Source organism: Macaca fascicularis, chromosome 17 (genome assembly GCF_037993035.2).
Source record: "Macaca fascicularis isolate 582-1 chromosome 17, T2T-MFA8v1.1".
NCBI lineage: Eukaryota > Metazoa > Chordata > Mammalia > Primates > Cercopithecidae > Macaca > Macaca fascicularis.
The window spans coordinates 40332733-40404821 of NC_088391.1; the positions used below are offsets into that span (position 1 = coordinate 40332733).

At 36.5% G+C, this 72089-nt stretch overlaps 1 long non-coding RNA gene across 1 annotated transcript; it reads left to right on the top strand.

Moving 5' to 3' along the window:
- Window positions 1–5274: 5274 nt before the first annotated feature.
- Window positions 5275–32801, top strand: LOC135968024 (uncharacterized). The gene is made up of 3 exons (XR_010582448.1): window positions 5275–5748; window positions 27271–27611; window positions 32244–32801. It is a non-coding gene; the product is annotated as an uncharacterized lncRNA (long non-coding RNA).
- Window positions 32802–72089: the final 39288 nt, after the last annotated feature.

Here is a 72089-nt window from a genome sequence, read left to right on the forward strand (position 1 = left end):
TTAATCATGCTCAGAGACAAAATACACACCAGTGATTATTCGTCAGCACCAGTGTTGGAGACATGAGATTTTGTTAAATTTTTGGATTTTGACAATGAAAACAAAATTAATCTATGCGTGCTACAAAGTTATTCATGGAGGGGCACTGATTTAACGGAATTACATTTATGTTTGTATCCAGTGACAAGTTATTTTCACCTCCTCATTTCTATTTTTCATTTTTAAATAAATTTCTTTGAAAGGATTTTATATATAACAAGATATTAACAAATCCATGTAGTATGCAACCTTCTAAACCCTGTGTTAGTTAGCTAAAGACAACTCCTTCCTGTTGAAATCTGGAGGAGAGAGAAATTACTTACTGTGTTGGGAGAAACTTAATACTAATTGAACTGTTTAGTGATTAAAACTATCTCATAAGAAACATGACCCAATTTCTGAACATGTTATGGAAATAGCTTCATTAACTTGTTTGTTCTGGTATAAATTATTTTTAATCTAGTTATATCATTGGCCTATCTACTTAATTTATAGAATTTTAAAACTGGACCATTTACTTTAAGCAACACATTTTACAGATGATAGCATGGAAACAAACCTGGCTTAGATAAAGTGACTTATTCAAAGATGCACAGCCATTTCATGGCCAACTTCAGCTTAGCTGACTCTCAGTTTGATCTGTTATACAACATTACACTACAGAGGGCAGGGTCACAACAAAGCATAGGAGAGTCAAAAAGAGAATAAGATTTTATGTTTTACATTTTAGATTCACTAGGAATGTCTCCTAAAGGCAAAACAGAATAGCCATAAAGCACATGGGCTTTGGAAATGGGTAGACCCTGACTCTACGCTGTGAGGATTAGAATTTTAGTCTTTGAATGCTGTAATACATTTTGCAACCTGGTGAGATAATTTCTTCCTGAAATGCTTGCTGAGCTTTCTTGGAAGGTTTGGGAATTTACTCAACAAATCTATACTGAGCACCTACTATTTGCAAGGCGTTGCAACAATTATTGCAAATAGAGTATTTGAATTATGAGTAAGACACAATCTCTTTACAGTTACTATACTTTTTGTACTTTGTTTTTTACTTTTAAATCCACATTTAGTTAGTTGACTATAAAAACATTAGTAAAAGCAACACTGTGATTTGGGGCCAGCAGATGTATTTGAGATAAAGAAAGAAAAATTAGAATGTAGAAACTAGTAATGAAGATTTTAAATGACATAAAATCTGATTAAATAGATTAAAACCATCTTGAACGCTTTCATATTTGATCATACACAATTTGACATGTCTAAACTACAATATTATGTCTTATCTGCAATCCAGATTATGTTTATTGGGTGAATTCTAAGTAGGCGAGTAAAGGGAGTCATTTGAAAATTAACTTATTTAATGCCTAAGGCAATTTTTTAAAATGAGAAGCTACATTATTGTGATTTAAAGTATAAGATTTCCGTAGAAATAGAATTTGCAATGAATGTTTTTGGGTGTAGGTTCAGCACACCACGCTATTACAAATGAAAATCACTTACTTATTTTAGAACTTCTTACCTCATTAAATTTAATAATGTGTCATTATTAAAGTCCCTTGTTATGCATTCAATATTAAAAGGAAGAAAATAAAGCACACCTGGCTGTATATAATTGTCCTTGATTCTAATAGCAAAATCATCAGAATTACTCTTTAGTTAAAGATGTTCACGTTATAGTTATTGATCTTGCTATTAATAGTTGTATAGCACTTTAATGGTGGCCTACTTAAAAGTGTATATGAATAATTTGCATATTTTTTACAATATGAAATAGGGGAAACAGTAGAATCTGACACTCACCTCATCCCGCCCTAAATCTTGGCATCATTACAGACCATACAAAGCCCCTTTATTCAAAGACTATTGTATGACCTAGGGCTAATATATTTTTGTTTGGGTCAAAATAAATTTTTAAGGATATGCCGGGAGTAGTATAGTCATTATTCTCATATATTTTCACTTATCTCCGGGAAAAAAGTTTCATTCTGATCGTCACTATACTTACACGCCTTTCGAGGGTGGGTAATTCTCTTATCTCTGTCTTATCCCTGAGTTGAATGACATAAGGTAGAGTTGGGGAAAGAGTGTGTCGAGTAATGGGTTAGAAGGTAAAACAGGTATCAGCCAGAGCTGCTCTATGCCACATAGCGGTGAGGGGGAGGGTGCATCTGGCATTATTTCTTGATTTGATCACAGGACTCAGACAGCAATATGTTCCCACAGCACCCAGTTTTAGTTGCTTTGAAAAGAACACTACTTTGTCAATATCATCTTATCCTTTAAAAATCTTGCCCTTTAACTTGAAGAGCACCTACCAAAGCATTTAATGTATAGTTCACATTAAAATTATCTTGACAGTTGGATATTAAGCAATGAATTCCATGAACTGAAAGATAACAACAACAGCAACAAAGCCCATAAGGACTTTCTGGTTATCTCTGCTATCTCAACTAACTTATTGTCATTTGATGGTTGGGTTAGGCAACTAGAGGTGAGTTCTGATCATACATTTGGTTGTTTACTAGGTTGATTGCAGTGAGAAAGTCATTCAGCTTCTCTTGGCTTTGGTTTCCTCTTCTATATAATGATACTCTCTTATTGTAGTTCAAAAGTTCTTTAAAATGGCCTCAAGGTCTCACATTATATGGATACTCTTCCTTCTTGAGAATTTCCCAGAGTTGCCTCCCCTTAGCCCAGACTAGTTAGAGATGTGTTGCTGGGTTCGTGGCATTAGAATCTTTAGCAAACCTTTTTTAAAAAACAGAATTCTGAAAATTTTTAAGCCGTGGATGTGGAGTGGGGCCTCAAAGTCATCATTTCAAGATAGTTCTACAGATGAGTGTGAGACACAGCCGTATTTGGGAAGAACCTGAATTGTTACAGATTGTGTGCTGCTATGTATTTGTCAGACCTGAATGATGTCAGAGTAGCCTTTCTTCACTGATAGGGCTGTAGAGAATGATCTGGAGAGTTATGTGAAATCAGTTTATCGCAGACCCTCACGTATCCACATTATAACATTTTAAAAAAGGAAAATATATTCTTCATATGCCTCAATTTTTAAAATATCAATTCAGGCTTGAGAAAAGAATCAGCTCTATGACTCCAGGTTTAAAGATGGAGAAATAGAGGAGTTGCTGGTAATTTAGCATGTGAGGAGAGTGAATGGGTTAGAGCTGATTTAAAATCGGTAAAGGGAGCAGGGACAGATGGCTTCAGCCTCGCAGTTTTGTATTTAAAGGGAAAACGTGTTCTATATCTTCACAAGACATTTTTATTCTCTTTTCAAAATGCAGAGCTACTTCTTACAATAATGACGTATATTCCAGAACAGCAGAGTCATATTAATTCTTTAGGAATGAAATTAGGTATTTATCTGTGGGAGAAATTCAGGTCCCCCGTCACAAGTCAAATTTCCCTGAGGCCACTTTGACGTTCTTCAAAACAAACTCAAAGTAGGCAAAGGGCATTTCTCTTTTGTGACAATTGAAGTCAAACTTCACTTTTAGAGTGGTCAGCAAGAACCAGGGTTAGGAAGTGCTCTCTTTCTCTCTCTCATGCATGTGAGGAGAGTGTCTTTTGAAGATTTACTTGGAAATGTACAAATCTCTTCTCATGGGGTCACTTTGATCACAAACTATAAGGTCCTGAAATGCTGTAGAGAGCACTGGTTCTACTAGAGGTTTGCCCAAACACCAAATCTCACTTCCCTATCTACAATTTGTATTCTATTTTATTATGTCACTTTATTTCCAAAGACTGAATCCTTATGTTTTTGAGCAGTGTCAAAAATGAGGGCTTTTATTATCTTATAGTTCATGTTAAGAGGATTCATTTGGCAATGTTCAACCCTTAAACCAAATTAGTGCAATTTATTTCAATGCACCAATTTCATGGTTCGTGAATTCATTGTTGTTATTGCTAACTTTCATTCTAATTTTCCTTTGAAATTGAACAGTAAGTAATCTCTAACAAAAACTGTGTAGTAACTAAAAGCCCAGTAGGATGAAGGTAGAAGTGTATATACTTAGACAAAATAGACAATGAATTGATAAAGAAGGTTTTTAATTAGAACAAAATGAAACACTTTTGCAAATGAAAAGGTAATTCAAATTAATTAGCAGCACAGAGCCAGTTACTTATGGGAGAAAATTGGCTAATCTTCTGATGGCAATTTTTGCATAGAGACTGAGGGAAATAATTTTGAAACTGTTTCCAGTCTATTTGTAATATTATCTTCAAAAAAGAACATTCTTCACACTAAACAATTTTCCCTACCACAATGGCAACTATTTTGAACCAAAACACTCACATAAATGTCATTAATGTTAATTACAAATATATATCACTCTACAACTGATATTTTGCAGTTTTATTATTCTTACATACATTTTTTTTTATGGTTGACATCAGTTATTCTGCTTCAACTTTTCTGTGGGTTTGATGGGTTTCCAAAATATATGTTGTGATAAATTGACAAAGAAAAAAAAAGAAAACCCTTTTATATAAAATGGAATTTTACAAAATACATTTAATTATAAAAGTAACTTGAAAAATATTATTTAAGGAATTGAAAATATTCATTGTAACTGACAATTGTATTTAAAATGTGTGTTTTTAAAAACATTTGATATTAAGTGCTCCTGTCTGGTCCTTATTTTCTCCTGATTGAGTCCAAATTTCCTCAACTATTCCTTTAACACCATTCACTACTCAACTCTCATCTCTCCCCTTGTTAAGGCCTCTGGCATTTCCCTAATTAAAAAGTCAAAGTGATACTTAGGGATCTCACACTGAGTGACTGGTCCCAACATTCGTTGATGCCCACCAACCTTGTTTTCTTGAAAGTTTGTCTTCCCTTAATTTCCTCGACATTTCTTCAATGACTTTCCATTCACCTCTGAATAAACCTCTTCAGTTTCTTTCATTTGTTTCTTTCTCTCTCTCTTCATTTCTTAGTGCTGACCTCTTAAGTTCTAAATTTCAATTCTCACATTATATATTTTACCTGGACAATCTTACCTGCCCTGGTGATTTCAAATATAGCCTATACATTAAAAAAATTCAAGTCAGTATTATGGGCTCCAGAGAGCTCATAATTTCTGATTGTATACTCAAACATTTCACATGCAAATGCTACTTAATATGTCTCAACCTTAACATGCCGAAAAGTAAAATGGCTTCTTTCACCCAAATCTGCTTCTCCTCCTTGTTCCTTATCATTGTCAATAGAGCTGTCATGCTCTTAACCCACTTCCCAGCCTTCACTGTCTCACTGCGACATCCACCAAGCTGCTAGAGCCAGGAATGATGGCAGCATTCCTTCTCTTCTTTCCTCAGTTCAGCTAACCAATAAGAACTACTTTGAGAAAATACACATTTCTATTTCTCCCCATTGTCATGGCTACCAATTGTTTAAGGGTCTAGAACTTAGAACCAATTGAAACAGAAGATGTAAGAGAGAATCACATGGAGATAAAAACACCTTTACTATTGCTAAAGCTGATTGAAAATCTTGGCATAGATATGGAGTAAATATTGATGTCTCCAAAATCTCCTCCAAATTTATACTATGGCACAAGCAAGTTAAATGTAGGTCTCTTCCTCACAATCTATCTTAGGTCTCTTTCTCATATTTTCCTCCAATTTCTACTGCTGGGAAGGCAAGGGACATGGAGGGGGAGTGATCACCTCAAGTAGGCACAGGTAACGTTTTACAATATCTCAACTACTTCTTCACAAGGGCAGAAACTACATTTTTTCGTTCAGTATGACATTTACAGTATCTTAAATAATGCTAGTATATATGTATACCTGATAAATATATGTTGAATGAATTTAAAAAGAACATACAAAATTTTCTCTGGACTTGATTATTTGCTGATCTTGGTGCTCTAATTATATTTCTTATACATTTATTAAAATATTTTTCTCACTATGTAAATTGCATATATAGTTTTACATTTCCATTTTCCCAACAAACATATAAAGGCAGTACATCAATTACAGATTAGTTCATCTTATTGTCCTGGAAGCCTAGCTCAGGTTCTGGCATTTTTCCTTCTTTTATCTCTTCTTCATCCAAAAAACCATTTATTATCTGTTTGTTATGCTCCAGGCACTGCTTTAGGCACTAAAATTCAAAAATTGTTTTTAAAAAAAAAAAAAACCTCGCTTTTGGCAAGTATCTTAGTCCATTTCTGCTTCTATAACAGAATATTATAGACTGAATAATTTGTAAAAACCATAAATGTATTTCTCACAGTTCTAGAGACTGGAAAATTCAAGATCAAGGCACCATCAGGTTTGGTGTCTGGTGAGGGTGGAATCTCCACTTCCAAGATGGCACCTTGAACCTTGCATCAGGGAAGAGGGAAGGAGCACTGTGTCCTCACATGGCAGAAGGCAGAGGGCGAAAAAGGACTAGCCTCCCTCCATCAGGCCCATTTATAATGGCATTGATCCATTCACGAGTGTGGAACCCTCATAACATAAACACTTCCCCCAAAAACCCATTTTCCAATACTGTTGCTTTGGGATTAAGTTTCCAACACAAAAATTTGGGGAAACACATTTAGATCATAGAATTTCACCCTTGGCCCCCATATTTATATTATTCTCACATGAAAAATCCATTCATTCCATCTCAATATTCCCAAAAGTCTTAACTTATTCCAACATCAACCCAAAAGTCTAAGTCCAAACTCACATCTAAATATGAGGGTGAGACTCAAGGTATAATTCACCCTGAGGCAAATTGCTCTCCAGTTGTGAGTATGTGAAATCAAACTAGTTATGTACTTCCAAAATGTAATAGTGAGACAGGAATAGGATAGACAGTTTTATTCCAAAAGGGAGCAATAGTAAAGAAAAATGGGGTAACAGATCCCAGGTAAGCCCAAAGCCTAACAGGAAAAAGAAGATTAAATCTTAAGGCTAGAGAGTAATCTTATCTTCATGTCCTGCCTTCTGGACATTCTGGGATATGGGGAGGTTGAGGTTCCCAGGCCCCAGGAAGCTCCATCCCTATGGTTTTGCTGGACATAGCCCATGTATCAGCTCTTATACATTGGAGTCACATGCTTGCAGCTTTCCCAGGCCGGTACAGCATGGCATAGACTCTACGATTTTGGGATCTCAAGGACAGCCCTGCTGCACAGGTCCACTAAACATTGTCTTAGTGCAGTCTTTCTGCAGTGTCTCTGCCTCTGTGGCAGGTCTCTGCTTGGAACTCTGAGGCTCTCTATAATATCCTTTGAAATATTCGTGCAGAAAACCATGCCTGCACAGTTTGTGCACTTTGTGTGCCTACAGGATTAGCACCGTCTGGATGCTGCCAAGGTTTGTAGTTTGTGTCCTTTGGAGAGACAACCTGAGCTGTACTGGTCCTGCTTGAGTCACAGCTTGGTGTCTGAGGAGAGCTGTGCTGGAAGGTAGGGAACAGAGATTTGTGGTGGCCATGTGCAGTGAGCTCCAAGGACCCATGTGTACCCTGGGCCCCTCCTATGAAACTGTTCTGCCCTCGAGGCTCTAGATATCTGCAATGCTTTTGGGGTCAATTTCTCATTGTCTTGATGAGTAGCACTGGCTTCCTTCTGTCCACACTAATCTCCTGAATAAATGGTCACTGGATCACACCCTGGTTTTCTCTCCTAAGCATACTTTTTAATTCTCCACAAAGTCAGGCTGCGAATTTTCTAAATCTTTTCATTCTGTTTCTCTTTTAATTATAAATTCTGTCTTTGAATCATTCTGTGTTCTCACATTTTACTATAAGCAGTAAACACTGCTGCTTAGAGATTTCTCTTTCTAAATATTCTAGCTCATTGCTCTTAAGTTCTGCCTTCCACAAAGTTGTGGGACATTGACATTGTTCAGCTAACTTCTTTTTCATTTTGTGTCAAAGCTAACCTTTCTCCTAGTTTTCAGTAAGACATTATTTATTTCTGTCTAACACCTCATTAGAGTATCCTTTAGTTTTCATATTTCTACCAGCATTGTGTTCACAACCATGTAGGTAATCTCTAAGAAGATTGGGACTGCAGCTTTCCTCTTCTTCTGAGCTCTTACCAGAATCACTCTTACTGCTCTGTTCATGAAAACATAGGCTTTTTCCAGCATTCACTTCAAAAGAGTTCCAGCCTCTGCTCATTAGTTAGTCACTTCTACATTTTTAGGTATTTACAACACCCCACTTCTCTGGTACTAATTTTCATATTAGTCCATTTATACTGCTGTAAAGGAATACTATAGAGTAAGTTACAAAGAACAGAAATTTCTTATTCTTCTGGAGGCTTGAAAGTCCAAGATCAAGGTACCAGCATCTGGCGAGGACTGCAGTCAACTTCCAAGGTGATGCCTTGAATGCCATACCCTCCAGAAGGGAGGTACACTGTGTCCTCACATGGCAGAATGGAAAGAGAGACAGACGCCTTCCATCAAACTGTTTGATTACAGCATGAATACATTAGTGAGAGTGGAACCTTCATGACCTGAACGCCTCCCCAAAGGCCCCACCTTCCAACGCTGTTGCAGTGGGATAAATTTCCTAACATACAAATTTTGGGAGACACATTCAGACCATAGCAGCAAAGTTGTAGACTAATTGAAGAATTAGTCTGTAGGCGAATAAGTACAATAAAATGTTCTGAGAGAAGGTTGTGTATGACACTGCGATGTAGGAAGGGTGTTGAATTTGTGCTTATTGAGTAAAAAAGTAAATCATATTTGCTAAATATTTTGTCTTCATTATCAGCTGATTTGTATAGCAATAAAAGTATGTATTATCTTCATTTTACCTTTGAAAATATATTGAGTAGCTGTATGCTAATCTTTAGATTTACTAATTCTAACTTCTGCCCAAGTTAAAGCACTATAATTCTGATATCTAACTCTTTTATCTTAATTATTCAAAATGAAATTAAGAAATATTTAACATCTATTTTGTGTGGTTATACTGTCCTCTCCACAGCCATAATTTTGCTTAAAAACATAAACCATATGTTGGCCGAAAAAGCTACTGTATTGAACATATTGTGGGTTTAAGACATTGTACTTAATTTTAGTTTGTAGAAGTATTTAAGACCCAAAAATGTCTTTGCACAAGATATGTTAGTGTCCTTCCCAGTTTGAGATTCTATGATTCTAAGATACACAAAGAAACTTTTACTCCAGCTTGAGGATAGTGGAAATTAGTGCACAGAATTTTTTCAGTATTTAAAACAAATTATAATTTCAACTTTTGTTTTAGATTCAGAGGGTACATGTGCAGGTTTGTTACATGGGCATATTGTGTGATGCTAGGTTTTGGGGTATGGATGATCCTGTCATCCAGGTGGTGAGCATTATACCCAAGAGGTAGTTTTTCAGCCTATGTTCCCCTCCCTTCCCCTTAGTCCTCCCTAGTGCCTTTGTTTCCATGTTTATGACTATGTATACTCAGCATTTAGCTCCCACTTGTATTTCTCAGTTTTTACAGTCATTTTGTCTTCTTGGCACTGGCTTCTTTTGGGTTGAAACAAAGGTCACCCATTCAACACGATCCTATCAAAAGTATACACATTATGCCTTTTCCTTATGATCTCCCAACTGTAGAAAGAAACGTGGACTCTTTGTATAGTGAATGTTGCTAACACTACACTCTAAATGCTCTTTCAGTGAGGCTGTGGTCACCTCTTTTGAGCTGTCTCTGAAGAAAAGTGACAGCATTGATACTAAACTGGATCTGTAGAAGTGTTATTTCCACTGGTGATTGCACAGGGAGTTTTGAACTTGCTTTTGGACAAGAGAGGATAGGGAAGAGGCTTGGAGGCCTATTTGGCATTATAGGGAATGAACCTAAAACTCTATTGGGCATTGCTACTGCTGGGAATAATGGTTTCTGGTCATCAGAAGCCAGTGGGACACTGTGGTATTGGTATTCATCACCCACACAAAGAGCCTGTCACTTGTTAATACTCTGGTCTGGGCTGGGCAGTTGCAGAGTTGTTCCTCTCTATCTCCTGTGACACAGAGCTACAAAACTCTCCAGATTTGGAAATGTTATTAAATCATCTAAGTTAGAATGAGGGTTAGTTACGAAGCACTGGGACCATTAGTCATCTTCCTTTTTCACCACGTCTAACCATCATTTTATATTTGCTTCCAGTAGCTGGCCTTATAAATCTTAATTAAAGGCTTTCTCAGATCCTGAATTTAAGCTGTCACCCATTATAGCTTCGTTGAAATGTCCATGTCCATTAAAACCTTATCAAAATGCAGCATCTATTACCTTTGAAGCTCATGTTGTATTCATCTCTGCAAGCTTCGTTAATGCAGGGAAGGTGCCTATATGCTGGCAGCATAACGTTCCCTGACAGGTGCTGTTAAGCAGCAACGGCTGGCTTTACTCTCTCCACAGCCTTCAGTGAATCTTATAAAATCCTGGAACTATGGTTTGCTACATACAGGATGTGTAAAAGGATAGGCCAAACAAAATTAAATCATTGATTCTTATTCCACATCATGAAAGGGTAAAATAATCATAATTTTTTTTCTCAGATCATTGGTGTTTTAAAGCAGTCTAAAATAATGTCGACCTGTTGGCATGATCCAATCAGGCAAAATACATACCTAAATTTATGAAAAAAATAATGTGTGTTGATTCTAAATTGCGATTCTGGTATTTCCTTGGAGAAGAGGATGTAACTTAAAACCAATATGCCTATCTTGGCTTTACTGAATGGTGCTTTAGGCATTTGCTTTCTATAACTGGATTGACTAGGAAATGAACTTGAGAAGGTGAGAATTTTAGATGAAGATATAAAAGTATGACTAAGTGAGAGATTTAAAAGTAGAGAGCTGAACATTATGTAAAATAAACCTTCATAATGTCATAGCATCACATATCACCATCGTGACACCAATATAAAATATCGTCAAGTTCTTTAGTCATGGGGAATGAAAGAATGAAATAGTGTAGCATGCTACAGCACTAAACAATTTGATACTATTAAGGTTTCACACATGCTGTCAGCCAGGTCACAATAAGGGTTAAAACACTTAGCAGTTGTGACACTTTGTCTTGATAACCTTATTAATCCTTCAGAGGCATTAGAGGAAATAGCTAACAACTAAGAACAAGTTATAACTAAGACGGATGTGTTTCATCCACTCATAATCCCTTCTCAAGTATTCAAGGAGCTGTTTCCACTAAAACCTTTCAGATCCTCTTGTGTATCATTCATCTGTAAGAATGTTGGTGGTGTTTCTGCGTATTCTAAGGGGACAGCTGTTTAATAAGAATATCTTCTTTTTTTCCTCTTCCCAACTAGAATCCGAAGCCCTTTCAGGGCAGGACTTTCTTGTTCACTTGTTCAACCTACATTCCTACCACCTGGCACTGGGCTCCATATACAGGAATTGGAAAATGCATTTAATAATAAGGGTGGAAATATTTCTGAGGACACATTTTCTAAGTGAGGGAATGAATAAGACTTTTTTTCTCTCTTTGGAAAGACTATGATCTTAAGACTAAAATATGCATTACCTAATTTAATATGTCTATCTCTTAGCAATGTTTTTAACAGAAAGCCACCATATAGCTCTGTAATTATGTTGTTAGAGTATGTAGAAAAGAGCCAGATTACATTATTTAGTTTAAATCTTAGAGATATTATTACATATTAATCGTTTTTTCTTTACTGTCTCCAAGACATTTTTCAGAGGGGTCTACATAATGTTAGGTGAGAAGTTTTATACAGAGGCAGTAAACACAGTGTATCACACCATCTTTAAGAGTGAAGTTACATGAGGTTTTTCCCAAAAGTAAAGACCACCATTTGTTTGCTAGCTCATTCATTCACCAAGCATTCATTCTAGACTCTGGAATGTAGCAGTGAATAAAAGTACTTCTGCAAAATAAAATACGTACAATGTAAATTTTGTTAATTTCTGGGGAAAATAATAAAACCAGGTAAGGGATATAGGAAGCTTCACATAGAGGAGCTTTAATTTTAAACAGGGTGAGCAAAGAAGGCTTTACTGAGAAGGTGACATTTTATTCAAGACCTGAAGAGCTTAGGATTCAGTCTTCTGGGGGGATGAGCATCCCATGGAGTAGAACAGCAAGTGATCGGAGGTAGGAGTTAGTCAACAACCAGCCAAGAGGCTAGTGTAGCTGGAGCTGAGCAAGACAGGGGAGAGCAGACCAAGGTGAGGTCAAGGAGGAGGCCCATTGTATCAAACTGTCCTGGCCATTTCAATTATTTATTTATTTTTAAATTTTTTTTTTACTCCAAATGAGGTGGGAAGCCCCAGAAGGATTTTGAATGTTGTTACATAGGCTGAATGAACTTAGACTAACTAAACACTGTAACTTATACAGAATTTAGAATAACTAAACACAGTGGCTTATTAAATAAATCACAGTTAGTAAAGAAAGAATGTATGTTTAGACTAATATTCTAAATTCTTTGAAATGATGCTTTATTATAAACTTCCCTTGGCATTACTATTAGAAATAGATTATACAAAATACGATATTTTATGCAAACCTTAGGTGCAATAAAATTTTAAAAGATTGTCATATTCAGATAATGTTATAATATTGATGTTACTTTCTTTTAATAGTCATAGTGTAGATGAAGTGGAAAGAGACAGGCTGTATTTCTGATGCAGGTGATCCTTACAGTCTCAGGTATAGGCACATTTTCTTTCCTGGGTATATGTATATTGGCACCAACAGCCCCTGTAGAAAGGATCACTCATGATTTGATAAGCACAACTGAAAAGTGTCAGCAGTCATCAAACAAGAAGTCTTCCCTTTTGGAGGAAAGATGTTTGGAATCCTAGGAATCTCTAGTTTTCTTACTCACTAATTCTGTGACAATGCAGTTTCAGTAACATAATGTAAGTGGACGCTTTCTACACAGTGCTAATGCTATTAACCATACAATAAATTTCAGTGTATTTTTTTTTTTTGTCATTCTGAGCACTTTACCTTTAGCTCTAATATCCTGTTAGAGTATCACAATATTTATGTCTAGAAGGAACCATAAAGGTCTTCTACTGCAGCCAGTTGATCTGAAGCTTACCTACCAACTAAGTACAATTTGTAGCTTTGTCAGTTTTGAACAACCAGAGAGTGAGATCTTAACTATTTTCATGATGTTGTTAATGCCACTTTTGGAAAACTGAGACAGTATACTATAGCATTAACTTTTCATTACTTAGACCAAAGTACATTCTGGGGCCAGTTAGGAAAAAATAATAATATCTTTTAGACATAACAGCCTTGCAAATGTTGAAGACATCTCAGATGTTTGCTGACTTTTCTGGCACTCATCTTCTGATCCTTTAGCTAATCTTGGTATAACATGACTTTGATTCTCTTCATCTTTTTGGTGACTCTCCTTTGAATGTACTCCAGTTTACCTCTCTTCTTGAAGTGTGTGGTTTAGATGTGGTTTGATATAGAGGCATAATTGAATAGAATTATTATTTCCCTTGATCTGGACAAAATATTCTATTAATGTAGCCAAGAATTGCATTAGCTTTTTTGGCAACCACTATTCAGTGCTGATTTATATCAAGCTCCCTGTCAATTAATCCTCCAGGGACTTTTTTATTTATTCTCTTGCTAAGCTATGCCTTTGACATCTATATAAGTTTAGTTGCTGTTTGGAATAAAAGAAAAGACTTTACTTTTTTTTTTCCTAATTAAATTTCATCTTATAAGTCCAGTGTTCCACCCATTGGGATATTTTGGGATCCTGATTTTATCATCTTTCAGGAATTAATAGCTTTAAGACTGAACTCACTAGGCCAGTAATTTTCTAAAAAGGACTATTCTTTTGAAGATTGCCTTCTGAAAATATGAAGGAAATCTAAGAGACAGTTCATAATGAAGGTTAAGAGAACAGATCTGCGCAGCAGCCACACCTCATTTCCAGCCCTAGCTCTGTCACTTTCCAGGTAGGTTCATTCATTTGGTTAACAAACCGAACTGCTACTGTGAAACACATTATCCTAGGCGCTTAAGACTCATCAGTGAATGAAACAGACAAAAATACTTATCCTGGAGGAGCTTACAGTCTAGCAGGAAAAGAAACCTTTGAAAAGAAATATATGCTCTACAATCCTTAATTTTCTTAACTGGAAAAATAGGAATAAATATATTACTTTATAATATAGTTTGTTTATCAGGGTTCGCCAGAGAACCAAAAGAATGTGTATGTTATGATAAATAAAGATATTTATTATAAGGAATGAACTCATATCATTATAAAGGCTAAGTCCCAAGATCTTCGTGGTAGGTTGGCAAGCCAGAGACCCAGGAGAGCCAATGATGTAATTCCAGCCTGAAAAATAGCAAGCTCAAGACACAGCAAGAGCCAATGCTGTTTGAGTCCTAAGTCAGAAAAAAACTGATGTTCACATTTGAAGGTGTTCAAGCAGGAGGAATTCCTTATTACTCCTGGACTCTTGGGGAGGGTCAGTCTTTTTGTTCTATTCACATCTTCAAGGGATAGATGGGGTTCACTGTCCTTATGGACGGCCATCTGCTTTATGCAGTCAACTCATTCAACTGTTAATCTCATCCAGAAACACCCCCATAAAAACACTCAAAATAATGATTGATCAAATATCTCAGCACCCCATTACCCTGTTGATTTCACACATAAAATTAACCATCACAAATAGTGATGAGGATTTTAGGAGTTATTGTACATAAAGGGCTTAGCACAGTGAGCTCTTAAGAAAAGATAGCTCTTATTTGCATGAAGTATTTTTTCAAACCCCTCTTCAGTATTAGGAATAGAATCAGAGCTCTCCAATACTGACACAGTGGTTTTAGTCCTTTACTGATGTGAGAATCTGTGTGATGTTTCGTCTTGGGAAGCAGTCATACTTATGTAGTGCATGATCAGCTAGGTTATTTCTCTGCTAATGCCTATTTCAAGACTCCGTGAAAATATGCTCTCTGCCTCCCATGTATGACACAAGGGAATGACCTACAGACACCTTGCTACCATCTGGAGCAGCCTATAGTGATGAAATACTCATGAAGGGTCTTTTATTATTTTTTGGCAGTGTTTCCTTTTTAAAGAAAATATTACAAAAATTGGAAAGGTTTTGGAAAAACCGAAAGGTAGATTTTTTTATACCTCTCCTTTGAATTCACTGCAGGAGTAGTTCACTTTACTTACAGTGAGCTCAATGAGTAACTGTCATTTCAGGGTATGCCTGACTCATAATACTGTCGAATAATTCATACATGTAAAAATGACAGTCGTCTCATTTACTTGTTATGCCAACACTTGTCAACCTCAGCAACACCTTTCAACCCTGTTAATGTGGTTTAAATGTGAGAGATCTAAAATGCAATTGAAGTATCCTGCATTTGATAGTAAATCAAATATGAATTTAATGTTGTACTTAAAGACAGCATATTTAGTAAGTCCTGAAGTAAAAATGGCAGATTTTATGATTTGACTGTAGTGAGGGTTTTATTGGGATTCTGATTATCTTTTAAAGGTTGATATCTAATGATTTTTAAAAATTGCATTTGAGAAAAATATTTTGGAGTAAATTATATGGAACTGAATTAATGGACGATAAAAATAGTTTAAAGAAAAATTACTTTCTAAAGAGAAGACAAGGATTATCGAATCATGAACATTATATTTTGTTTTACTTTTTATTATAAAAAATTGCAACTATTCTCAGGGTAGAAAAAATAACATTATACCCGTATATCCATCACTTATATTAAAATGTATTAATATTTTATAATATTTGCCTCATCTCTTTTGAACTTCGATTTTAAACTCACCCTCTGTATTTTTAAAGGATTATTTAATTTTATTTTTTTTTTGAGACAGAGTCTCACTGTCACTCTGTCACCCAGGTTGGCACATGCCAGTGCAGTGGCACAATCTTGGCTCACTGCAACCTCCAGCTCTTGGGTTCAAGTGATTCTCCTGCCTTAGGCTCCTGGCTAGCTGGGATTACAGGCGTGTGCCACCACGCCCAGCTAAGTTTTGTATTTTTAGTGGAGACGGGATTTCACCAAGTTAGGCTGTCTCGAAATCCTGAGTTCAGGTGATCCATTTGCCTCGGCCTCCCAAAGTGCTGAGATTACACGGGTGAGCCGCTGTGCTTGGCCAAGGTATCATTTTAAATAGATATAAAAGAAATCTTAACTTTTCCAAGTAAAATGCTACAAGTGTGGAACATTTAAAGGCAGAAAAATTTTACATTTATTTTCTAGCATATGGGAAAATTGATAGCTTCTTTCTGTGTTTTAATGATGAGTAAAGAACTAGGCTGCTTCTATGGTTTTCTCTGGAATTTTTAAAAATCAATTACCCATAAACTTACATTCTTCCGAAACACATGAATGTGATAAGAGTCTCAATGAGCTAAAGCAAAGTGTGCTGCTATTCTAGAGAGCATTTGGCAAAGAGACTCCAGGACAAGTCTTTGTACAAAAGGGAAGTGAGAACTGGCTGGCTGTGTAGTAAGTGGATATATGGTCTCTGGTGGGAGGCAATGTGGCAGTGTTAGGGCCACGTGAATGAAGCATGAATTATAGGTCTGATTTTTAGCAGTCACATACCTATGGTCAAATCACAGCCGCTCTAAACCTTCAGTGTTTCCACATCTGTAACATGAATGCAATAATGCCTGCTTTGCAAATGTGTTGTGAAGGTTAGCTACACAGGTAAAGCTTTGTTGTACATACTCAATATTGGCATCTGGTTGTTGTTGTTTTTTGAAACAGTGTACTAAAAAGACCATTCATGGTGTTTGAAGTTATATGTAGGTGATGTAACAATCCCTCCTGCTCACTTACTTGCCGTGTGTCCTTGGAAATGTCCCCCAGTCTCACAGAAGCTCTGTGTCCTTAGCTGGGAAATGAGTCTAACACTATTTACTCCATGATGGTTAGTTTTATGTCTCAACCTGACTAAACTAAGCGATGCTCACATAACTGGTATACATTCCTCCTAGGTGTATCTTTGAGAGCATTTCTGGAAAAGATTAACATTTGAATCAATAGACTAAGTAAAGAAGATTGTTCTCATTAATGTGGTTCAACGTTAGTCAATCTGCTTAAACAGAAGGAGAGCAAAGTCTGTCTTCTTGATCTGAGACATTCAAATTCTTCTGCCCTTGGATAAGAGGTTCTTGTTATGCGGTCATCGGACTCTGGGACTTATACCATTCCCTCCAACATAGAAGCCAATTCCCATGAATGAATGAATGAATGAATGAATGAATGAATGAATAAATAAATAAATAAATAAATATATGTGTATGTGTATATATGTATGTATGTGTGTGTGTATATATATGTATGTATGAGTATACACACACACACACACACATATATATATACACACACATATATATGTACTTATTGGTTCTGTTTCTCTGGAGAGCCCTGACTAACCCATACTTTCACAGCATTGTTTTTGGGGGCAAGTAATAATGTTCGTGTAGCAGACTCATTATTGAAACTCTGTTCCTAGGAGTCTTGTTTTCTTGACCAATTTCGAGCTTTCAAGTTACTTTTGCAGTTTAAAAATATAGGGTTTAGTCTTCTTGATGTTTTTGCCAGTATTTGGATAAAGATGTAAAGGTCGAACGTATCAAACTTGACAATAGCTAAATTAGGTTCAGAAGTTCTCAGCAGGCTAGAACTATAGTTAAAATGAACAAAACAATTTATATGGAAAAAAATTGAACAATATAGTAGTTTTATAAGCTCCTTGTGAGCCAATACTGTGAATGACTATTCAATTTTTTAAATTCCATTTTAGGCTAATTAATTCAGGTGCAAAGCGTAGATTCAGCAATATAAAGGTTGTTCTGTATTCAGATTGGTCAGATGACAGCTAGAATTATGTGTCCTTTTTTTAAAGCTAAATTCCACACTTTACAAAGGACATTGAAAAGTGAGGTAGGGGCCAGGTGTGGTAGCTCACGCCTGTAATTCCAGCACTTTGGGATGCCCAGGAGAAAGGATTGCTTGAGCACAGGAGGCTGAACTGCCATGATCCATGACCGTGCAGTCCAGCCTGGGTGGCAGAGCAAGACCCTGTCTCAAAAAACAAAACAAAACAAAAAAAGCTAGATAGGGTTTCTTAAGCTATGGAACATTTTGATCAGATAATTCTTTGTTGAGGGTGGCATGGGCAGTCTCCTGTGCATTTTTAGCACATTCCTGCCTTTATCCATTAGATGCCACTAGAACTTCCATTTTCCCACCCAGAAAGCCAACAAAAATGTCCAGATATTGCCAAACATCTCCTGGAAGGCAAAATTACCCTGGTTGAGAGTGCCTGTGCTGCATGGTATACAAAGGAAGGTAAAAGGAAAGTAAAAGGCTGAGAAAGATAATCACGAAGAATCATAAGGGTAGGTGTGTCTCATTCCTAGAACTGTCCCAACTCAATTTTATTTCGTATTAAGTTTCTCTGTCTTCATCTGCCTTCCCATTAAATTTATCTTTTTGCAGTCAGAGATTGTGTTTCGTTCTTTTCGTTTTTAGTGTGCAGAATAACTCCAACTCCTAGTGTACTGTAGACTCTCAATGTTTTTATAAGATAAAGTAAACTAAACTGAAGAAAAAAACGACGGGCAGCTACTAAGGAGACATTTTCTGATGGTACTTGAGGAGCTGCCAAAGGAAGATCTATTGGATTACTCAATGAAAGAAAGAATGCTTCTTCAGAGGGCAGAGCTAATAGCATTGAATGAAAGTTATGGAGGCATAGATTTCACCTTATTTTAAGGTCAAAATTTAATAGGATATTTATACTTATTTAGCACCAATAATCCTTGAAATTACCTTGATTAGCATTGAAATAAGTGTATTTTATAATAGAATTGTAAATAAAATTGTCTCTTTAACAAAATGGGAATTAGGGCCACTGATCCCCAACACTGTTGAAAATCCACATAGAACTTTTGACTCCCCACAAACTTAACTATTAATAGACCATGTTGCCCAAAAACCTTACCAATTACACAAAAAAATCAATTAACACATATTTTGCAATTTATATGTATTATATAGTATATTCTTGCCATAAAGAAAGCTAGAGAAAAGAAAATGTTATGAAGAGAATCATAAGTGGAAATACATTGTAGTATTGTATTGTATGTATTGATACCACAAGTTTAGTCATTTGTTTACCAGATGAATCTCTGAAATAGCGGGTAACTGCAGCTGCAAACCTCAGTCTATGATACATATCAAGCAATTCAGGGTTTTTTTTGTTTTGTTTTTTTTGTTTTTTTTTTTTTTTTTTGCAATACCGTGACTTATCTGCTTCTCAGAAGCACTTCCAGCATCACTAGTGGCATTTCGTATGTGTTCCATGTTGTTATGCAAGGTTAAAAGTATTGCACTAAACAAAATGAAAAATACACGAGAAACACAAGAGATCACATTTTACTGCAATTTATTAGAGGAATGAACTGCTCATGCAGAAATGATTAGTGTCACAAAGTATTTTAAACGGATACTGGCAACACTTGAGCTCACTGCAAGAACAACAGGAAGTGACTATGAATTGATTACTGTTGTACAGTATGTACTACAGTTAAGTTTATGCGGTCATGATTTAATGCTGCATCTTTACATTTGTTTACATTTCTCTCCACCGTGAATGGTGCCATGTACAGTTTGTGTTTGGGTGGGTGCATGTTTCAATAAGTTTTAACTTTGTATAGTGGATTTGTGTGTATTTTATGATAGTAGATGATAAAATAGAGTAATATCTACATAGATTTTATGCATTAATGCATACTTACCTTTTTCTTATGTTTTTGATATTCCTAGTCTAGGTGGTTTGTGTGCAACATTTTTCAAATTGTTGCAAATTTCAAAAAAATTTATATATTTTTATGTTATATAAAATGTATTATATATCATATGGAATATATTTATATTTATATATTAAATTTATATATATATTTATTGAAAAAAATTCATATGCAAGTGGACCCACATAGTTCAAAACCAAGTTGTTCAAGAATCAATTGTACAATACTATCAGAATTCTGAGGTATATTACATACATGTGTAGGATACAAAAATATTGATCAAATACAAAATTACTGATTTCCCTACTTAAAAATCTATATTTATACTCATGCAACTATTAAATAATTGACAATATGGCAAGCACTCAAAGGCATAAGAAAGAAATAAACTAAAAGAAGAGAAAGGACAAAAAATATCTCCTATATGCATATATTTGATAACTTATTAAAAATGAGTATTGAAAATGATACTGATACAAAGTATTTATCAAGTGCTTATTTTATTATAGTTATTGTGTTGTGCTTTAAATATAGTCTCATTTAATCCCTACAACACCTCAATGAAATAAGTGCTTTTATTTTCTCCAATTATATATGAAGAAAAAAATTTGCAATTACAGAGAGATAAGCATTTCAAAAGAAACTTCAGAAGGGATGTACTGAATTTCTTTTTTTTTTTTTTTTTTTTTTTTGAGACGGAGTCTTGCTCTGTCCTCCAGGCTGGAGTGCAGTGGCGGGATCTCGGCTCCCTGCAAGCTCCGCCTCCCGGGTTCACGCCATTCTCCTGCCTCAGCCTCCCGAGTAGCTGGGACTACAGGCGCCCGCCACCTCGCCCAGCTAATTTTTTGTATTTTTAGTAGAGACGGGGTTTCACCGTGTTAGCCAGGATGGTCTGGATCTCCTGACCTCGTGATCCGCCCGCCTCGGCCTCCCAAAGTGCTGGGATTACAGACGTGAGCCACCACTCCCAGACGGAATGTACTGAATTTTATATTTATTTTAATATTTCAATAATATCAGTCTTGTGAACATTTTTGGATTGCATTCAGGGTCATTTTTTCAGTTCAATATTTGCTCTGTGTACCTGAATGTGTATCTAACCAAACTATTAAGCAGGTGACTCATCGATAGAGAATTTCTTTCTTTGATTGCTATATGGTTCTTAGAAACACATTTCCGCTCTCTTTTATCTGACAAGGACTTCCATTTTATTGTCAGTATGAGGACAAATTCAAAATACACATGAGGTTTCCCAAAATATCTTAAAAATAGTACAGAAACTTGTATCTATGAGATTATTTTCAAATTATATTCAACATTCATTTAAAATTTTCCTTAGCATTCTTACCTGTGGTCAAACCTTACAACTAAAGTATCTTGAGGTGTGGAGGAGTCGGCTCTGTGAGAGTGCTGGCAGACACTGCCTGGAGCAAACACTAATGCAATGGAGGCTTTTTGTTTGTTCGTTTTCCTTGGAGAAGAGTAGCCTGAGAAAGACAGTAGTGTTCCAGTCTGGAAAGCCATATATTAATTAATGATATTTCCCATTAAATTAAGGAGAGGACAAGAGGGTTGAATTCAAGCAGGATGCTTTAGGTTGCAAATTTTGAGGATGATAGGGCATTTTAACTGTAAAGGCTAGGAGACGTTAGAATATATTACTGAGGGAATTTGAGTGTGACAAAGTTTCTTTCATATGACAATCTATTGGCATTTATTTCTAATTATTATTGTCTCTTTGCTACTGAAGTTATTTTTGAATGAAAAGCATTCATTCATGCCATATCTCTTCTACATAGAATTTTTAGATATAAAAATTAATTTAAAATTTATAGCGTTTAACCAGGGGTGAATAAAACTCAATTCTGCAACATTTATTCATATAAAGACCATGGTCCTAATTATCTAGGAAAGTCAAAGAAGGCCTAAAGAGACCCACGTGGCTTTTGTAGATTTATTGTAGGAACTTAGGTGTCTGCCTTTTCTCTCCATGTTTTAAGTAGAGTTGTCAGATTTAGTAAATATAAATACAGGATGCCCAGTTAAATATGAATTTCAGATAAGCAATGATTAATATTTTAGTATATATCTGTCCCCAAGACTATATTCTTATAATAAAAAATGTTATTTATTGTTTACCTAAAATTCAAATTTAACTAGGCATCCTGTATTTTATCTGGCAGCATTAGTTATGGGGGGGGGCATATGTGGATTAATCTTGGTGCTAATGAAGCTTAAGTTTTCAGGGCTACTCACTGGCAGGCTTTTGTTTAAATCTAATGTTGTCTTTGTAAATTTCCAGTCTTTTCTTTGAGAGCCTTCTTCCCAATTATATAAACCTGAGACTCCACAAAATTTAGATATGCCCCTGCAGGGGAAGTAATATGAGGAGACAGTCAACAAGGTGACAGAAGAAGTAAATTTAGCAGGCTTGAGGAGATTGTTGATGCCCTTGTCACATTCGGAAATTATTTTCCAGGAGATAATTAAATAATCACTGGGCCTCGAGGCATCTTTGTAGTTGAAACTTGACTGTCATCGTAAAGGGAAGAGACAGGAATAAGTTTTCCCCTTTGTTGCTATAGACTAAGAGTGAAAACTTCAATGCTCTGAGAAAGTCAGTAAAATTTCTTTTTCCATGGATACAATCAGCAAATGAAGACTCAATAATTTTGTTTCTACTTACCAAATTCAACTCTTCAGATCTCATAGACTTTAAATGCCTAAAGGAAGTTATAAAATAAAAAATGAGAATGGCAAACAAGTGTCTTCCAGAAAAGCAGATCTGGCTTTATTCTAAGGCTCATTCACAAAAAGGCAAAGCTAAATGTTTATCTCCCTCCTTGATGCAGTGCCCTCCTTTGTGTAATAAATCACGGAAATGACTCAGCTCCCTTACATTTAATAGAGACTATGAGGGTGATAATCCTCTTTTTAATCACTCAGGACACTGCCTGATTCTTAGAGTCCACAGTTTTGGGAGTGCTATTGATGGGAGTGCTATTGAAGTGCTGTTGGTTAGATTTTCAGGTTAAATATTTTGTGGCTTCAAGAAGCACAAAAACGATGTAAGGAAGTTCACCTAGGTGCCTGCTATGGATTAAGGGAACTTCTCTTCATTCAAGAAATTAATTCAGCAAATATTTGCTGTGTGTCTTCTAAGTGTCAGACACTGTGCTAGGAATGGGATTGTTTTGGGTTTTCAGTACTTAACTGGGAATTAATTGATGGAGGGAGCAAATGCTTTTAAAGCACAGAGCTATTTAGACTCCATAAATGAGCATTACATATTTGGCATAATAGAGCCTGCCATATACTATATATACTGGATAATTGTTCTCAATTTTTTACAGCTTTGTGCCATTGACAAGACTTCCACCAGTGTATATGAAATATATGCGCCTGCCCAATGGATGTTAGGCTTGATCACATGCCTTCCCTTGGCCCCTGGAATGTCAGTGTGCATGATGTAGAAGAGGCTTGAAATGTGTTTGTGTGGTCTGGCTTATCTTCTAGTACTACTGTGACCCACCATGGAAAGAACATTCACCTGATAATCACCAGTCATAGGAAAATGATAAACACAGTAAAAGGAGAAAAATCAGTGGTTATGGTTGTAAGCCATTAATATTTGGGGTTGTTTTTCATGCAGTATTATGATGGCAATAGCAGATTAGCATAGACAGTAAGACAAGTATACAAATAAATGTAAGTTAAGATAAATTGAGATGTGTTTATAGACGCAAAATGCAATATGATTTTCAGTGGTGGAAAAGCATACATTTGATATGGAGAAATATTTGGGAAAAGCCAAGTTTGAGGTCAGCCTTGAACAATTTCAACAGGCAAAAAATGTCATCGGAATTAATGAATACTTCAAGTAATCTGAAGCTTTGTAGGTGGTGCAGAATTGGTTCATCTTTCAAAAGCCTTTCTATGTTGGGAAACTGAATATGGTATTGACTTCCAAAGGGGGCATTAAAGTGTACCTGAGTGTGTTGACTCAGTCCAGTGCCCTCTGGACTTTCTGAAACCATCCCAGAGTCTTTCCGAAATCTTCCCATCCATGGATGGGGACTGGTGGTAGATACCCTATGGCCTGATGCTACTTGCTGATACTCTCCAGCATTCTGTAGTTAACCAATATAGCAGCCAAAGGCTTTCATGTGCTCCACCTGGAGAATCTTAGATTTTAGATTCTTTTGAATCCCTTTTAGATTTAACAATTATTTATTCCAAGCTTCTTATATGCAGTTTATTTTCCATATATTTTCTCTCTTAATCTGCACAGAAACCTTTTGCATAGTGTTACCATCTCCACTTTACTTACAATAGATCTGAGGACCAGACAGGTTATAAAGGAAATGCTCAGGTTACACAACTACCTACTCAATGCCTAGACCAGGACCCTGACGTGAACATTAGGCACCTGATCTACAATAGGAACCTGGTCTTATTAAAAATCTTTATGGGACTTTTCTAGAAGCAATTCCAGAGTATACAGGATGTTGTTGAGCACCTTTATATATAAAGTAATAATTATGAAATCTAGGTTTATTCAGTAAATCTAACTTTTCTAGAGGAGGCTCTAGAAAGTTGCAGAGTAAGACTATCCAGAGCTAATCTGTGTTTACTGGCTTTACTTCAAGCTATTCTAGTCCACACACAGCTCTCAATTCACCTATGAAGTTATTGAAATTTGGCTTGAGATTTGAAACTTGGTTTTGAGATTCTCAAAGCATCTTTACAATTAGAGAGTAGAGAAAATTATTCAGTGATTGACCTGATGAATCATTTTCTTCCTGGGGTTTTCAGTCTTCTCTTATTTGCTTCTAGGACTTTTATTCATTGTATTCAAAAAGCTTTCACTCTTCTTTGCATCACAAATAATATCTTTCCCTATGCAGAGTGTTATAAGCATTATCTGTTAAAGCATACCTGTTAGAAACCTAAAATTGGAATTCAGTGCCTGGAAGCAGGGGGTCCTTTATAGATAGCTGAAGACTTTGAAATTAGTTTTTCCTTGTGATTCAACAGGTCTTGAATGTTGTGACCTTGATTTAATATTTATTGAGCTTCCACAAGGTGCTAAGCCTTCAAGATACAGAACAAATCCCATTTTTTCGATTAAGTTTTTACCTGATTTAATTTGTCTTATTTATATTTATTAAAGCCCCAGCAATGTCGTTACAGATGTACTCACAGATCTGTTTCACATGCAGCATGGTCAAATAACGAGGGAAAAAAGAAAACACAGACTCATGCACACAAATTATAAATGTTTTGTAGAAACAATAACTCATTCATTGATTTCATGAAACCTATGGCTTAGCTTTTTTCCTTGCACGGGTGAAATTATAGAGACTGACAATGCTTTGGTTTAAAATTTTATTTTAGAAGGTTAATAATGATATTTGAGACTGTACCATCTTATTATTATGCTAATCAACAAAGCCACTCTAAGTCTATTTTGAAAATGAACCTTCTTCTCCATTACAAAAAATTAATAATAGTCTCAATTTTCCCACTCAGAATTTGTCATCTTAATGTTGAATCATAACAACCTTTAATTTGAGGACAAATTATAGAGAGATTTATAAACAGCAGTTATTGTCTTCTTAAAGGTCTTTGTCTTTATAGATAAGTTATAGCTAACTACCATCAGTAGCTCTTCTGTGGAAATGTCTTGGGGGTCCCAGGCCTGCATTTAATGTCAGAGGAAAAACAGGCAATATTCAAAGTCAATAGAACTGAACATCTCCTGTTCAACAATGTGGAACTGAAGATCATTAACAGATTGAAAAATTGCAAAACAAAGTTTCTAAAGATATTTGGAACACTGAGCATTCTGCATAATAATCCATAATAGGACTAGCAGTCAGTGTTCCATAGAATATCTGCTTTAAAATTAACTGTTGGCACTTTATTTTTAGAACCTGATTCTTTATTCAGTGTGATTTGGGACAGGCCAGATGTTAGTTTGATGTCTAGTTCTTTCTCATTAAAGCTGTAGATGCCATAAAAAGAGAACTCCTTAGCCTGAAAAAAAAAAAAAAAAAAAAAAAAAAAAAAAAGAACTCATTGAAATGGTGCTATGTACCTTAGAAAATACAAAGAAAGTAGAAGCATTAATAGGAAAAGGATAAAAGTTAAAGTTCTATTATTTTTCTCCAGTGTTAGAATTCTTCTCAGTATCCCAGTACATCATCTTGAAAAACCCCTGACATAAATATGTCTTATTTTAGAGGCCACTGCCTTAAATCTACTAGCTTGACTGTTAGTATTTTAGATCATCTGGAGAGATACCAAAACTTGTATTTGATATCACTGTATAGCTAAGCTCAGGTGTGTAATCATTCCTTTTGTTCCTAGAAGATGACTGTTACAGAAACTTAAATGTGACCACTTACATGTAAAAAGAAAATAAGTAACTGTCTCTTCGTGGGGTACAATTATTGTTAATTTTGCCAAAATTGTTGGCTTTGACTTTATTCACATGATCAGGATTACTGTGATCCATTGATAATAGATGTTTCCAAAGTTGAGCAAAAGACTTGAAACCATCTTGGACTGTTAAAAAGTGCTGAAGGCAAACTAGAATTCACTTTATCTTTACTTTGTTTACCTTCTAGTTGCACCATGTTTTACATGAATAGTCAGCCCCAGAGATAGAGAGCCAAGGGTGCAGTAGGCCTGAAAGTGGGAATTTATGGACACATGATTTCTTTCTGGTCTGATTGGGTTGTCAGTTTCACTGGAGAAGATATCTGGGAAAGGCCCAGCTATTACGTGACTACCAAAGGAGATCATGCATTGGGGAATGGGAATGAAGTTTTCCTTGAGATTTCCAGTCTTGCATCATGGCTCTCCAGGTATTATTTTGATGAAATATTTTCCGCTTTAAGAACACTACATTAAAGGCAATATTTCCTTATTAATATGTCTTTAGTTAGAAGTAATGTTAATAGGTGTTAAGTGAGCAAGTATTTCTATGGCCACATGCATTTGGAAAAGAACTTGTTATTCAAAGTTTAACAGTCCTTCATAGGCTACTCTGCACATTACTCTCTGATGGAGGAATGTGCATGCATTTATCTTACAAAGTCAACTCTTACTGGATTTCAGAGTTGCTATCTGCTTAGATCTTACCAGAATAATGTTCCATGAAACATATGCTGAGAAATGCTGGTCCATAGGGATCATGTTTCCAGGACAAGCCTTCTAAGGATGAGGGTCTAACAGAACCATTCCTAGTTTTGGTATTTCGGTTTTATGCAGCAGTTAGAAGGTATATTAAAACAAAACAATACAACAACTGAGTTGAGATCAGGCACTTAACACTCACAGATTTTATTTATTCATCAAGCATTTACTTAGTGCTCACTTGGTTTGTTTATCTCTATCTCACAGGATTCAAAAATGAGTGAAGCATAGCATCTTTCCTGCATAAACATTAAAAAAAGAACAAAGAAAGTGAGAGAGGAGTCTTCTATCCACTTCTAAATAGAACAAAATGGTATCTCAGTGCCCTTAACTTTGAAAATGAAACAGAGCTTCTAGATCATCTCAAGATTTTGCAGCTTTGGAGAAAGCACGCTGTAGGACTCATGGCATAGTGAGCTGCATTTTTGCCATGAGCGTCTGTATTAGGAAAATCTGGAGACTGCCCTCTCAAATGGCTCCTTGGGCCATGGATCATGGCTCAGGGGATGGGAGGAGGCAAGTCTAGGAGGGCCTGCCTGTGAGCTCAGGTGAGATGCCTTTGAGGCCACTAGGGAGAAGGTGGGCCAGAGTCATTGATGGGATTTGAATAGTGAAGGGGGTAATAAGCCAATGAAATCTGGATTGCTCAACTTAATATAAGCACATAAGTACTGTGTGAGGAAAATAAACTATGGAGAAAACAGATTTTCTTCTGCTGTCATCCCACAATAATGAACACAGAAGGCTTCTGTGACCAAATGTGGGTCCTCCCCTGCACCCCACACACCAAGCAAGAGATCAATTCTGCAATGGACACAAGCATTGGGTATCCTCCACTTCAATCCTGACACCATCTACCTGGAGATAGCAGCAGATACCGCAGGTTGTGGGCTCCGTCCCACAAGACTGCCCTCGAATTTGGATGCCAATCACAAGCCCCAGGTGGTTTTATCTGTGCTTCTGACTGACTGGCTGTAAATAGAAGTTCCCACAATTCCCTTCTTCTGTTCAATTAGTTTGCTAGAGTGGCTCACAGAACTTGTTACAGATAGTTAGACAGGCACGAGTGGGGCAGGAGAGGGTCCTCCCCCACCTACTAGGAATGTTGGGTGATGGTTTGACAATTATCACATTGCCTCTCTAAAAGTGATAGGTTGGCAGCCGGTGCCAGGGAAAGGCCATTTCCTCATGGTCTATACCTGTTGCACTAAAATGTTAATTGAATGCAGATGCCAGTCGGGAGCAAATTTCTGGGCATGCACAGTAAGAGACAAAATGGCTGAGTATGATCTTCTGGGCACACTCCACCAGAAAAGGGAAGAAAAGCCTCAGATGGGCATGTGTACAACTTCCTAAACACACTGCATGTGCTCACTTCCCAAGCATAAGGAGGGCACTGTGCATGCAGGCAGCCCACCCTAAAGGTAGAATCATGGGAAAGGGGCCAGCCTATGAAGTCCTAGGATCAAGGTTAAAGATCACACTTGTTCTTCAAGTTACCTGCTTGGGTCTCTTCCAAGAATACTTTCCTTTCTTTTCTGTTCTAAAGCTTTTTAAAATAAACTTCCACTCCTGCTCTGAAACTTGCCTAGGTCTCTTTTTCTGCCTTTGCCCCTCAATTGAATTATTTTTTTCAGAGGAGGCAAGAATTGAGGTTGTTATCGATCCACATGGAGTCACTGCTGGCAGCCTGGATAACTTCCACTGGTAACAAACTCAGGGAAACACGTAGGTTTACAGGTTTATTGCAAAGAACGTAACAAAGGATGTAGATAAAGACATGGGGAGGTCAAGGTATGGGGAAGATGCATGGAGCTTCCCTGCCCTCTCTGGGCATGCCGCCTTTCAGGAACCTTCATGTGTTCAACTGTCTGGAAGTTCTGTGAACCCTGTCCCTTTGGGTTGTTATGGAGGCTTCATTATACAAGAGTGATTGATCAAACCATTGGCCATTGGAAATCAACTCAACCTTTAACCCTTCTCCATTCCCTGGAGGTTGAGGGGAGGGGCTGAAAGTCCCAACCCTCTAATCCTGCCCTAGTCTTTCCAGCGGCCAGGCCCCATACTGAAGCTACTGAGGAGCTGCCAACCATCAGTCAATTCATTAGCATATAAAAAGGTATCACTTTGGATATTCTAAGGATTTTAGGAGTTGTATGTGAGAAAATAGGAAAGAAGACCAAATAATCATTTTACACTATCACAAGTACTCCGTCTGGTGAGATATAGAAAACCCAAATCTCTTAGAGCAATAATCTCAAGAAAAGTTTATAAGGTGTCCTTGTATTTAAAAAAAAAATTAATTTTATCATAGTTAAAAAAATTGGGGAGAGTAGAATGTAAGAAAAAATGTCTGAATTTCACAGACAGGCTTAGCCTTGACACATGCTGGCCGTGTTACTGAGCATGCTACATTAAGTTCTCTATGTATAAATGTTTTTTTTTTTTTCATTTATTACAAAGGTCTAAGACCTATCCTCATATCTATTGTGGATATTAAATGAGATACTACACATAAATTAACAAACACGTAGTAGATATTCAATAACCATTGGTTTCCTTCTTCAGACATTACATTGTCTGAAGCTATGATTAAAGTGATCATAGCTGACCGATTTCTTGATGTGAGAGAAATGGTAGGCTTTCTTTTAAAGATGGGAGAAACTTTAGAAGGATCAGCTGGTATGTAGCAAGGAGCTACACTAAGGTTGGAGGAGAATTATAAGGGCAGGGGAGGTGGGACGGGGTTGTGAATTGTACCCATCCACCAATGGTGAAAGCACACTTATTTCTTAGAAATTTGTAATCACAACTGAGATCATTCTCTGATGTAGCAGAGAAAATATAATATCTAAACTTACAACTATTGGGATCACTTTCTCTACCTGGGTGACTAGAGAAGCAGAGGAGGCCACTCTAAAGAAAGAGGAGGGAAGAATTAGGCCAAAAAAAAAAAAAAAAAAAAAAAGAGTCCAGATGTGAAAGCCAGCCTAAGTTCCTGCTTCTGTTTGTTTCTGGGGATCAGATGTGTTCTCTCCTTAGCTTGTGTAATCAAATCCCATATCATTACATCAAATTTCTACTTTTAAGCATAAGCTAGTACTTCTTACCTAAAGACCACAGAGCAGGAAATTAAGCAGTTTCCGCAATTTATGGCACTCTGAAGATTGTAGCAGGTAATTCACACTTTAGGCCCTGACCTTGTGAAGAAGGTGAATATGGTTTGGATGTGTTTCTCTTCCAAATATCATGTTGAAATGTGATCCCCAATGTTGAAAATGGGGCCCGGTGAGAGATACTTGGGTCATGGGGGCAGATCCCTCATGGCTTGGTGCTGTCTTTGAAATAATGAATGGGTTCTTGCTCTGAGTTCCTGTGAGATCTGGTTGTTGAAAACACTGTGGCACCTGCCCCACCCTTGCTCCCTCTGTCTTGCTCCCACTCTCACTGTGTGACATGCCTGCTCCGCCTTCACTTTCTGCCGTGATTGAAAGTTTCCTGAGGCCCTCATGAGGAGCGGATGCCAGTGCCATGCTTCCTGTACAGCCTATAGAACCAGGAGCCAAATAAACCACTTTTCTTTATAACTTTCCCAGCCTCAGGTATTTCATTATAGAAATGCAAAAACAGACTAACAGAGGAGAGAATTTTAATAAGGGCAGAATTTTAAGATGCATAATGGACTTTCCAGAGCAGTCAATAATTTTAGTTCTTAAGTTCTGTGAGTAAAGAATTGATTATACCTTCAGGTATGAATGATTCTTTAGATTCCTGATTCTAACGGAGAAGATTCAGTTTAATCAGAGATTTTCTGGACTCAAAATCAGTGGAGCATAATTGTAATTGTCATAATAGCTCTATTATTCCTTCTGTTGAAAAACCTTAAGGCATTCTTCCTTACCAGAACACAGTGACATTGGAGGTGGCCTTCCTTAATAAAATACTCAGCTTACTTCCTTTTCCATCTGGCAGTAGTTGTTTTGGGGACAGGACTCAACAGGCCCAGTGAGAAGGTTTTGCTTTCTCAACCAGCAGCTTTTGCTTAGTCCTCATTTACTTGATTGGTTCTAAAATGTAGAATAAAAGTTTGTACAATCAATATTTTCAGTTGACTCTTAACCTTTATTCACTTTTAGGTTTTCTTGAAATTTCCATTTCAAAGGAAGGGAAAAGCAAACCTTCAGTGGTCACAGTGGTCGGGCCTCTCTTCTTCCCACTGCCTGGCACTGCAAGTGGCCAGTTCACCCTGGGCATTTTGGCCAAAGGCAGTTTAGAGAGCTCCTCTAAGCCCCACCTGCTGCTCTGTGCATTAGGGTCAAACCTGGTGTCATGGCACTTTCACTGCCTAGCCAGCTCAGGGCAGAAGTCACCTGGTATCTGGTCTAGATGCTCCTCATGCCCCCAAATTGCCCTGTCCAAGCACTAGCTTTAGCCTTTTAGAGAAATAAAATCAACCATTGACCAGTGTCATCAGAGAATGAGAGAAAAAGTGAAATCAGAGCAAAACGAAAAGGATTTTAGAAAGGGGAAAAAAAAAATAATTTCCCTGGCTAGGCCATTTTCTACTGATCCCACAAAGACAGCTTAAATGTTCTTACTTATCTGATTTAAAAGAATTGAAGGAGGAGGCAAGGGGCACTTCTTGATATTTCCTGATGAGGACTGAGCCCACCTCTTAGTTGAGAGTTATCCCTTAAATTGCCTGTGGCAGTTCTTTCAGAAATATGGTTACTACAAGATGATTGTGTCAGAGGTCATATGTTTTGGTTTTGTGATTGCTTCTCTAAGCCTTCAAATCATTCTGCAATTAACAGAATGGATTAAGCAAAAGCTGCTGTGCCTTCTCACTGGGCCTGTTAAATCCTGTCCCCAGAACAACTACTGCCAGATAGAAAAGGAAGTAAGCAGGGTATTTTGTTAAGGAAAGCCACCTCCAATGTCACTGTGTTTTGTGTCTCTGAGCTACTTTAGGGAATAAAATCTTAATGTTTTGTATATTTTGTTTTGGGGATACATGTTTAAAAATTCATATATTCATATCTTGTGAGAGGCACTTTTCTAGATTCTGGGGATAAAGAAGGAACAAAGATAGGTGAAATATTTGTTCTCAAATGCTTAAATTCTGGAAGAGGCAAACACAAGCATATAATAAAAAAGTAGATGTTAAATGTTTTTCACAGAATTAAGATTAATCAATGTGATAAAGTGACTGTATGGCTGAATTAGGTTATCACCCTTTTCAGAATAGGTGACATAAATCAAGATCTGAAAGAAGATATGGAACCAGCCACACAAAGACCTTGAATGAAGGCATTCCAGGCAGAGGGAGCAGCTAGTGCAAGGCAGTAAAAAAGGAATAAACTGGCTGTGTCCAAGAAACAGCAAGAAGGTGGAGCACAGTGGGTGAGAGAAAAGCATGAGCAAGATGAGACAGGCTCGTAGGTGGGGAGCAGGGTTGTACAGGGCTTACTAACCAGATTAAGAAATTGGGATTTTATTCGGGTGCAATGGGAATGTCTTAGAGTGTTTTAAATAGAATAATGACATTAGTTTGAATTACGTTATTTTAAAAATAACTCTGCTTCTTTGGTGGGTGGATTACAGGAAAGCAAGCAGGGAAATGTAGAAACCAGTTAGGAGGTCTTTTAATGGTTCACCCTGTAGGTAATAGCAGCCTGAACAATGATGTTTATGGGAAACATGGAGTATATATATAGGCTGTGGATATGCATTTGAGGCTGAATTAATAGCATTTGTCAATGTATTACATGGCGTGTGTGTGTGTGTGTGTGTGTGTGTCCCTGCATATGTGAGAATACATACACTTTGGGAAGGATAGAGTTAAGAGATGAACAAAGATAATTTCTGGACATTTTGCTTGAACACTTGGGAGACTTTTGGCATTATTTACTGAAATGGAAAAGTTGAGGGGGAAATAAGCTTGGTTGACGCAGATGGTAAGAAATCAAGATTTTGCTTCTGAGACATGCCAATTACATATCTACTTTAGAATAAAATAAGTATGGAATCATAGGAGATAAAAATGTGAGACTCGTTAGGATCAAGATGGTGTTCCAAACCATGAGACTAAAAAAGAAAACAGAAATAATGGGTCTAAGAAAGAGTATTGGGAACCAACGTTCGTTCGTTCGTCCCTTCGTTCGTTCGTTCATTCATTCATTCATTCGTTCATTCATTCATTCATTCATTCATTCATTCATTCATTCATTTATTTTCTTGAAACCAAAGGTTTCCAATCAGGTTGCTGACTGGTCTTTATTTATATATAACCCCAGATTTCTTTTTTCCTCATTTGTACAAATTTGAGGACAAGTGCAGTTGTGTTCCATGCATCTATTGTATGGTGGTGAAGCCTGGGCTTTCAGTGTATTCATCACTCAAATGTGTACATACATTGCACTCTTTAGGTAATTTCTCATTACTCATCCCCTCCCATCCACCCACCCTTCTAAGTCTCTGATGTCTCTTATTCCATACTTGATGTCTGTGTGTTTACGCTCTTTAGCTCCCACTCATTAGTGAAAATATGCATATTTAACTTTCTGTTTCTGAGCTATTTCACTTAGGATAACGGCTCCTAGTTCCATCCAAATTGCTACAAAAGACACGAGTTCATTCTTTTTAATGGCCAAGTAGTATTTCACGGTATATAAACATACTACATTTTATTTACTCAATCATCCATTGATGGACACTTGGACACGTAGGTTGATTCTATATCTTTGTGATTGTGAATAGGGCACTGACATTTAGAAGTCAATCAGAAGTGAATTGAGATTCAGCAAAGGAGATAGAAAAGGTGTAGTCAGTGATGTTAGCAGAAAGTCAGGAGAGACCAGCCTTACACAATCCAAAAAAAAAAATGTACCAAAAAAGGGAGTCAAATATACCCAAGTCCCTAAAGGTCAAGAAACTACCAAAAAAGCTAGTATTGGCTATATTCTAAACAGTCGATTGCTGAATCATCTGGTAGTTCTATTTTTAATTTTCTGAGGAAGCTCCATGTTGTTTTCTGTCATGGCTATACTACTTTACATTCCTATCAGCTGTGCCTGAATGTTCCCTATTCTCCACATCCTCACCAGCATTTGTTATTTTTGTTCTTCTGCTTAGAGCCATTCTAACTGGGGTGAGATGATATCTTATTGTGGTTTTGATTTATATTTCCCTGATGATTAGTGATCAATTGTATATTTGAATATGAGATGCAAACAGAGGCTACCACTGGGTATATTAAAATTTACCCCCAAACACCCCCCAAAACAAAAAATCAAAACAGGAAATAATGGCAAAACATTAACTAAAACAAAGGTAGTAGATACTGAGTCAATGGAGATGGAAACAGAGTTCTGGGTTAGTGGGGCTGCCGTTTTCAAAACCAAGGAGGGAGGGTAGTGAAGCCAAATATGAGTCATTGAAGGCTTGGTGAGTGTCTTTGGAGAGGGATCAACTCATGAAGACCTCACTTTTATCTTTTTAAAAATTATTCAGAGGGGGTTCTTGATTCTAGTAGAGTAGCTAATCTGAAGACTTTCTCCCCACTTTCTTGCTGATTATATCAAATTCATTAAGATGCCTTGATTGTAGGATAAAACACTCAATTTATCAGCTAATAAGAAAGAGTGATACGTGCTAATTAAGCAATGGCACAGTGTTTTATTTTCAAAGTTATAATTATGTTGTTTACTCATTGAAATAGCTTTTTTAGACTAATTTGCTCATGGAATTAAATAGATATCACTCTTGTGTATACCTAAAACTAGCAATTACATATAAAGAGAATTGGTTAAATATTTTTAAAACTTCTTTACATTTGGAGTCTAACTCTTTTATATTGCTTTTCAACTCAGCAAAGTCATCCATATTTTTGCACATGATATTATAACCTATGCCATTAAGAGCATTATAGCATTTCTTAAAAGCATTTTGAAGTTTTCTTCCAAGTTACTAACTTATGAATTTTGAAGCTGATGTTTTTACATTTGACTAATTTATAGCTTTATTTAACCTTACTGAATCATGCATCACTGAATATTAAACAGTTTCTCTTCAAAATCAGCATTAAATTTCTGACAAACTGATGTTTTCTGTCTTAATGATAGTTTTACGTGATTAATAGATTTATCAGTCAGTCTCTTGTTGCTGTGAAATTTCTTTCATTGACTTTGAGGAATTTTTCACTTTCTCTTGCCTTCAGGTACATTGCTTGGCATGCAGTACCAACAGTGCATAATTCATTTGAATGCATGATGATATATACTACTATGACCAAGTTTGCATATGCATGCACAGACAATGACAATTTATAATGAATTACATCTGGCCCACAACAATTATAAACTCCATTGGTTTCAAAAATGTTAAAATGTGAAAAAAATGTACATTTTAAAATCAATATAACATGAATTTACTTCTCATGTTCTGGGTCCTTTTGCATAAGAGAATTACACAGGAAATAACATGTTAATTGTTTTATAATGACATTTTTGCCTTATTTATCAATCACATATTAATTTACGTAACGGAAATCCAGATAGCCACTTTTTAAAAACTAAATCAAAAAGAAAAAAAGAAACACACATAGCAAATCAGAATGTACTGAATTTCTAGCTTATCTTATAGCTAGGGAGTGGCTATATGACAGTTCTGTCCATTGATATGTAAATTGATTTCTCCTGGATTTCTTGGGAAAGTTTTTACATTCCAAAGGGGCATATGAAGCTGATACAACCACCCACACCACTAATCTGACTTTGAACATAGACTTGTCTGTAGACGCAGTGCCATCTTGCAACCATTGGGTAATACCCAGGTGAGTGGGAGCCAACATAAGATGGCAGAACAGAATAACACACTCGGTTAGGAGTAGTTTCACTGGGAGGCAAGTGAATCACCTGAGGTCAGGAGTTCAAGACCAGCCTGGCCAACATGGTGAAGATGTTTAGTAGAGAACATCTTCCTATACATATATATAAGTATATATATAAGCTGGATGTGGTCACATGCACCTGTAATCCCAGCTACTTGAGAGGCTGAAGTAGGAGAATTGCTTGAACTCAGGAGGTAGAGGCTGCAGTGAGCAGAGTAGTTTCCATGAACAGATAAAGTAGTTCCAGCAACTGCCTATCTCTAGACTTTTTATATGAGGAAAAGAAACTCTCGTTTGTCTAGTAGTTGGAATATACGTGATCTGCAGCCAAACGTTTTGCTAGTACAACTTATATTGGCATACTCAAAATGTTAGGTTTCTGCATTGGGTTTTCACTCTTAAATATAACCAGGTACTCTAATCACTTCCTTTTTTTTTTTTTCTGGAAATTGTTCTGATTACTCAATGGTTCTCATTTCGGGGGAGGTTTTCCTATACCAACTTGCTGTTCTCAGATTCTCCAGGTTTTGTCTGCCCTTTTCATCCAATTTTAAGAATTGGCTACCAATTCAATATTCTGTCATACTGATCCACACACCTGATTGAAAGCAGTAAAGTTAATCATTTCCAGAGCTGTTTTTTATACCTCTTAAATTCATTGCATATTGTTTGCTCACTTACAAGGAATAATCTCCCATAGAGATGATCTCAATCTGAATACCAGTTTATATAAGAATATGGCTGTAACTTTTTTGCCTTTTCTGTAATACTAAGTGCTATGGTGTGAATATGTCCTCCAAATTTTATGTGTTAGAAATCTAATCCTAAAATTCATATGTTGATTGGATATGGGGCCTTTGGAAGATAATTAGGACCAGCTAAGGCTCTCACCAGATGCTGGTCCCATGCTGTTGGACTTCTCAGCCTCCAGAACAGTGAGCTAAATAAACCTCTATTCTTTATATTAATAAATTACCCAGTCTGGGGTATTCACTTATAGCAACAGAAAATGAGCTAGGACACTGAATGACCAAAATGTCTCCAAATGTGATTTGAATGGTGAGTCTGAGATTCAATACAGAAAAGAACTATTTCAGATAGAGTTAAGATGAGAATCTCCAAAGTAGAACAAGTGGGTAGCTGTTTTCAGGTGAAGAATCATGAAGTAGAGTTCAAGGTTCTGCTGATAAGCAAAATAAATGTCGTTACCTTTAGGTTAGAGCAAATCAACATTCATGGAAGCTTTCATTGCTAGTCTATAACCCAGGAACAAATTATTGGTGTGTAACTCTTCTAATTATAGTTCTCAAGAAATAGATAAAGGCATAATGATAACTGCTTAAATCTGTTGACTTAGTCAACAGACTAAGTCTGTTTAATTATAATTTTAAATTAGAATTTCACAGGTTTCCATTCATTTTCACATAACTTATGTTGAAATATTTATTTGGGTCTATGGTGGAAAGAACTCTTCTCAATCTTAATTAGTAGAAATAAGTTAATGTTAGCACTGATAGAACAGTAAAAAAAAAAAAAAAAAAGTTACGAAAAATATAGTAGATTAGCCAATAGGCTCCTTCCTGAGAGAGTCCTTGCGAAGCTTGGAAAGATCCACTTGAATTTGGGCAAGAAATCAAAACATGGTTCAAATTAAGGGCATTATAGCTCTATTTCTACATTGCCTGATGAATTGTTAACAGCTTTTGACCTTTTATTGCAATAAAGTATATTTCTAAGAGAGTGTTTCTCTCTCTTTAAAAATATTTCTATTATATATATTTTTGTATTATTATTTTAATATTGGCCAATAATTTATTAACTTTTTTGTTTTTAAAAGGAGAAAAAGAATCCCTAGTTTAGTAAAGACAGTCCAGTTAAGAGCTTGCCTTTTAAAATACGTTCTGCCCCCTGAAGAGATCCTTTTAGCCTTCAATGCACATCACCTCTGACAGTTTTAAATTTCTCCAAGAGAAGGACTAAAAGGGGATCGTATGGAAAAGTAAATACAAAAATTCCTCAACTTACTATCTGAGGTTACTGACATATTATTAAAAAAGAATTGAATTTTAAGAACTAAATGCTTCATTTCCCAAGGGTTTATACATTTTCCCTATTTAGTTTTCCAGCAAAACAATTTTGATAAAGGCAAAGATAGAATAACCTCATTAATACATTAATATCAGAGGCTGAACTTCTGATCTCCCTGAAATGCATAATAATTTTTTTTTCTGTTAATACTTATATTCTTGTCAATGTAAATTACATCTCTCTGTCTTTCTCCCTCTCTCTCTCTCTCTCAGAAAGGTTAATTTTGGGCCGGGCACGGTGGCTTACGCCTGTAATCCCAGCACTTTGGGAGGCCGAGGCTGGTGGATCACCTGAGGTCAGTAGTTCGAGACCAGACTGTCCAATGTGGTGAAACCCTGTCTCTACTAAAAATACAAAAATTAGCTGGGCATGGTGGTGGGTGCCTGTAATTCCAGCTACTCAGGAGCCTGAGGCAGGAGAACTGCTTGAACCGGGGAGGCGGAGGTTTCAGTGAGGCGAGATCGCACCATTGCACTCCAGCCTCGGCAATAAGAACAAAACTCCGTCTCAATAAATAAATAAATAAATAAATAAATAAATAAAAATAAAAGCCGGGCGCAGTGGCTGAAGCCTGTAATCCCAGCGCTTTGGGAGGCCGAGACGGGCGGATCACGAGGTCAAGAGATCCAGACCATCCTGGCTAACACGGTGAAACCCCGTCTCTACTAAAAAATACAAAAAACTAGCCGGGCGAGGTGGCGGGCGCCTGTAGTCCCATCTACTCGGGAGGCTGAGGCAGGAGAATGGCGTGAACCTGGGAGGCGGAGCTTGCAGTGAGCTGAGATCCGGCCACTGCACTCCAGCCTGGGCTACAGAGCGAGACTCCGTCTCAAAAAAAAAAGGTTAATTTTGGTCCTTCAACCCTATGGCACCTGTGAAGGTGGTTTCACAGCATTCAGCAGTTTTTGTTTTAGTAGCTAACTTAATAGCTAACAATAATTTAAGGAACTTGAATTTTCGTAATGTACTTTTTACAGAGGATATTAGTAACTTTGAGCTCAAAACATTATTTCCATATGGATTATTTCTCTGGAACACTATTTAAACTAAAAGAAAAAAATGGATACTTTCAAACTACTAGTGTGAAATTAAAAGATACAAGGTAAGCCAAGGGAAAATACTTTTAAATAGCCTACTGGAACATTGTAAGATAAATATTTTTGACTAGGTGGAAAGAGTCCATTCCACTCTTCAATTTAATTTGCAACTTAATATTAATTTGCTAGAGTTTGATTATACATGCAATTGAAAAAATGAAATTACGTGAATATAAAGTTTAAAATTGGAGCAAATATCTCTTCAGTTCTGTGACTTCATGATGTGTACATTTTATTCGCATATTTTGTAAAATGTTCTAGTAGACTATTAAGTGATTGTGCTTTTACCTCTTCTCCACTTAAAGGGACTGGAAGGCTAGATAATCCTATATCTTGTTTTTGTAAAGATGATCAGAAAAGTAAAGTAGTGTGAAATTATTTAGACACCCCTCCACTCTCCTGTTTTTTTTTTTTTTTTTTTTTTTTTTTTTTTTAAAGCAGGAATTCTAATAAATCCATTGAAAGGTTATAGAATCAGCGATCACAGTCAATGATGAATAAGGGTATAAAGACATTGTTACTACTGTGCAGATAGTACAACAGATATCAAATTAGTCTATATTGATTACTGGTAAGCTGCTTGCTCATCTTTGTAAGTCTTTAGCAATTTTCCTAAATTTTTTTTTTTTTTTTTTGAGACAGAGTCTCGCTTTGTCGCCCAGGCTGGAGTGCAGTGGCCGGATCTCAGCTCACTGCAAGCTCCGCCTCCCGGGTTTACGCCATTCTCCTGCCTCAGCCTCCCGAGTAGCTGGGACTACAGGCGCCTACCACCTCGCCCGGCTAGTTTTTTTTTGTATTTTTAGTAGAGACGGGGTTTCACCATATTAGCCAGGATGGTCTCGATCTCCTGACCTCGTGATCCGCCCGTCTCGGCCTCCCAAAGTGCTGGGATTACAGGCTTGAGCCACCGCGCCCGGCCAATTTTCCTAAATTTTATAGCTATTAAGGTTTTTCCATCCTACTTTTTGTAATGTTGTAGTGCTGTCTTTATTAAACTCTTGAAAAGTCACGCCAGACTTCAAAATGCTGTGCAGTTTTAATATTGACATGAGAAGTGAGCACAAATACTTGCAAACTTTCACAGTTAATTCCACAAGAGTTTCTTTAGATGAGCTCTAGGCAACAGTTATCATGTATTTTTAAATGGAAAATCTGTTTCTCCAAATTTCAACTTAATACTTTTTGAGTCGATTATTCTCTAACTTTCTTTGTGCACCTCTTACAAGATGTTGAAAAACTGTACATTCACAATACAATATTAAACTTTCATTTAAGATGTAACTTTTATCCTGTTGCATATGTTTATATTTTTTAAACAAAACATCAAATTACCTTTTTAAAAGTTTTCAATGGAAATAAATGCCAGAGCAATTAGATACTCATCATCAGCTGTTTAAAAAAATACACATGAATATTCTTTAACAGTTAAAAATTTTTACTTCATTTTTCCCTGTGATCTTATATTTATTCCTCTTACTCAACAGAATTTTACATTAATGTAAAATATGTTTTTGCTTGATAGATCAGAGTTATATATTTTATTCAATGAAACTATGTATATAAATTAAAATGTTATTTCTTGTGATCAATAATGTTCTAAGTGGTTGACATCTTCATTGAGTTATCATTATAATTATCAGTTCAAAATTACCATAAGAACAGAAACCTAAAATTTTTGATAATTAAATCGAAATTTATGTTTATATGATTTTAAAAATTGATGTATTGATGTGGGAATGAGATAATTCAGCACTAGTTCTATGCTATTTTTCTTTTTTATTAAGTGCTGAAAACCACATAGAAATAGATACAAATAAATAAGTTACTTTGAAATCCTACCTTATTTGTTAAAAATCACAGACTGAACTGTCATCAAAAATTATGTTTGATCTGTACCAGTTGATAGCTTTAGGCCATTTTTGTTTTTCAATTTTGTCTTAAGCAAATAATTGGTAATTACCTGTCTTGGAAATGGATTTGTTTCCCAGTTACTAATGCCTTTTGCCTTTTCAGCACCCTCTATTGAAATTACCCTTTGCTGCTTTGGTGGTTTTCAGAGCTTGGGGCAATTCACTGCAACAAGATTCTGAATGTAGGAAATGTGAGTTGTTTTTTTTTTTTTGTAAAGTGGGAGAAAGGCAACTGGGCCAGGAGAACCAGCATGATAAGTTATTTGGCTTATCAAGTGTTTGCAAAAAGTACAAAAGACTCTTGATACTCAGGAAATTGATACTTGTAACTTTTTTGTATTGCACGCCCCTTCAAAAGTTTCCAGCTATAGACAAAGAACCCCCATGCCATATTCATTGCTTTGGCAACTCTCAAAGCTCTATGTATTCTTTAGTAATGTATTTAGGAACTAGTTTTTTATTCTACTATATTGCAAAAGGAGCAAGTTGACTTTCTCATCCCATCAAGACTATTGGTTTAAGCAGGGAAAGGGTGATGGTGGGGAAACAGAAAGGAAAAAAGAAAAGTGAAATAACTAAGAAAACCTCATTCTGCTTTGATGTAAAGGCACTTAGGTCTAATTTCTTTAGAAAAAAATGAGTATATAATCTCATTTAGCCAGAACTCTTTGTCAGGAGATTTTAAGTCAAAATTACTTTGAGATCAGGTAAATATACTCTTCCTCACCAAACTTTTACTATTAACTTTGAAAGCCATAGGTGATTTTCTTATTTCTGCAATCCTTCTATGTTTATTATCTAGCATTTTACTGTAAATAAGTATCTTTCTATTTATCTCTATGGACTTGCAGATTCTTATTTTATTCCCTGAATTAAAACCCATTATATCATTATCTCTCTTTTTGCTGAAATTTTCCTAGATTTGTCCTATATTAGAAAATAATTGAGAGTGTAGAGATAGATAAGAGAGTGCTTATGGCAATTTAAAAAGATTCATCATGATGAGAATGCAAAAAGGAATATAGATATTAAATATGAGAAAAGCAATCAAAATGAATGAAAATAAATATAACTTAAAAATAATTAGAGATAAAGTGATATCTAGGGAGACAGACAAAGGAGATCTAGCATACACTTATTGGAAATTCCTATATAATAGATCAGAATACATACTTGAAATATGATTGAAGAAAATACGAACTTTGAAATGGCATGTCAGGTCTTAGGAAAAATTAACATGTTATGATCAACACGGAGACATATCCTAATACAACGGCTGAACTTTGAAGATAAAGAAAGACTCCTTTGGACAATCAGGCAAAAGCAATGATTCATCTTTAGAGAGTAAAAACAAAACAGACTGACATCCGACTTCTCCACAGTAGTATTTAATTCTAGAGGACAGTGGAGAGATGCCTCTAAAATTTTCAAGAAAAGAAAGTATGACCCAAGTATCTTATATCATCCAAATTTTCATTCAAATATAAAAGCAATAAATAATTTTTAATGTTCATTAACTCTGAAAATACTAGAAAATATTTGCAATTCATATCACAAAGTGCTAACTTTTATGTGTCTGTAAAGAACAGGTAAATAAGATTTTTTAATATGAAGAATCTTATATAAAAACTCTAGATAGACCAGTAATCCAAAAGATACATGGGCAAAGATTATGACCAGTTTACATGAAAGGAAATATAAATGGCTCTAAAATACATATGGAAAGGTATAAATCTCATTTATAATGAGAAATGCAAATGAAAGTCATACTGAAATATCATGTTTGACCCATTAAATTGGAAAAGATCACAAAGCTTGATAACACTGTGCATTAGTGAGTGTGTGTAAAAGAAGCATTTAAAAAAATCCATGTAGGGTAATTTAGCAACATTTATCAAAGTTACAAACACACATACCCTTAACATGAATAACTCTACCTCTGGGAATTTATCTTAGAGATCACTTACCTACCTGCAAAATGACATATGTATAATACAAGTCGCTGCAGCATTATTTGAAATAGCAAAAGACTGAAAACGAACTAAAAGTCTATCAACATAGAGCTGGTCAAATAAATTATGATACATCCATTCAATAGAATAGTATCTACTGAAAAAAGAAAGTAAATTTATTGCTGTCAGGGGATAAGTTCCAAGGTATAGTTTAGTGGAAAAAAATAAGCTTCCAGGTAAATAGAATATTATTATTTGTGTAAAAGGAAGGAACAACTATATGAATATATTGCTCATATATGCATTGTGCATTGTATATGATATTGTTATTAGTTGCCTCTGAGGAGGAGAAGTAGGTGGCAGGATAGGAGTTAAAGAAAACTTATTACTGTATTCTGTGTACTTTTGGAATTTTGAGCATGTGAATGCCTTACCTTTTAATCAGTCAAAAAGCAAGCAAAAAAAATGTCATAGTTAAAAAGGCAGACTTTTTTTTATAATACTAAAATTTCTAATTTTTCCTAAGTCTAAAAACAGTAGTTAAGAACACTTGATCATCTAAGGCAAAGTCAATGCACGTTCATCCTTGTTTAGACCTCAGTATCTCATGTATTCATCGTCATGACTTAAGTCAACACTTAAGACGTTTTCTTTTACACATTTTTCTTCACCAAAATATTCTACATTCCTTCATGCTATTCTTCTTCCAATTACTGTGTGCAAGGTTGTTGTCCTGGACTATACTTCCTGACCTGTCTACTGCTATGATAAATTACTCAAGTTGTGATTAACGAGGTCCTTCAGTCATTCCTTTACTAGTTTTCCCACTGTGGTTACTGATACATCCCTTTTTTCGACCATACACTCATGGTGCAGGCAGGTCCTGTCTAAAAGAAATGCATTATCAGGGCTGTTGGATGGGTCATATTTTAGGGCCTCAGTCATCATTACCAATTTTTAAGAGAATTATTAATGTAACTTGCCAGCAGAATAAGAATAGATGAATCTATAACCATCCAAGCTGATATGACCATTAAAGAGAATGATTCTTGTTTGAACTTTATAGATTCTGATCTGAAACTATGAATAAATGTAATAAAATTTTGGAAAAGTTAGTGTTTGCAATCAGAGGACAGTTTGTAATTGAGAACCTTTATTTAATAAATGGAATCGTTTGATGACTGTTAATTTTGTAACCATTGTGCCTAGCTCAGAGCCTGGTGCTCACTAATTGTTCACCAAGAGAAAAATAAAAGAATTAGTCCTACATTTGGGCAGCTTTTAGCTTTGTCATTGTAAAGAAAAATGACTACTGTGTTAAAGATATTATGCTGAGTTTTAGAGAGTGCACTAAGGAAAATAAGAAGCACAAAATAAATTATTGGTAATTTAGCAATAGAAAGGGATAAAACTTTCATTTGAAATAAATAAAGTTTTGTAATAACTGCAAAAGTAGTTACTTTTCAGTTTTGGACATTAAAATTGTTTTAATTTATTTTAATTTTTGGGTAATTTTGGGAGGAAACAGGTTTAACAATATGTAACAAGATTTTTGTCTTTGGAAATTGCAATCTTTGCTTCAAAGTGACATAACAAAAAGATTTGTTGGAGGTTGGGCAAAATACCACACAGTTACTGAAGTTTTAATATTTAAAATGCATTAATATATTTATTTTCAATGCTAATCAATAAAATTGAGCAAATCAGTTATTACTTTCAATTATATAATTTGCTGATATTTTGGTGAATTCACTTGTATTTAATAAAACCAGAATATTATATTTGCCTTGTAAATAAATACAATGTTAACAACTAAGATATTTAGAATATGCTATTTTATTACATGACTGCCATGGTCTGAATGTATCCTTCCAAAATTCCTATGTTGAAACCTAATCGCCGACGCGATGGTGTTAGCACTGGAATATTGGGAGGTAATTAGATCATGGGAGTGGAACCCTCATTAATGGGATCAATGCTCTGTAGAAGAGGCCCCAGAGAGCTGCCTTTTTCCTTTCACCTTGTCAAGACACAGCTAGAGTTAGGACCTCACAAGGTACTGAACCTGCCAGTGCCTGAATTTTAGACTTCCCAACTTCCAGAACAGTGAGAAATAAATTTCTATTGTTTATAAGCTACCCAGTCTAAGGTATTTGATTATAGCAGCCCAAAAGAACTGAAATAATGACATTAAAATTTTTTTGGTGGCTTCTATGACCAAATTGTTAAGTTTGGATTTCTGACTTATTTACATAGTGCAACTTTGTGATAAAGTGGATAGATGGTTTATGGAGAACAAAATTCCCTTCACCTTTACTCCATCTCACTTCTGTATAAATAGAGTAACAGCATTAAAACTAAAAAAGTAACAATGTTGTAGACATTTTTTCAATAAATAAACAATTGCTGAAAGCCTCCCAAGAGTTAGCCAACTTTATCATGTTTTAATTTTGTGCCAATCTTGTCTCATGTGTACTACAGGATATTACTATAAGAAATTAAATTTTAGTATTGTAGTCCTTCAACCCCACCTCAAGGGTGCAGTGCAATCTGGGACTTACTCGAAGGTAGACTCTAATTGTTTGAGACCCTATCTTTTTGTATTCTGATATATTACCTTCTCACTTCAGACAGGTAATTAAGGTTTTGAAGATAAACCATTTGTTTCTTTGCTTAAGCATCCTCTGCATTTATGGCTTCCCTGATATGATGGTTAATATTAAGTGTCAACCTGATCGGATTGAAGGATGCAAAGCGTTGTTCCTGGGTGTGTCTGTGAGGGTGTTGCAAAAGGAGATTAACATTTGAGTCAGCAGACTAAGACAGGCAGACCCATCCTTAATCTGGGTGGGCACCATCCCCTCTGCTGCTAGGGCTAGAAAAAGCAGACAGAAGAAGGTGGCATCAGCAGACTTGCTGAGTCTTCCGGAATTCAACTTGCTCCTGTGATGGATGCTTCCTGCTGTTGAACATCAGACTCTGAGTTCTTCATCTTTGGACTCTTGGACTTACACCAGTGGTTTGCCAGGGACTCTCAGGCCTTCGGCCACAGACTGAAAACTGCACTGCCGACTTTTCTACTTTTGAGGTTTTGGGACTTGGACCGATTCATTACTGGCTTCCTTGCTCCTCAACTTGCAGACAGCCCATCATGGGACTTCACCTTGTGATTATGCGAGTCAGTTCTCCTTAGTAAACTCCTCTTCATGTATACATATATCCTATTCGTTCTGTCCCTCTAGAGAACCCTGACTGGTACACCTGATTTTTACCATGTTCAGAGCATATAGCAGTAGTCAAGCATATGCCTGCACTGATGGGCCACTCTACCAAACTCTCTGGAAAATTCCATGCACATAGCAATACTGGAGAACAAGGGAGGAAGAATAAGTACAAGTGAACAAACATGTGTACAACAATTGCACCTGTACAGAGATTATGTTCCTGAATCCAAATAGTTGTTGAGTGTTTAGAATAGATGAACTTGAAGCTTTATAGAATATGTTAAGAAAAGTTTCATAAAAGGGTAAATAAAAACTTTAATCAAGTTGTGAATAAAAGAAACCAAGAATAGTAATGGATGAACTCGTCTCATAAATTAATACTCATTGTTAATTAATAACATAGGTTTACTTGATTTTAGTAAAGACTACAAAACCATATAAACACACTTAAGTAAGAGTAGTGTAACTTGGGGAAAGTAAAAGTTATAGGTAAATAATGATTGAAAGTAAAATGAATTACTATGACGGAATGATCATATCAAGAGCACTTAGAGAAAATGACTTTTGTCATTGTTGTATTTATGTATAGAGGGCAGTTCTTTTGGATACGTCAGGGACTGTGGAGTTGGACAGACCTTGGTCCAAATCCCAGCTAAGCCACTTAATAACTAAAGAATTTGGGAGGGGGGCACATGAGAAGGGGCGACAAATTCTGTGTGTTTTAATATCTTAATTAAATAGAGGATAATGTGTACTTTGTAGGGTAAGATTGGAATTTGAAACATTTGTTTGATGCTATCCAAATCATAGTTATTTTATGATTAAAAAGCAGGTCAGTTCATGATTCATTTTTGTAGCTTCCAAAATATTAAAAAATATAAAGATTTGAAAAGGTAATGAACAGTGAAAGTGGCTAAAAAATATGTATGACACATGTATCATCCTGTGTGAATGGAGTAACTCTGTAACAGTAAGCATATTGGGCAAGTTAAAGCAAAGGTTTTCATGATAAAACAATGGTTTAGGTTTCATAGACTATGGTTTGTAGATACCAGGACATGTTATATAGGAGATATATAGATTCAGAGACCATTTAATTAATATATAAAATGAAGCATAGTTGGTCCCTGAGGCTCTAAGGGCAAGAGTATGTATGGTGAAATCATTGAGAGATAGGGAATGAATTGGTCCTCCATTATTTTAGGACATCTTAAAATCTCTTTCAAGTGTTCCAAGAGTCTCTATACAAGTTACTAGTTAATTTATCCATTTTGCATTTATTTAATATTTAAGATATATTAGGTCTCTGAGTTTTAAATGATTTGTATAATTTTTAACCTTTTTCACAAGGGTTCATTGATTTATCTGAAGCTATTGCAATCGTCTAGAGACTTTTTCCTATATAAAGCAAATTAAAAATTTGAAACATCAGTTAGCAAGAGGGTCATGATTTCTAAATTCACTCGTAGTAAAATTCACAATTTCAGATCTAGAAGAGATTATCAACATGTCAAAGTCAAGTCTTCATGGAAAACATCAAGACATCAAAGCTTTAAATGCTCATCATAAATGTTCTATGAAAAGCATATAGTAATGAGAGTTTTTATAATTGACACATAATAATTGTACATATTTATGTGGTACAGTGTGACATTTCCATATATGTATACATTGTGTAAAGATCAAATCAGGATATTTACCATATCCATCACCTCATGCATTTAATATCTCTTTGTAGTGATAACATTCAAAACCTCTGATAAAGTTTGGCTATGTCCCCACCCAAATCTCATCTTGAATTGTTGTTCTCATAATACCCATATATCATGGGAGGGACCTGGTGGGAGGTAATTGAATCATGGAGGGGGTTTTCTCCATGTTGTTCTCATGAGAGCAGATGGTCTAATAAGGGGCTCCCCACTTTGTTCAGTTCTCATTCTCTCTCTTGCCACCATGTGAAGAAGGATGTGTTTGCTTCCCCTTCCACCATGACTGTATGTTTCCTGAGGCCTCCCCAGCCCTGCTAAACTGAGTCAATTAAAGCTCTTTCCTTAGTAAATTACTCAGTCTTGGGTATGTCTTTATTAGCAGTGTGAGAATGAACTAATACAATCTCTTTTTTGCTATTTTAAAATATATAATATAGTATCATTAACCATAGTTACCCTGCTGTGTAATAGAGAACCAGCATTTTTTCTTAACTGTAAGTTTGTACTCATTGACTAATCTCTCCCTATCACCTTTCCTTCCTTCCCTCCCCTGCCTCTTATAACTACTTTTCTACTCTCTACTTCTACAAAATCAGCTTTTTAAAGATTCCACATTTGAGTGAGATCATTATCTTTCTGTGCCTGGCTCTTTTCACTTAACATAATGTCCTCCAGGCTCATCCATGTTGTTATAAGTGACAGGATTGCATTCTTTTTTAAAGATTGAATAGTACTCCATTGTGAATACAGGCTACATTTTCGGTATTTGTTCATCTGTTGATGAACACTTAGGTTGATTCATATCTTGGCTATTGTGAATAGAGCTGCAATAAATGTGCGAGTACAGATATCTCTTTGACATACTGGTTTTATATCTTTTGCATATATACCCAGTAGTGGGATTACTGGATCATATGGTAGTTTTATTTTTTAAATTTTTTGAGGAATCTCCTACTGTTTTCCATGACAGCTGTACCAATGTATCCTCCCATCAATGAAATACAAATTTCCTTTTTTCTCCAAACTCTCACAATTACTTGTTATCTCTGTCTTTTTGATAATTAGAATCCTAACCAATGTGAGGTGATATTTCATTCTGGTTTCCATTTGCATTTCCCTGATGGTTAGTGATGTTGAGCATTTTTTCATATACCTGTGAGCCATTCGTATGTCTTCTTTTGAGAAATGTTTATTAAGGTCTTTTGTCCAATTTTAAATTAGTTGATGATGATGATTTGCTATTAAGTTGTTTGAGTTCCTTAAACGTTCTGAATAATAAACCTGTATCAAATGCATAGTTTACAAATACTTTCTTCCATTCTATAGATTGTTTCTTCACTCTATTGATGATTTGTTGTGCAGAGCTTTGTAGTTTGAGGTAATCCTATTCATCTGTTTTTGCTTTTGTTGCCTGTACTTTTGAGGTCATATAAAAAAAAAAATCCTTGCCCATACCAATGCCAGGAAACATTTCCCTTATGTTTTCTTCTAGTAGTTTTATCCTTTCAAGTGTTACATGTAAGGCTTTAATCCATTTTGGTTGATTTTTGTATAGTAAGAGATAAGGGTATAGCTTGAATTTTCTGCCTGTGTATCCAGTTATCTCAGGTCCATTTATTAAAGAGGCTGTCCTTTCCTTAATTTGTACTCTTATCACATTTGTAAAAAGTCAGTTGAATGTAAGTACATAGACTTATTTCTGGGTTCTCTATTCTGTTCCATTGGTCTATGTGTCTATTTTTATGACAGTATTGTGCTATTTTGGTTACCCGATCTTTGTAGTTTATTTTGAAGTTAAGTAATATGTTGGCTCTTTGGTATCTTTTATGTTTCTTATGTTTTATGTTTCTTAGAATTATTTTTTCTATTTCTGTGAAGAATGTCACTGGTATTTTAATAGGGGTTACAATTAACCTGTAGATTGCTTTGGGTACTAGGAACATTTTAAGAAAGTTAATTCCTCCAATTCATGAACACTGGATATCTTTCCATTTTTGTGTGTGTCTTCAATTTCTTTCATTAACATTTTATAGTTTTAGTTGTAGATATCTTTTATTTCCTTGCTTACATTTATTCCCAGGACTCTCACTTTTTGTAGCTATTGTAAATGGGATTCATTTCTTGATTTCTTTTTTGGATTGTTCACTATTAGTGTAAAGAAACACTACCAATTTTTTAATATTAATTATGCACCCTACACTTTATTGAATTTGTTTATTCTAACAATTTTTTTTTGGTAGAATCTTTAGAGTTTTCTAGCTATAAGATCATATTTTCAGCAAAGGGGTATAATTTGACTTCTCCTTTTCCTATTTGTATGCCCTTTATTTCTTTCTCTTGTTTAATTGCTCTGTCAGACTTCTAGTACCATGTTGAATAGAAGTGGTGAGAGTGGAATTCTTTGTCTCATTCCAGTTCATGGAGAAAAGCTTTCAACTGTTTGCCGTTCAATATGATGTTATCTGTGGGTTTATCATATATGACCTTTACTGTGTTGAGGTATGTTCTCTCTACATCTAGTTTGTTGAGAGCTTTTATCATGAAGGGATGTTGAATTTTATCAAATATTTTTTATGCACCTATTGAAATGATCATTTTTTTGGTCCTTGATCCTGTTAAGGTGATATATCACATTTCTTGATTTGATAATGTTGAAACATCTTTTCATCTCTGATATGAATTCCACTTGAATATGGTAAACAATCTTTTAAATTTGTTGTTAACTTTGATTTGTTAGTATTTTGTTGAGGAATTTTGCATTGATGTTTATCATGAAGATTGGCCTATAATCTCTTTTTTGTTGGTGTTGTGTAACTGTCTCGTTTTGGTATCAGGGTAATGCTGAATTTCTTGCATTCAGACTATGCATACTATGCATATATAAATGCAGACTATGGTCTACAGATACAAGGAAATATAAGATAAAAGATATGTAGATTCAGAAATCATTTAATTAATGTATATAAAACTGAAACACAGTTGGTTCTAGAGGTCTCCACGGGCAAGATAATGTGAAATCATTGAAAATGAATGGGTCCGTGATCACATGCATCTCCAAAATTCGTTCAAATGTTCAGAGTCTTCATGTTAGTTTCCACGTTAATTTTTTCATTTTGCATTTATTTAACATTTAAGATATATTAGCTGTGTAAGTTATGAATGACTTGTATAATTAACTTGGATTTTGTTTTATGCGTTTCTCACAATTGAATATTTTCCTGAATTCTCTTGCCAAAATGAATTTTTATTTAGGTTTCAGATGTGCTGTTTTGCTTGTTCAACAGATTTCTTTATCTCTTCTGCTCAAGCTAAAAATCAGTACCCATAGAAATCACTGAACATTTTCAACATTTTAAAATCAAGCTAGAAACCAGAGAAGTACTTATTGAATAACAGTGACTAATGGGATTAGATATCTAATTCACCAACAATAAGTACTTAATTCCCACACTGGCAGGAATAATAAACATGTGATAGGACGTCACAAACTTTGTGAAAATTTCAAAATTAAAATATAGCAAAATGTGTAATTAGTTAAACATTAAAAACCTTTTTTAGAAAAATAAATGAGCAAAAACATGAGACTTTTCTATAGGAGGAATAATGAAAGGGGATTTATTTTATTTTGTATTAACATAAACTTTTTAAAAGATAAATACAGTACTATAATGTTGGCATGAGACCAAATAGATTAATAGAACATAATACAAAATTTATATACAGGCTCCAAAGGTAAATACTAATCAAAGGTAATATTCCAAAAGGTACATTTTAATCATATAGGGGCCATTTTCCTATGTTAATTAGACATTTTAGTTTTTTCTGTGCATTGCTTATATTTCATTAGATTGCTTTTAATCTAACTCATCTCCCTTTTTCCTTCCCTCTCCCACTTTACCTACCTCTCTCTCCTCTTTCTCATTCTCTTTCCCTCTCTCTTCAACATGTTTAGAAATGCTATTTGAAAGGAATGATTCAAGTAAGATGAAGAGTGAAAATAATTTATATTGCATGCTTCCTGTGTTTTAGACTTTGAACAAAAATAGGACATAGTTAAGCTGTATGAACTTAATATAGAACTTTGGTTACTGAGACATATAAAAATCTACATTTTATCACTTCTGTAAAAATCATTGTCAATAGAGTGACTTTCTGAAAAACAGGATTGCTCTTTTAAGTATTATATATAGCATTTGATCATCTGAATAGACACTGAAAAAACGAATTTGATAAAATCCAATGTCTATTCCTGATGAAAAATGCTAAACCAATTAAGAGAAGGGCATGTGATAAAGGGCATCTATGAAAGACCAACAGCTGACATCGTATCTAATGATGAAAGACTGAATACTTTCCCCATAAGATCAGGAACAAAATAAGGATATCAACTTATATGACTTGTATTCGACACTACACTGGAGTTTCTAGACAGTGAATAGGGAAGAAAAAGAAAATCATTCACCTTGTAAAGGAAACAATTATATGGTCTTTATTTATTGATGACATGATCACATGTATCAAAAAACCTAATGAAATTTACAAAAAATGCTGCTAGAACTAATACATAATTTTAGCAAGATTTTAGAGTACAAGATCAATGTAGAAAAGTTAATTATGTTTCTATATACTACTAATGAATAATTGGAAATTATAATTAAATAAATAATATGTTTTCCCACAGCATCAAAGGTACGAAGTGCTTTGAGATAAATCTGACAAAAGATGTGCAAGACATGTACACAGAAAACTATAAAACATTGCTATGAGAAAATACAGTGGATCTAAATTAATATAGCAACATCCATTGTGGTTGACTGGGGAAGGAGAGTGTTGCAGGGAGGGCCGTCAGTAATCTTCTGGGGGTGATTGACCTGTTGGTTATTTGATTGTGAGGACAGTTTCATGAGTTTTATATATATATATGTCTAAACATAAAATTATATATTTAAATATATGTAGCTTTTCATGTGACAGTTATACTTTAATAACATTGTTTTTCATTAGTAGTATATTTTAAAAATTTCCACCAGATTTCATTATTGAAAGACTTGCCTTTAAGCACTAGAACCCAGACTTCAAAACGCTGTTAATATTCACTCTTCATTACCAACTTCCGAGACATTACTGAGACTCTTTCGAAGTAGTGTTTTCTTTTGGTGTTGTGAGTGGAAAACTCAGTTGGGCATGATCTACATCTTATTCTGGTGACCATTTTGAAGATTAATCTTTTGTCTGTTATGTTAAGTTGCAAATATTTTCTCCTAGAACAGGGGTTGGCAAATATTTCAGAGTTTGTTGGCCATATGGAGTCTGTCCCAATAGTCCAGCCTTCCCCAGAGTATGAAAGCAACCACAGACAATATGTAAATGATTGGGTATGAGTGTGCACCAATAAAACTTTATTCACAAAAACTAGCAGTCAGTCCATGGGCCACCATTTTCAACCTGATCTAGAATATTACTTGTCTTTTAACTTTATTAATGGTCTATTTTATTATACAGTTGTTTGAAACTTGTAGTCAAATCTGTCCATTTTTTTGGTTACTCTTAGGCTTCATATCTTTCCTTCTGTAATGTTATACAAATATTTTTCTATAAGTTTTCCAGTATTTTGTATAATTTTACATTGGAAATTTTGATACAGCTATAATTTACATGAGTGCATGATGTGAGGTAAAGCTCTAGTTTAATTTTTTCATTGGATTTCCAAATGATCCAACACTGTTTATTAAAAACTCCATTTTCTCATATTGACTTGAAATTTCACCTCTATTGAATACCATATTTGTTACAGTAAGTAACTAGTCAGGTATGAGCAGCGCAGGAAAGACCTCCTTCCCCCCATCCACACACCAGGAGAGTCCAGCAACCGTTAAGTGATGGTCAGGTGGCTGTTAACTGTCTCTAAAGTAACTGGTCACAGCCAGCGCTAGGAAAAGGCAGTCTCCTAATAAACACCTAGAAAAAACCTGAAACTGGTGATCAGCAGCTCCCCGGCAAGATCTCAGGAGTTGGGAGAAGTGATGCAAGATCCCAGAAGTATACCACTGTATGAAACCCCAAGTCAAAAGGTCAAACTGTGTACTTGATCTCTGAAGTTGCCTGCTTGGCCCTCTTCCAAGTGTATTTTTATTTTCCTTCCTTTCATTACTGCTCTAGAGCTTTTTAATAAACTTGCTCTAAAACTTCCCTCAGTCTCTACTTCTGCCTTATGCCCCTCAGTCGATTTTTTTCCTCTGAGGAGGCAAGAATTGAGGTTGCTGCAGACCTGTTTGGTTTTACCGCCAGTAACATATTCTCCTATATACATGATTTATTCTGGACTCTCTATTTTATTTCACTTATCTATTTATTCATGCTGAGCTAACACAATCCTCTTTTATTTACTGGACTTTTATGATATATTTTTCTTCTAGGCAAAAATGACTCAATCTGTATTACTATTTTCTCTTTTCTTGAAAGTATTATTTTTCATTATTTATGGATATTAATTGCTGTTGTGATTTTTTTCTCATACATTGTTTTTTGTGTGTGTGTGTGTGGAAAACTGTTAAAGGTTTTCTGTCACTTTTGTGCCTTGCTAATATTCTAACAGTTATAATAGTTTTTCAAATGATTGTCTTGGATTTCATAGCAAAACTATCATAACACATGCAAACAGTGAAATATTTGATTCTTTATTTCCAATGTTTATTTCTCACTGTTTTTCCTTATCTTCTTGCCATGGCTAGGAGGGACAATAGAATGTTGGATATTAGTAGATTATAGGCATTTTTTTTTTCTTGTTGATGTTTAAAATTTGCTTTTAGTAATTTGAAATACAGAAGCCAACATCAGTTTTCTGTTTCAAAAATATTCTGTTCATTCTGATACATGTATATGTAAACATATATATGTATATATATATTTGTGTGTGTATATATATATAAATAAATTTTAGTTTTGTTTAATGAAGTACTTTTAAATTTTTAAGTTATTTTGATGAGAATTATAATACTTAAAATATTGTATACTTTCATTCAGGAATAATGCATCTTTATCTATTACTTTTCTTATATTGCTAAGTAAAGTTTTCTTTCATATTTCTTATTAAAGTTATTTAATATTTCTTGTTGAAAGTATTGCAAACAATTTTATATGTGAAGTCATTGTGACATTATTATTACTTTGTGATTAATTTTGTATACTTCAATGAGCTATTTGAGGTTTATGGAAGAACTGATTCATATATATTCTTTCAAAATTTAAACATAGAAAACGCTTGTAAGTTTAATTGATTATTCAATCATTTTGGGGGTTGATAATCATTTTTAGGTTGATAATAGTATCATCTACAGGTAATGAAAGTTTTGCCTTGTTTTCAGATAGTTATATCTTCTATTATACCTCCCTCTTTTTATTTATTGCTTTGGCTAGAAAAATTTTAATAACAGTGTTACTGCTTGTCAATCTTGCCTTATTCCATTTATTATAATTTAACATTTCTTTGTAAAGACTACTATTGGATTTTGGCCAGATATGTATCATAATCATTCTAAGGAAATTTCCTTCTCTTTCTATTGTATTAAGAATTTAAAATCAGGGCTGATATTAAACTTTCATGATTTGTTTATTAACATTTATTGAGATAATTGTGTGTTTTTCGACATTTTTAACCTATTGATAACATGTGTTTTCTGAATTGATTTCCTAATTTTGAGGCGTCTGTCTATCTTTTCAAACCACATATTTGTTCTGGTATGTTATCTATTTAATAAACTGTCAGATTTGATTTGCATATTATTTTATTTGGTACTTGTGTAAGTATTTACTAATGAAATTGCTTCAGTTTTTTTTTTCTTGTACTGTATTTGCCAAGTTTGGATATCAAAGCCATGTTAGCTTTATAACATCATTTAGGAAGTTTTCCATTTTTTATTATTGAGCAAAATAACTTTTGTACATTCTGAGATTCTGCCTCTGGGTAACATGTATATATCAAAGACAGTCTTTATTTTTTTTTTTTTTACCCTCGAGGCTAAAGGTAAATTATTTAGACACTGGAATAAAAATCTATTTGACTTGGAGAATTCTCAAGAATTTTATCTAGAATTTTGTTTTCTTTTTTTTTTCTACTATAATTTTTGGCTATGAGAAACAACTGCCATATTTCTTTAAAATTTTAGTGTTTAAAAGTCATGTGAAATGTTGAATATTTGTTGAAATGCTTTTCTGCCACTAGTCTATGGGAATCCATAGTTGAAATGAAATTCTTACACAGGTGTTGGTTGAGTTTGGCTTTGTCATTTTCCGAAACAACTTTAAAATATTGCTATTTCAACTCAATTTAAAAATAAAGTGTCTTATGTTCTGTTTGAGATTGGTATTACCTATTTTGTTGGAAGGTCTGAATGTACCCATGCATATTATGTATGTGTTAAATTTTGATCTGTGGGGTTAAGTTGTGTTTTGGGATGTATAAAAAAACACACACACACACACACACACACACAATTTTAAAAAGCCACAAAACTTCTGCTTCAGAACTCCCAGTCTTTTAGTCTCATCTCATAAGAAAAAAATCAAGCTATTAACTGTGAAATAAGATTGTTGTGAGATATGAGAAATAAGTTACAAAATTAAAATTATAATATACATATATAAAATAAATATAGGAACGCAATGCAAAGGAATCTATATCAATTTTCCTTGTTATAAATTTCTACACATAAAATAAATAATAACTACTTCCTTCTCAAAGGACAAACTTTGAATATCTTCACACTTTTAAAACAAACTTTATTCATGATTTTATAGGTTCATGTATCAATATTTGCAAAATAAATAAAATATTGCTTGAAATGAAAAATGGTTTCAAAGGTAAATATCTTAGTGTATTTCTGTAGCTTATTTTACTTTCTTGTGGTTCCTGAAAAGAAACCAGCAGGCACTGACCCAGGTCTTAGACTTTTAGATCTGAATGTTATCACATAGTTGCTGGCTTCCAATAGTTATTGTTGGATTTGTGCTGCTCAATGAAAATTTTCAGAATAAAATAGCTTTCTCCTGAAGTAGCTGAGAGTTCTGTTTTGGTGCCAGTTCCCAGTCCTTATCTCCAATGTTTGCCAAAGTATAAATAGCTCCAAAACATCAGCATTGGTTGCTAAACACTTTGCTACACAATAACTCTATCATCACTTTACAGTAACAATTGACAAATGATTCATTACTGTCAGAGAGAAGGTTTTTAAATCACTTCTTAACAACATTTATTAAGGATTTTGAAGGTAATCAGTGGAGATACATTTTTTCTAGTGTATTTATTCTTCATCTGCAGTCTTTAGGGATGTGCCAATTATAATTTATCTACTATTTGTTGTGAAACCTGGATAACAAGATAATATAAGTAATTAACAAGGTTTGTACGCTACAGAAAGATATTATATTTCCTGACATGTTTAAACTAACAGAGTGAAAGTGTACTGATAGTAATTTATTTCTGTTTCATCCCTGAGGACAATAAGTATTTTTTCTCAGTCCTATTTAGATAAGGATAAAGTTTACAGGTATATAATACCAGGAATTTAGATACAAAAATACTACAAATCAAATGAATCTTAGTTTGGGCTAGTTCTCCAAAAATCAGTAGTTTAGGTTTGCAGATAGAGAATTTTGTGAAGAAAATATCTCCATGTGTCTACCAAATCTTTTTCTTTATTCCTTCCTCCCTCCTTTTTCTCCAGTATAATTGCTTTTTTTCCTCTGCTCAACAATCTAACCAGAATAGAATTAATAAGGTTTTACTTTATATTATCCATGTGTTTTAAACTAAAGCAAGATTGAATGTGTACCTTATAGACCCTGTAAAAGCATAAATGAATGTACTTATTTCATTTCCTCATTTCTATGAATCTCAATCTAGAATAGATTCTTGTTCATCTTAGGAGAAATAGCTGACTTTTAAAGACTAACAGAAGCAATATTAAAAATTTTTAAATAAACAAAATCTAAGCAATCAAAATAGTACTTAAGATGACTCTATGCTTCATTGTAACTGGAGTGAAAAGCAATGTTCAGAATAAGTTGTGGTGCAGAGGGAGCCTGAGTACTCTAGTCATCCAGGGTGGTGTGGCCAATGTTTCCCTTTCTGGTATAAATTCAATGTCCTTTCCCCTGGCCCAGGCCTAATGTCACATCAACTGTGGATTTATTTTGCCATCTCTTTCACAAGGTTGGCATTTAAAAAGCAAAACTATGAAAGATAACCTGCTAATGAGTTTTTTATCCTCTTAGGTTCTCTAAGAAACTCTAATTCATGCAAAGAAATGATGCCCAGTAGTACACTTATCTGCTTCCCGTATGACCTCAAATTAGGAGGAAAAAATGATTTTTTTTTTTTTAATTAGAAAGTAAGCTAATCACACAGCATCCTAAAATGAAACTAATTTGTATCTTCACCACTTTGGGGTTACTGGACATTCCATATCAGCACTTTACTCACTAAGCTTTCTTTCCTTTTAGTTTTTTATGGAGATTTTGATTTTGTTTTACTATTAATATGGTTTGGCTGTGCCCACCCAAATCTCATTTTGAATTGTAGTTCCCATAATCCACATGTGTTGTGGGAGGACACCAGTGGGATGTAGTTAAATCATGGGGGATGTTACCCCCATGCTGCTGTTATCATGATAGTGAGTGAGTTATCATGAGATCTGATGATTTCATAAAGTGGTTTTTCCTCCTTTTGCTCAGCACTTCTCTCTTGCCTGCCATTATGTAAGACGTCCCTTTGCTCTTCCTTTGTCTTCTGCCATGATAGTGAGGTCTCCCCAGATATGTGCAACTGTGAGTCCATTAAACCTCTTTCCTTTATACATTATCCAGTCTTGAGGATGTCTTTATTAGCAAAATGAGAATTAATATAGTAAATTAGTACTGGCAGAGTGGGGTGCTGCTGTAAAGATATTCAAAGATGTGGAAGTGACTTTGGAACTGAGCAACAGGCAGAGGCTGGAACAGTGTGGAGAGCTCAGAGGAAGACTGGAAAATGTGGGAAAGTTTGGAACTTGCTAGAGACTTGTTGAATGGCTTTGACCAAAATGCTGATAGTGATACAAACAATAAAGTCCAGGCTGAGCTGGTCTCAGATGGAGTTAAGGAACTTATTGGGAACTGGTGTAAAGGTCACTCTTGCTATGCAAAAAGACTTGTAGCATTTTGTCCCTGCCCTGAGATTTGTGGAACTTTGAACGTGAGAGAGATTATTTAGGTATTTTGAGTAAGAAATTTCTAAGTGGCAAATTGTTCAAGAGAAAGCAGAGCATAAAAGTTTGAAAAATTTGCAGCCTGATTATGGAGTAGGAAAGAAAAACCCATTTTCTGAGGAGAAATACAAGCCAGCTGCAGAAATTTGCTTAAGTAACGAGCCAAATGTCAATCTCCAAGACAATGGGGAAAATATCTCCAGGTCATGTCACAGATCTTTGTGGGAGCCCTTCCCATCACAAGCCCAGAGGCCTAGGAGGCAAAAATGGTTTCCTGGGCCAGATCTGAGGCCCCCCGGCTGTGCACAGCCTTGGGACTTGGTGCCCTATGTCCTAGCTGCTCTGGCTGTGGCTAAAACCAGGCCAAGGTACAGCTTGGGCCATAGTTTTGAAGGATTAGAGTCCCAAAGTTTGGCAGTTTCCATGTGGTTGAGCTTGCAGGTGCACAGAGGTCAAGAATTGAGGCTCAGGAACCTCCACCTAGATTTCAGAGGATGTATGGAAACACCTGGATGTCCAGGCAGAAGTTTGCTGTAGGGTGGGGCCCTCATGGAGAACCTGTGCTAGGGCAGTGCAGAAGGAAAATGTGGGGTTGAAGCCCTCACACAGAGTCCCTACTGGGGCACTGACTAGTGGAGCTGTGAGAAGAGGGCCACCATCCTCCAGACATGGAAAAGCTACAGGTATTCAACATCAGACCATGAAAGCAGCTAGGAGAGGGGCTGTACCCTGCAAAGCCACAGGGGCAGAGCTGCCCAAGGTTGTGGGAGCCTATCCCTTGCATCAGTGTGACCTGAATGTGAGACATGGAATCAAAGGAGATCATTTTGGAGCTTTAAGTGTTGACTGCTCATTTGGATTTTGGACTTGCATGGGGCCTGTAGCCCCTTTACTTGGCCAATTTCTTTCCAAATTTTTGGAAAGGCATGAATACATTTTGAAATGTGAGGACATGAGATTTGGGAGGGACCAGGGATGGAATGATATGGCTATGTTTCCACCCAAATCTCATCTTGAATTGTAGTTCCCATAATCCCCATATGTCCTGGGAGGGACCCAGTGATAGGTAATTGAATCATGGGGGTGGTTACCCCCACCCTGCTTTTCTCATGTTAGTGAGTGAGTTCTCACAAGATCTGATGGTTTAATAAGGGGTTTTCCCCTTTTTATTTGGCACTTCTCTCTTGCCTGCCCCCATGTAAGACATTTCTTTACTCTTCCTTCATCTTCTGCCATGATTGTGAGGCCTCCCCAGCCGTGTGGAACTGTGAGTTCATTAAACCTTTTTCCTTTATGAATTACCCAGTCTTGGGTATGTCTTTATTAGCAGTGTGAAAGCTGACTAATACAACTATATATGCATATGTTTTTACTTAAATTACACAAATATCCCTGCATTCAGATTTCAAATGGGTTTTCAAGGTCAATATTTTAACCTCAGTAACTTTGCATCTTATTGACTATTTTAAAGTTAATATGGCTACCTTTTACTTTCAGGGCAGAGAAAATTAGTGATACTTAGACTTACTGGTAATATATCACTTGAATGAATTCAATGTATGCTTTCAAAAAAAAAAAAAAGTCACCCTGCAAACAGTTATTTCTCTAGAACTAGAATTAATGCTGTTTCCTAGATTTTCAAAAGCTTCATATTAAAAGCTGACTCAATCCTCAATTGCCATTGATTCGTGAACTTGATGCAGTGGCTTCTTTATAACTTGACAAAAGTCTAGAGAGATTTAGTTGAGTTTTACAAATTCATGCTGCATGAATTTCTGTTGAGTTATTAGCTTATTTGACAGAGATGAAACATGTGAACAAACATCCTAGTTTTCTTGTTTTGTACATAAAAAAGAAACAGTCTCTCAGGTGACAATGTAGCATTAATTTATCTGTTTGGTAAGCCCAAGCGCACTTTAAAAAATTTGTCCATAATATAAGGAGTCATTCCTTGCCTGATTTAATTAATGTTAACAATATGTTATTAGAACAAACTGTCAAATGTTCACTACTATTTCTTTTTACCAACATTTTTTTCTTCCAAAGGTAAATTGATATACACACACACATATATGTGTGCCTATGCATGCAAACACACACATACCCAAGCTTGTTATATTATTTGTTATATTATTAATTTCACATTACTATTATGTTAGTGATATTATATTTCAGTTAATTGCTATACTTGAAATGCCTCTGTTCTAGAACTTTGAAAAATAATCAACATCTGAATGGAACTAAAATCTTGAAATCTCAACATCATAAGACATGTTGAGGGAGAGAATAAAATGAAGATCACTGAAAAGAATTTGGTAATGTCAGTATTTTCATTCTTTTGTAGTCGTTACTTGGGGCAGAGATGATAATAGCAACTGACCAAGAGAGCCTTGTTGTTTCTCTGAGCTGCATCAAACTTTAGACAGACCCCTGGCCTTTTCTTAGAGCATTTACCCTAGAAAAATGTATAATTATAAATTCTTTATCTCTTTGAGATACAGTTGAGCCTTGAACAATGCAGGAGATAGAAGTGCTGACCCTTGTGCAATAAAAAAATCTATGTATAATATTTGATTACCTCAAACTTAACTACTGATAGCCTACATTAACCAGAAGGCTTACTGATAACATAAATAGCCAATTAACACATTTTTATATGTTACATGTATTATATACTGTGTTTTTACAATGAGGTTAGCTAGAGAAGTGTTATTAAAATCAAAAGGAAGAGAAAATACATTTACAGTATTGTGCTGTGTTTATCAATACTGTAAGTTTACAACATCTGTTTACAAAATGAATTGTCCATCTGAAATCATGGGCAATCACTGCTGCAGATCTCAATCTATGGTACATATTAAGCAGTTGAACTTTTTATTGTAATGCCGTGGCTTTTCTCTGCTTCTTGGGAGCACTTCCAACATCATTAGTGGCATTTTGTTGTCTCCCATGGTGTTACTTATGGCTTACAGTATTACACTTAGCATGATGAAAAGATGCAGGAACCGAGAGATATTACTCTTTGTGGTACACAATTTACTGGAGAGATGAACTACTTACATGGAGATGATAAGTGTCACACAGCATTTTAAGCAGATACAACACTTCAGCTTACTGCAATAGCAACAGGAGGTGGCTATGAAATTATTGCAGTGGTACAGTATGCACTACAGTTAATTTTATGCATTTATGATTCAACACTACACCTTTATGTTTGCTTGTATTTCTCTCCACTGTGAATGGCCCCGACTACAATCTCTGTGTGTGTAAGTTTTGGTAAATGTTAAGTTATGATAAGGGATTTATGTTTTATGGTATTAAATGATAAAAAATAGACTAGTATCTGTATATTTTATGCATTTATGACAAATCAAACTTTTTTATATTTCTGGGCTACATGGTTAATCTGTGAGTTGTTTTAAATTATTGCAAATCTCAAAAATATTCCTGATGTATTTATAGAAAAAAATATATGTGTATGAGTGGACCCATGCAGTTTGAACCTGTGTTGTTCAAGGGTCAACTGCATATGTACATTTTTTAAAAGCCTCTTGCTAGTTTTCCAACCCAGGAATGTCTTCCTCAAGGACCTGGGAGCCATCTCTTTGAAAGGTAATCATTAAGGAAGAAAGCACTCTTACCTCCAGGCCTCTGTTCAGTTGGTGTCAATTAGCAAACACAGATGGCCTAATCACAGAGAACAACATTTGGAAACTCAGAGAAAGCTTCATGTGCTCAGTACATCCCATTGATCAACCTCCACATTAAAGTCTTCTGGTACTTTTTTTACTAGCTATTGGACCAGCACTTAAAAACCTTCCCATCTTTTGTTTGTCATCAGAGTTAACCACAACCTGACTTCTGGCTTCTCTCCCCTATTGCAATAGCTTGAAATAAAGTCTTCTTTATCAATTTAACTTTGTCCAGTAAGTTTTTGCTTTGACTCAACCAACTGGCAGGAGAGAGGGTTTTGTGGATGAAAATAATTCTTCACATTCTACTCTTGGTGTTGTTACTGATCACAGGTTCTTAGGCTCCCACGCAATAGAAACTGACAGGAGGTCAGGCAAACTTTTCCCAGCTAGGGTTTATTAAGACTTATGCCTGGACAGATTGGGCAAAATGGAGACAGCCCAGAGGATGAGTTCTGCAGCTGGTTCCCTGAGCAAAGGTTCTTGTGGTGTTTTGAGGAGGGTGACATGGAAAACTCATGAGGTAAGAAGAATCATTACATGTATGAGGTGGAGTGCTAAGCTGATGCACAGGCATAGTAAGAGACCATGCAAAAACATACATTGCATAATCAGAAAATGGCAGATACCCCTTTCCTGGGCACAGATTTTAGTATTGAAATGAGGCAAGGTGTAAAGATTGGTCATCCTTCTGGTCTTGTGTGCATGCAGGTGGTAGAATTAACTCCCTTGAGTAAGATTTAAAGTGTGGTGCTACTTATTTTAGTTTCTTCAAGGCCCTGCAATCTGTGGGTATGGCATCCTTCCCATTTCTACTCTGTCCCATCTCTACTCTCTCTCAGTGTCACATTGGGATGGGAGTAGGCAAAGGAAAGGAATTCATTGTGTTTTTCTGAGACATTTTCTATAGGTAGGGCAGATCTTGAGTAAAGTTACAAAGAAAAAATTTTCCTTTATTCCCTTCCATCTCTCTTCTATAGTTCTACTCTTCTCATATATGTACTCCAGCAAGAAGGAGGTAAGATACCAAGGAAGGCTTTCTGAAAGTAGTGATATTTGATTGTAATAACAGTGAGAGTGTAGCAGGATGGGCCACGGACAAAACCTCTCAGACACCAAGTTGTAGAAGGAAGGGCTTTATTCAACTGGGAGCATCGGCAAGCTACCATCTTAAAATCTGAACTCCCCGAGTGTACAACTTCTGTCCCTTTTAAGAGCTCACAACACTAAAGATTTTACATGAAAGGGTCGTGATTGATTGAGCAATCTAGGGGATACGTGACAGAGGTTTCACGCACTGGTGGTCAGAGTGAAACAGAACAGAACAGGGAGTTTTACAATGTTCTTTTATACAATGTAGTTGATTTTTAACTACTGGGTTTAGGCCAGGCAGGCCCAGGCCTGGTTTTGGGCCTGGCACTGGGCTACTTGTCTTTGGTTTCACTTCCTTCGTTTTTTCTTAAAACAGGTACTGAGTATAAAACAATATAAAACAATGTGAGAGGATCTCTCTCTTCCCTCATTTCCCCCCTTTGAGACTCACTCATTTTATTAGTGGGAGCTATAACCTTCATTTTTACTATTTATGTTTTCCTGTGCAATAGATTGAGAGTGATTTATATAGTATGCTTGTGCTGAAGCCTTTTGGTGAATTAAGGTAGTGACAAAGCTTTTTATCATTTGGAGAAGTACAGGTAGCTAACAAGGGAGCAGTAAGCAGGTTCCTATTACTATTATTACTCCTATTATAAGAATTTTAAATCCTCCTATTGCTGAGAACCAATTTCCAAACATGGCTTCCAGATTAAATCCATGCCGCACTTGCACGGGTACATGTGCCAGTTTTGTTATATCTTTGTATCTTTAACTACTTGCCCCTGATCATCTATATGTAGACAACAATTAGCAAGGTTAAATTTTCTACAAACTTCTCCTTCAGCTGCTATCAAGTTGCCAAGAGCTAGTCTATTTCGATAGGTAGTATTTCTCATCAGAGTCTTTTGCCAGGCAAGAACAGTCAAGGCTTGACTGGTTTTATTAGTAATAATTTCTAAAACAGCTTGTAATCGTATGATTCAGTTGAGCATGTAGATGGGGGTCCAATATCCACCACAAGCCATCCTGTGCCCAAGTGGTAGGTCCATAGTATTATATGATTCTTTTAGGGGGTCATTCATCATCTTTCCAATCATCTATGGCTGTGCTTTGTTTTTTGTGGGAAGCATAGACTGAGAAGCCCAGAAGTTCGCCCATTTTTATGGGCAGTAAGAAGTAAGATGGTTTAATGGTGCCAATTACACAGCTACCTGTCCACTGATCAGGCAGCTTAGCATAAGCTCTATGTCCACATATCCAGTATAACCCATTGGGGGCAGTCTAGTCCCGGTGGAATTCTGGGTGGGCCCAAACAGCCTGCAACTTTGGAAATTTACAGAATGGATTTCTTTCTGTGTAATTGGAACTCCACCATGTAACTGTTTTTGCAGTACTATTATACAGCTTTTGCCCAAGACAACTAAGCCTCCCTACAGGATGAGTGACTCCTTTTTCTTCTCTAGCTATGTAATACTGTCCAATAATTGAGACTTTTAGAACCCAAAAATTGTCAGGGTGGTTCTTTTGGGCCAGGAATTCATAGGAACTGGGTCTGTAGGAACTAACTCTCGGGCTTCCCATGGCCATAGATCTCCTGTTAGCCATTGATCTCCTATTACGGTTCCTCCACAAACATAACATGAAGTGACTTTTAGAGACTGGGCTACATGTTTGGCTAATTGCAAAAACAAATTTTCAGTTTTTCCTGGAATCTCAGGTACCGGCACATTTAGTTCATCATTGAAAATCTGAAATACTGGTTCTGGAGAGTGTCTTTGAACCTCTCCTTTTATTAGGAGGCTTACGCTAGGATCTAGTCCTTTTCTGTCAATGCCTAATGATATGTAGTTTTCTTTATTCCATTTTGGGTCTGAGGGGTTTGTGATTACCAATTCTTAAGGGTTGAAGCTCTCACTTGTGCAGGAGGGGCTGACTTTTCCTTTTTGGAGCCAAACAAGATCTTTTTTTTTAATCTTCTTTTCAAGTAGTCCACATGACACAAGACCAGTATTGATACATCCTACATAAATTTGATTTTTGACAGATATACTTATTTTCTGCTGTGTAACTTTTTTCTCAATGTAGAGAACTGCATCTTAATCCATGCTCCTTATTATTAATAGCAACACAAGCATCAAATTTTAAGGTTACATTTTTGGGGACCCCTCTTTCTTCTGTTTTAGCTATTACCTTACTTGTGTCACCTAGAAAAGGACCAGTCCTTAGTCTTACTTCAAAGACTGTGATCATGGGGGGTTCAGAGGGGTCATAGCACACATCGGGCTGGTCACTTCCTGGATTACACACTTTGTACTGTTATTGCACAAACAATTTCCCTTTGGAGTTCCTAGGCATTCATAATAACTATAAAATAAAATAAAAATATTCTTAACTTGTTGTCCTTCAGTGCGACCTGATGTATGCACTGAAGGCAGTTCTCTGTGTGGGAAGGAGCAGTGGAAGCTTTTACCACACAGTCCAAGTTATAAAGAAAATAAGTCCCATGACGATTTTCCTCATTCTTTGGCCGTGCGTAGACCAGTCAGCTTCCAGGTATGACTGGAACAGGACTTGTAGTTTTCTTCAGGGTCACTTTGCAGGGATTGTCCAGGCTTGGTTTTGGCCTCCCAGGTCTCAGCGGCTGCAGGCTTCATGTGGCTATGGTGAATCCAAGCTGGGATTTCTTCTACCTTTACAGCTGTGGGAGTGGTCAGGATAACGGTCTGGGGTCCCCTCCACCGTGGCCACAAAGGAGCCATGTTCCAGTTCTTGATCCACACACAGTTACCTGGAGAAAAAGGGTGAACTGGGGAGAATAAGCTGACTGGGCACCTCTCATTTACTCAAGTTGAGATTGTCTGGGTAATTTTCCCCAAGGCCTGTAGCTGCCACTGTAATTCAATCTCACCTAACTCTTGGGGAGTTCTCGGAAGTCCTCGCAGTATAGGAGGAGGCCTATGATACAGAATTTCATAGGGGGAGTATCCTGTTTTCTTAGAGGGGGTACACCTAATTTTAAACAATACCATAGGAAGGGCTTGTATCCATTTTAATCCTATCTCCTGACATACTTTCCCTAGACTATTTTTGATAGTTCGACTCATTCACTCCACCTTTCCGGAACTCTGAGGTCGGTAAGCAGCACTTAACTTCCATGAGATTCCTAACACCTTTGCCATCTTCTGTACCAAGTCAGCCACAAATGCCAGCCCATTATCTGAGCCAATTCATAGAGGCAGTCCAAATCTAGGGATGAGATCTCAAAGAAGCACACGGGTTACTTCACGAGCTTTTTCAGTTTGTGTTGGATAAGCCTCCACCCACCCAGAGTAAGTACACACTAGAACCAGTAAATACTTGTTACCTCTGCATTTAGGCGTCTCTGTGAAGTCCGCTTGAAGATCTTCAAAAGGAGCCACTCCATAGGCTCGTATGCCAGGAGTCACAGAGGGGCCTTGCTTTGCATTGTGCTGTCGACAGGTAACGCATCGCTGCACTAGTGTTTTAGCAAGAGCTGGCAAGTGTGAGATGTAGAAATACTGGGCTAACAGCTTTTAAAGTGATTCTTGGCCTAAATGGGTAGTTTCATGTACAGCCAGCACTACTGCAGCTCCTAGCAGGTGTGGTACAGCTATTCTTCTATCTGGTAACTTTATTCATCCTTCCTCTATTGTTTGTCCTCACTCTGCCTGAAGACAATCTTCTTCCTCTTTAGAATAAGTTGGCATCAGATCAAGAGTTTGAGGGAGTAGTGGGGGCTCTGACTAATGCCTGGTAAGGAGTAGATGTTGCTTTTTGTGCCTCTGTCTGCTCGGGAGTTTCCTTGGCTCACCGAGGTGGAAACTCGCTGGTGTCCCCTGCAATGCATGACTGACACCTTTTGGGGTTTCCACACTGCTTCTAATAATTGTAGAATTTCTTGTTGATATTTTATGTCCTTTCCCCTGTAATTTAACAGGCCTTTTTCTTTATACAGTGTTCTATGTACTTGAAGCGTAAGAAAGGCATATCGAGAATCAGTGTAGATGTTTACAGTCTTACCTTCACTGAGTTCCAGAGCCCGAGTTAGAGCCATAAGTTCTGCTTTTTGGGCCGAGGTGCCCTGGGGCAATGGCTTAGCTTCTATAACATATTCCAAGCTTACTATCACACATCCTGTGCACCTTTCTCCTTGAGAGTTGATGAAGCTGCTCCCATCCACGTATAATTCCCAGTCTACCGAGGCCCATGGCTGGTCTTGAAGATCTGGTCTGCTAGAATAAACAGAGTCCAAAACCTCTACACAGTTATGTTTAACAGGGCTGTCAGATACTGGGAGCAAGGTGGCAGGATTTAAAGAGTTACAGACTTCAATGGTCATGCGGAAGTTTTCACATAACAAGTCGTGGTAATTAGTTAATCTAGCATTTGTTAGCCAATGGTGTCCTTTGGTATTCATCAGAGTTACCACTGCATGGGGGGCTTTTATATTTAGGTGTTGTCCAAGGGTTAGGTTATCCGCTTCTTGTGCTAACAGGGCCGTTGTCACCAAGGCTCTTAGACATGGAGGCCAGCCTTTAGAAACCCCATCAAGTTGTTTTGAGCAGTAGGCCACTGGTGTTGGCCAGGGCCCCACAGTTTGAGTTAAAACTCCTACTGCCATTTTTTTCTCTTTCCGACACATAGAGCATGAAGGGCTTTGTCAAATCTGGTAGTCCTAGAGCTGGGGCTGACATAAGTTTTTCTTTTAACTTACAAAAGGCTTGCTGTTGTAGAGGCCCTCATTCAAAGGGCTCTCAGTCGCCCCACTTTGTAACCCCATGCAATGGTTTGGCTAGCACCACAGAGTTTGGAATCCATAATCTGCAAAACCCCACAGATCCTAAAAATTCTCTTACTTGCCTTCTGGTTTTAGGTTCTGGTAGGCTGTAGATGACCTGCTTTCTTTCTGACCCTAGGCTGTGCTCCCCTTTTCAAATAGTGAATCCCAGGTAGCGTACCTACTGTTTGTAGATCTGAGCTTTTTTTCTTGGACACCTTAAACCCACAGTCCTCCAGGTACCGAAGCATGGCATCTGTCCCTTTTGCACCTGACTGCCGTGGAGTATCCTAGCAGAAGGTCGTCTACGTACTGGAGCAAGACACAGCCTAGGTCTCCAGCAGGAAACTTCTGGAGGTCTCGAGCCAACACCTCCCCGAAGATGGTGGAGGAGTTTTTGAACCCTTGGGGAAGCCGAGTCCAAGTGTACTGCGTGGTGACACCTGACCCCAGACCTTCCCACCGAAAGACAAACAGCAGTTGGCTCTCAGGAGCTAGTCTGATGTTAAAGAAGGCATCTTTCAAGTCCAGGCAAGTAAACCAGCCGTCCTCAGCTGGCAGCAATCCTAACAGTGTGTAAGGGTTAGGAACTGTTTGGTGCAGAGTCACTGTAGCTTGGTTTACCAAGCGTTAAGTCCTGTACAGGTAAGTAGTCTTTGGTCCCTGGTTTAGAGACATGTAGGAGGGGGGTTATCCCTGGAGACTGGCAAGGAACTATAATTCCAAAGGCTTTTAAGTTTCTAAGATGAGTCTGTATTCCTTTAAAGGCTTCCCTGGGAACTGGATACTGCTTTCGTCTGATTGACTAGGCCCCAGGCTTAACTTCTATGAGTATGGGGGCTTGATTGATTGCCAGCCCCAGGGGATTGTCCTCCGCCAATACTCGGGGCCATCGCCTAGCTAGAGCAGGTTTTATTTCCTGGCCTGGCTCCATTAGAAAAAGTCTCCATTATTCTTCTCGGGGGACTGTAAGGGCCATGATGACTTCTGTTTCTGGTAACTTCAGCTGTAAAGAGCCCTGTTTTGTAAAGGAAGTGGTGGCTTTCAGCTTGCTAAGCAAGTCTCTTTCCAACAAAGGCAAGGGGCAGTCAGGCATATACAGAAATTGATGAGTCACTTTATGTCCTCCCACTGAGCAGGTGCATGATAGGCTGCATGGTGGAGACTCCTGTTGCTCCAATTATATCAATGGTCTTTTTAGATAAGGGGGCCACCGGGGTTGTTACTACTGAGTATTCAGCTCCAGTATCGACCAAAAAGTTAATGTCCTTGCCCCCTATTTTCCTCCTGACCATGGGCTCCTTGGGGGCATTTGAGCCTGGTCCCCTTCAGTCTAATAGCCCTTCAGCCAGATTGAACAACATCCCTTCATCTTTGTCTAAGGTCTTTGGTTCTGCACCACCCTGCTTCTCCTTTAGTTGGAGATATTTATCTTTCCAATGTCCTATTTCTTTACAGTAGGCACATTGGTTACCCTGCAGATGTGAGTGATTGGACTGGGCATTCTTCCTGGAACCCCCCTTTCCCTACCCTTTCAGGGGGATTCCTCTAATTGCCACAGCCAGCAAATCAGCATTTCTCCTGGCCTGGCAATTGCTCTCCTTACGGCTTTCTCAGCAGCTTGTTGCATCTCTACAAATACTTGATTAGCTGTCTACAGTAACTGCGAGGTATTCATTCCTGCAAACCCAGCCTGTTTTTGCAATTTTCTCCAGATATTTTCCATGCTTTGACTAAGACCATATTAATCATAGGCTGATTTTCAGGACTATCCAGATCAAAAGGAGAGTACATGCGATAGGACTCACACAGTCTTTCATAGAACTGGGCTGGGCTTTCCTCCTTTCCTTGGATGACTTCAGAAACTTTACATTGGTGGCCTTTTGAGCCCCTTTTTCTCAAACTTTCAATTAATGCCTTTCGGTACCGTCTTAGGCTCTCCATATCTGGTTCTTCATTTGGATCCCACTGGGGGTCCATTCCTGGCAGCTGAATTCTTATGTATTCCTGGGGATTTTGGTAATCGGCAGGGACATGCTCCTCTAGCCATTTAGTTGCTGCCTGGAGCATCCTTCGCCTTTCATCTGTGTTAAGGAAGTTCATGAGTAGCTGGTGGCAATCAGCCCAAGTAAGATTGTGAGTCTGGATAATTGTTTGGAGCAACTCAATTAGAGCTTGAGGCTTTTCAGTGTAAGGTGTTATTTTTCCAATTGAGGAGGTCAGCAGAAGTGAAAGGGTGATACACAAAGGCACGCTTTTCTGCCATGTGTCTGTCCTCATCTATCCCAGTATATCGTTGCTCTCTTAGGGGCATTTGGATTTCAGTCTTGGGCCATAAGCGGGCCACCAAGGGAGGAGCTTTTCTGTAGTTTCACTTCCTTTCTTGTCTACTCTGGGTGGTCTAGGGGTTGTGGGCTCAGGAGAAGGGGCCTTCTCCACTTGATAAGGGAGGAGCACTGTTGGTGCCATCTCCTGCTATGAGTCCTCAGGCTCTGGGTCAGACAGAACTTTAGGTGCCGGCTTCCCTCGGATGGTGGAGCGAGAATCTTCCTTAACTAACTGTCCCTTTACTACTAGTACTGCTGCTGCCGGTCCCCTTAACCGCTGCGGGGAATCTAAACCTAGCTGTAACCAGGAACCTATATATGGGAATTGATCTAGATGTCCTGGCTTGCCAGTTACTTTGTGCCATACCTTTGAAACTAGAGGCCTGTCTAGGCTTCCTTCTGATGGCCAACCTACATCTAATGCTGGCCAGTCTGTTTCACACAAAGTTCTAAGTTTTCCTGTAGTCACAGTGACTCCATAGTCTCCATTGAATCCTTTCTTGAAATTTTTTAGCATAGTTCCCAATGGGGTGGGCTTACTTTGCACCTGACCCATACTTTCTCAAGACAAAATACCATTCTCACACCACACACACTCACCACAAAACAAAGAATGGGTAAAGAGGGCACACATACAATGTTATCTTTTATACCAAACCAAAATCAGAATACCAAGAAATTCAAAATCAGAATACCAAGAAATTCAAGTGAAGTTAAAACCGAAACCAAAGTATCCAGCAATTCAAGTCAAGTCAAAACCAAAACAAAAGCGCCAATACAGGCACACCATGGGTGATCAGGCGACACTTCCATTCAAATGGAGTGGGCAAGTTTCAAAAACTAGTCTTACCAAGTTTCGGATGTCCGGACTCCAAGTAACAGTTCCTTCCTGGTGTTCAGCCCTATGTTAATCCTCCATGGGGGCCTGCTAGGAGCTGCTCTGGTGAGGCGTTCCACTGGGGCAATTGCCCACCTGGGAGCGCTCTTTGGATCACGTGGCT